Here is a 69,527-nt window from a genome sequence, read left to right on the forward strand (position 1 = left end):
TTGACAAAAAAAAAATCACTTGACTAATAATGCAGAGCTGCCCTTTTTTACACGAACATTTTGGAGACGGAAAGAAAATATTCTTGTACAAGGAAATAACGAGATTTCATACACGAACTGAGTGATTATGTTGTGGCGCAATCAACACCGGCTCCTGCTGGTGTCCGTCGTTACGCAGGTCTGCGGTACGTGGCTGAGGGCGTTGCGGCGCTGCCACTCCGAGCCGATCCCTCTCTCTTCCTGCAGCCGTCACTTTCCTTGCCCGAGTTTCTCTTCAGTTGCGTACAGGGCGGTGCGGGGCTCGGAAATACAAACACTGCTTTACTTGGTAAGTTAATTACATTTCCAGCGTTACAAGAGCTCGTTTAAATGTAGTGTTGCGAGCGGAGACTGTAAAAATCACGTAATATAAGCTGTCAAACAGCAATTATTAAACATCGTCACGCTCGTTTCGTTTGTAAAACATGACCAGTGTAGCACTTCGACTCGTGTATATTATTAGCGTGTTAAATGTCATGACGTGCAGTGGTGTGTTTTAACAACTTTTAAAACGCATTTATTACTTGGAAAACAGAATGGTTGCAACATTCAAGATGTCTCTACTCGTAAACATAAACTACTTTCGATTTAATTTCAGTAGGCTGCGTTACCGTCTCCGATTCGGGAACGAGTTTAGTGTAATTGGAATAAATCAAGTTACACGATGACACTGTCTTTCTCTGTACTACTGCTACCTACCTATCTATCAAACATACTGTGTTTAGCAAAGCTGTCGCATCCCGCTGGTTATATAGGGAGCTACATACAGGGTGCGTTCACAGAGACCATTCTGCGCAGATTCTAAGCAAAATGCGACCAGTTTAGCCAGGTAACCCCTTTTTAACGCACCGCCCGACAGTAACGGGGTAACGGTCGGTAACCCCGGCCCTAGACTGGTGTTCCGGGTTTAACGTGTGTGAATTGATTTAGAAGTTAAGGACCTGGCCAGTCGTTTAGTAAGGACAAGGCAGCACTGGTGTGAGGCAGCGGTACTTCAGGTAGGATTCGCACAATGATTTGATTGGGCAGTCCTGTAGCACCCCAGTTTCTTATCGGCCGCTTTGTTTTAATGAACTCCTTGCACTGTCTTTCTCACTCATTGTGATCCTGGATTGGCTATGATCAGCTCAGAGTTGAGAACACTGTGTAACACAATTTTTGTTCCTGGGTAGTAAATGTTATTTCCTAATTGCTTATGCCTCAAACGTATAGAAAATGGCTATTATTCCCCACAAACTTTGCTTTTGTGACCAAGACAGTGATATTTTGAAATTGACCTATTTCCAATGAGAAAACGGCCGAATTTGTGTCTTTTCGTTCACATAAAGTCAGAAAAAAACAACATATGAATCCAAATTAACATGTATTTATACTAAAGTAATACAAAAATGACTACAAAAGATTTAGAAGTGAGTAGTTTTTTGGGATTTATGATTATACTGTAAATCACTTTCACGAATCAGCCCCCAAATGTAGTCTCCCATCATGTTCTCGTTATACTGTCCTTGGTAGCGTCATTCAAAGTCCAGTATATCCTGGTGGAAGCGCTTGCCTTGCTCCTCTGAGTACGCTCCCATGTTTTCCTTGAATTTATCAAGATGAGCATCAAGGGTATGGACTTTGAGGGACATCCTACAGCCCATTGTGCCGTAGTTCTTCACCAGCGTCTCAACCAGCTCCACATAGTTTTCGGCCTTGTGATTGCCCAGGAAGCCCCGAACCACTGCGACAAAGCTGTTCCAAGCCGCTTTCTCCTTACTAGTGAGCATCTTGGGGAATTCATTGCACTCCAGGATCTTCTTTATCTGTGGTCCGACGAAGACAGCGGCTTTGACCTTTGCCTCAGACAGCTTAGGGAAGAAGTCTTGAAGGTACTTGAAGGCTGCCGACTCCTTATCTAGAGCTCTGACAAATTGTTTCATAAGGCCCAATTTGATGTGCAGTGGTGGCATCAGCACCTTCCAGGGGTCCACCAGTGGCTCCCACTTGACGTTGTTCCTCCCCACAGAGAACTCGGTCTGCTGTGGCCAGTCCCGTCTGTGGTAGTGCGCCTTGGTGTCCCTGCTGTCCCAAAGGCAAAGATAGCAGGGAAACTTGGTAAAACCGCCTTGGAGACCCATCAGGAATGCCACCATTGCAGCCTCTTGATGCCATCTCAGAAAAATGCAGATATGTATCCACTTAGGCAGCTGGAACTAAACTGAACTGGTGGGCTTAAGGCCCCTGTATTTATACTACTATTTATATTACTGGAAAGTTCTAGAAAGTTCTAGAAGTTACTCCAAGTTTACTCAGCACTGACTCTATCTGGAATGTTCTGGAAAATAGGTACATTTCAAAATATCACTGTTCTGGTCACAAAAGAAAAGTGTGGGGAATAATAGCCATTTCTATACTTTTGAGACATAAGCAATTAGGAAATAACACTTACTACCCAGGAACAAAAAAAAATAAAAAATGTGTTACACGGTGGAATCATTGTTTTAAAGTGAGAGAGAGCAGACAGAGACAGTGTTGTGTCGCGTTTCAGTACCATCTCGTCAATGCCAGTCTGGGACCTTATTTCCAGCGTGCTCTTAATTATGAGATTGATCCTCCCGGAGCACTCGAGAGTGTTTAATTGAATGTAGACGTGGTTAAGTACGTTAGGCAGCTGGTTCACTTCATTCACAATCAGAGTGGTGTGGACAGGTCTAGTCAAGGTCTTTGTTAACGTATGTTAATGTTAAACTGATCCCGTTATTACACTCTGACAAGGTCTCAAGCTACCTGATTATACTTCTTAAAGCAGCAGTGGAGCCCCCTGGTGTAGGGTTTCCATGGGGATTTGCAAACACAAGCTGGGAGAACCCAAAGGGGCTTGCCCCGTAGACCTGGCAGTGTGAGGGGGTTGCTGGTAAGGCCACACAGTACAGGGAGTGCTCATGTTTGCACACTGTGATGTGGCATAATCCTGATTGAAGTCTGATACACAGTTACTGTTATTATTGGCTGTTTTATCCATGGCAGTGTTTAAATGACGTTACCTTTGCATTTAATCTGCGTGACAAAACATTCACATGACCAAAGCTTTCCTTGCTACAGTGAGTGCTTACTCATTCATCACATACTGTAAGAGTCCTTCCCTTTTCTTTAGAGTGTAGGGTTGGAAATCAGACTCCTGTTGCCTAGTAGTTTCACCCATTCCAGGTTTTATGTGCTTGATGAGCCCCAGTGTAAAAGGAACAAGCTTGAATGTGAATCTTATTCAACTCCTAGTCAAATCAGAAACTGTCATGCATTGGGAGTCTTATTTCCATGCCTGGGTTTATATTAAACTTTAATCCAGAGAATATTTGAAATGCTAGGTTTATAAAGACAGCCCCTGTTTTTAATCTTCAGTTTCTCCCCCAAAATGCAGCCTATATCTGTCCTGTATTGCGTTATATAGATCAGATCCATGCTGCATATGGGTGCAGTCTTGAACTACAGCATTCTTGAACGATAGCGATCTCCAGAGAACCACCCATCCAATAATAAAGAAACTTGGTATGAGCTCCAAGGGTCATTTGGGATCTGTTCAAAAAATCTTGCGCAATTGTGATAAAACATTGACTTGACATTTATAACAGCAAGTTCCAAAACATGTGAATGTGTGACACACACTTTAAAATAAATAAATAAATAAATAAATATTTTAGGGGAGCGTTGGCAGGCTATATCTTGGGAACCTCAAGTCAGGTTTTGATGAAACTAGGCACAAGTATTTGTTTAATATACTGCTGCTCTGCTGGTTCGTGGTATTGATGCCTGTGTAAATATTACCTGTTTTTAGGGGTTCTGATTTTTGCATTTTTTTTTTTTTAATGTACTAACATGTCTTAATCTTTGTTATTTTTCAGGACCATGGATGATTTTTCGGTAAGTGTAAACCATTTTTCTCCAGCTTGCTGGCTACAGAGATAGGGGACTCCTCTTATATAGACAGCCTTCATGCCGATCCAGCCTGCTTCTTGCTATTGCTGTAGACCAGGTGAAAGTAGCTGAAAGTTCACTGCATCATGTGATCTGATCACACGGAATCAGGAATTGAAGAAAAAGAGCTGGCAGCTAGGGTTATACAGGCCCAGATAATGCCAGGGCAGATTCTGATACAGCAACATATTATTATAGTAAAACATAGCAGTGATTGTAAAAATGAAGAGAGAATGTGAATAGGAACCATTGTGTGGCAATTCATGTAACCTGTAGTTCAGTCCTGATGTGACACAGTGATCTGTGCTGAGAGACTTCTGCCTTTCCCTCCCCCAGCTTGCAGACGCATTACTGGAGGACTCCCCAGGCAAAGCCTCCAAAGTCAGCAACACCCACCCTGCTGCCCCGGCCAACCCAGCATGGCCCAACTCTGCCCCCTGGAGCAATCCCCCCGGAGCTCCACAGTTCCCACCCTCCTCTGGGCCCTCTGCCCCTAGCCAGCCCTCCGCCCCAGGGCAGTACCCAGCAGGGGGGGGCCCTGGGGCTCCTGGTCAGTATCCAGCAGGCCCTGGGGCTCCTGGACAGTATCCAGCAGCAGGAGGCCCTGGACAGTATCCTGGTGCCCCATCAGCTCCAGGACAGTTTCCAGCAGGCCCTGGGGCTCCTGGACAGTATCCAGCAGCAGGGGGCCCTGGACAGTATCCAGGTGCCCCATCAGCTCCAGGACAGTTTCCAGCAGGCCCTGGGGCCCCTGGACAGTATCCAGCAGCAGGGGGCCCTGGACAGTATCCTGGTGCCCCATCAGCTCCAGGACAGTTTCCAGCAGGCCCTGGGGCCCCTGGACAGTTTCCTGCAGCAGGGGGCCCTGGACAGTATCCTGGTGCCCCATCAGCTACAGGACAGTTTCCTGCAGCAGGGGGCCCTGGACAGTTTCCTGCAGCAGGGGGCCCTGGACAGTATCCTGGTGCCCCATCAGCTCCAGGACAGTTTCCAGCAGGCCCTGGGGCCCCTGGACAGTTTCCCTACCCCAGCTCTGGTGGACAGGCCCCTGGAGCCTTCCCTCCTTCCTCTGGCCCTTTCGCCGGGGGCCCGTTCCAAACACCCAGCGGCCCATTTGGACCCCCACCCGGTACCTGGGGTCCCCCTGCTTCCCAACCATTTCCCCCAGGCCCCCAACCCGCCCAGCCTGGCTCGTTCGGACCGGGTCCTGCGGGCCCCTGGGGGTCATTCCCTGCCCCTTCCGGGCCGTCCTCGTACTTCGGGGGCCCTGCTGCACCGATCGCCCCTCCCTCTGGACCGGCCGGAGCTCTGGTGAGTATCTGATAGGATACAGGACTATACCATGAACCTGGGGCCGGAACACCACCTCCAGTGCTAGCCATCACATTGATTTGAAACGCCATCCTGTGATCAGTATAGACCAAACCACTTCTGTGTGTGCACGAGAGCCTGGAGAACACTGGAGCACACTAACCACACCACTGCATGACAGCATGGGTGGCCAGCGAGAATACAGCATATATTTTGAAATAGACCTTGAATTGTCTGTGTCTGAAGCCCTCTAGGTGTGAAAGGCTTCAGGTAGCCAGTGGGAATTCCGGAATAGCTGTAGACTGTACAATATCCAGCAGTGGTGTTTCCTGGCCAAGTGCATAGTTAGTGTTAAAAACACCCTTCACACCAGTGGCATCCTGCCACCGACCTGTATAATTCGGCACCCAGCAGAAAGGACCAGTTGATTAGGTATTGTATATTTATCTTTAAGTGAAATATCAATGAGACTCTAAAACGCTGTCCATTGTCCTTGCAGCGAGTGCCCTATGAGCTTCCCCTACAGGCTGGGTTAATGCCTCGTCTGCTGATCACCATCACCGGAGAGACCACGAAGAACCCAGTCAGGTAAAGTGAACAGCATGCCAGTCCTCCAGTCCTGTCTCTAAACCAGCGCAGTGTCATGCAATGCAATGCAATCCATAGAAATCAATGGGATTTAAATGTCAATGAAAAATGTATTTACTATGTGTTCAAAATAACTTTTTTTTTCAATATTTCATGCCTGAAAGAGTTTAAACTGAAGGGCATGTTTTTCTCGTCCAGATTCCACTTTGATTTTTTGCGAGGCACAGACTCCGTGTTCCACTTCAACCCCCGGTTCGATGAGAAAGTGGTGGTGAGGAACGCCTGTCTGCAAGGGTGCTGGGGGGCCGAGGAGAGGCAGGGGGGTTTCCCCTTCATCCCCGGGAAGCCATTCGAGGTATGAGTGGGGCGGCGGGGGGCTTTCACTTTTAATAAAGCTGCAGGCACTTTCAGATCCTGTCCTCGCTAATGGAACTGAAGGCACTCTACAGCAGGGGGCAGTCCTGGTCCTGGAGAGCCGCAGGGTCTTGTGGTTTTCGTTCCTCCCTGAATTTGCAATGATTTTCTTAATTGGACAACACTACATGCTTTCCAGGTCTGTAGGCATTGATGATTTAAAGGTGGCAGGATTGTGGCTCGCCAGGACCAGGGTTGACCACCCCTGCTCTGCAGGGTACACATTGTCTCTACAGCCAGGACAAACAGGCACTCCTCTGACCCCCCTGTGTAGAACAGGTGAAAGCTCACATATTTCAGAGCTGTGCTTGTGTCTGTATATTATAGAAACGAGCAGGAGCTACCTGCTTGATCTGCACTGAACTCATCACAGCTTGAATAAGCCTCACACCAAGGTTCAGTGTTAGGAGGAATTGTCATTCAGCGATAGGAGAGGAACACTTTATTTAGCGGAAGCCTGATTGCTCCTGCCTGCTGATTATTTCACTGATCGACTTCACTGAGGCTGGTCCTGAAGTCCAGGACTGGGTGCAGCATCGCTGCAGTGAGTTTGTAGCCCAGCACTGCTCAGCACTATGTTCCTGCTCTCCCCAGATCAAGGTCCTGTGTGAGGAGGCGATGTTCAAGGTGGCGGTGAATGGACTTCACCTGCTGGAGTTCCGGTACCGGTTCAAAGCCCTGAACGAGGTCACGCTGCTGCGAGTCCAAGGAGACATCAAGCTGTCCGTGGTGGCGCCCAGCATGGTCTAGGACCCCTCCCAACCACGAGCCCCTGTTACCCAGCTTCCCTCTGAGCAACCCTCCCTGGAATCAGGGCTCCAGATAGAAAACCAGCCCAGTCCTTTGGGCTAGAACCCCTTCACAATGTGGCTGCTGATTGCGCACCCGTTTTCAGGCTGGAAACGCATGCTAAGCTATTGGTTGCTTCTTCATTAGCGCACTTCTGTTTCCCTAGTTACAAACAGTAAGGTTGTGTCCAGTTCTCATTACTAGAAAATAATTTGGTGTGTGGCTAATTTTCAAAAAATGTAAACAGATTATATTTCTGCTCTGCTATAGACTGTAATGTGGGCAGAACGCTTTGTCATGCAGAAGCTGTTCAAAGCAACCAATCAACATTGTTCTGCAGTTCGAGTCTGAAAACCAGTGCGGTTTCATACCTCCCTTGCACTGGGGGAACAAAAACAAATCACATCCAGACTGCCCCTTTAACTATGAGATGACCACTGGTGCTATTATGTGCATTTAGATAAATAATTCAATTAGTTTCAGTGTCCAGCCACCAGGGGCACTGTGTGCTATGCAGTGATCAGAATCAGAAAGATTGAATGCTGGGAGGTACTGTTAGTATGTACTGCTGCCTGCATGGAGACTGGTTATATTACGCCTGTTTTACTTTTTTTTTTTGGTTTTGTTTTGCTATGTCTCTTAAGGACATTGTCTGTCCCTCTTTGCTGGGATGGAGTGAGTGTTTTCTGGTTGCAGTTGTTACTGATTTGAGAAATTGGTATTGTGTCCTGCAGGTGCATGCTGGCTTGATGCCCTGATAATCCACTCAAGCTCCTTTATGGGTGGCTAGCATCCTGGCCAGCGCTAATCCTGGACTATCCCATGTCACTTTAGGAAAGGTAGTCAGAGATCTGTGAAACCAGCCATTGGTAGCCGAAGGCAACAGCTACTGTGGGTCTTTTAGCCCTAAATTCAGCAAAATACAGACCAGCCTGGAATGAAGCTTTGTGCTAGTCTTCCTGGGGCGCATTAAATCCATTTTCTGCCACTGACTGCTGTGGGATTCCTGCCTAGGATATTCCCGCTAAAGAAGGACCCTCCCCCCCCAAACACAGACACAATCAGAAAAAAGTACTGCTGTGTTGACAATGTATTTTCCCTTTAGGTATTGACAGTAACATGCTGTAAGTTAGATTCTCAAACCTGCGTTCTCTTCCCATGTATCCAGAACACTTGTGCAGTGCTCCCTTGTTGTTGCCCTGTCTGATTTGCACGAGACAGATCTTGTCATAGACAGGGCAGTGAATCTGTGACAGGCCTGTGTGCAGTAAAGAATGTCAGGTGTGCAGTTTACTGTCAGTGAATTGGGAAATGATGCTGGAGCACTGCCGTGTGACCTGAAGGATGATGCCTGTGTGTGTTTTTTAATCATTATTATATCGTACCATATCATTTTGAATAAAATAACTGTTTTTCAGTTTGTAATAAAATGTTTAAAATGCTGCACCATGTAGAAACGTCGAGCCAGCTCGGTAGAAACCCCAGCACTGATATGCGTAGCTACACCCGTATGCATAGCTGACATTGCGTGGTTGAGTGGAATCCATTTAAACAGCTCAGTGTTTTGTGAATGGCTGCTGAGCTTTTCATTACAATTCAGATGCAGTTTGTTATTTTATACATGAGGCTAAAACTCCAGTGCATGAATTGGAAATGGTTCGATATTTGTCAGTGTATACAGACACTGAGGCAGTTCTAGAAGCTTGGAGGAGGTTCTAGAAGCTGGCCTGCCAGATTCCTGAGCGTTTGTAAACTAGCTGCATTTACCCGCAGGCACGCATTCTTTTTCAGTGCCAGACACACGTATAAGAGAAAGCCTGTTTAGCAGCTAAGCCCAGTTTACAAACCCCACCCTCGTCTCCAGGGAAACTGACATAGCTCTCAGACTACAGTATCTCATTGTGGAAGGTAGTTTTTACCAGCAGCAGTTGCTCTCTGCTGTCTGTTATATACCAACAGCTGCGACCAAATGATTGACATCACCTAGGACTGAGACGTAATTAAAAATAATAATAATCATCACAAAAGTACAGGGAGCCATAATAGCAGTACAGTAATTCACGTTAGGGTTCGAAATGTCACATTTTTCCATTTTTGTCAGTTTTTTGTTAAATCTATAGAAACCTCAAAGTGGTATGTAATTCAATATGTTAACGTATCATTATTCAGCAGGTTTTATTCGACTGTAAACTGAGTTCATTCTGTAGCGTGATGCATATTTCTTGTCCAGAGTTGTACGTTTTGAGACTGCGGAGGAATCCCATTCCTCTGGATAATTAGTGGAAGGAATCTGGGTCCCTGGGACTGTGCGTTCTCCCTGCAGAAAGGGACCGGTAAACTGCAGCCTGCACTCCAGCAAGTTCAAGCCGTCAGAGATGATCCCCGCAGGCAGCCGCAGAGTGGACAGTATATGCATTTTAAATCTTCATTTCTGCTCATCTTGGGACCAGCTTTCATCAGCTCTGATTCCTGGAGGCCTATAGAATAAACCGTGGATGTCCAATCACGGTGCTGAGGGAATTCTACTCCTGGTTTAACATGTAAAACGAGACAATTAAATACTCCAGGGTCTGGATGCAGGGTTAATTGGTTCAATTAAACAACTTGGAACAGGAGTAGAACAAAGACCAGGGGTGGAATTTCTCTGCAGGACTGCGATTGGCCATCCTTGCAATATACCTTTCTACATAATTTTATGTCTTTAGAGTAGGGGTCTCCAATCCTGGACCTGGACGGTTGGTGTCCCTCCTGGTTTTTGTTCTAACTGTACCCTAAATTACTTAATTGGACCAATTAAGATTCTAATAAACACTTAACTGGTCTAATTAAATAATTTAGGATACAGTTGGACAGGGATTGGAGACCCCTGCTTTAGAATAATAAACAGACATGTGCAAAGCTTTGGGATCACCCTATATAATCAACTAATTTTGCTTCATAAACTCTGCTGAATAAAGTTACATTAACATGTTGAATTACATGCTGCTTTGTATTTTTTTCATATACTTAACGAAAAAATGACAATTGAACAATCTGACATTTCAAAATCTAACCTGAAATGCTGTACCACTATTACAGCTTCCCAGAGACTTGCGATATCCTTTTGTAGTTTCTTTGATTATATGATGTTAAATAAATCGAAGGTCTAAATTATGTTCATATTTGTTGTTGTTGTTGTTTATTCATTCTGTTCTAATCCTAAAATTCTAGGTAATGCTAAACTTTTGGCCAGAACTGCAGGGTCATCATGCTATCATTGTAATTCACAAAGTTTAACGCTTGAGTTATTTAAAGACTATGATAGATATAAAAAAAAAAAAAATGGGCCGTGGCTGTGGAATTTGAAATTACATCCATCAGCATGACTAGCTGTGTGTGCGGAACGCAGGAGCAGAAATGGCAACGGATAAAGGAGTGGTGTAGAGCGCGATTTCATCAGGGAAGCAAACCAGCTGTTAGTATCATGGTAAAGCATATTGAAATGACTGCTTTACAGTGTGTGGATTACTTTCTTGAGTTTAAGAATGTGCGCGTGACACACCATTGCTGGGGTTTCATATACATTGATACAGACAGAGAGGCACCCCCATACGCGTGTCCGCCTCCCTATATATCCCCATGCTGGGGTTTCATATACATTGATACAGACAGAGAGGCACCCCCATACGCGTGTCCGCCTCCCTATATATCCCCATGCTGGGGTTTCATATACACTGATACAGACAGAGAGGCACCCCCATACGCGTGTCCGCCTCCCTATATATCCCCATGCTGGGGTTTCATATACACTGATACAGACAGAGAGGCACCCCCATACGCGTGTCCGCCTCCCTATATATCCCCATGCTGGGGTTTCATATACACTGATACAGACAGAGAGGCACCCCCATACGCGTGTCCGCCTCCCTATATATCCCCATGCTGGGGTTTCATATACATTGATACAGACAGAGAGGCACCCCCATACGCGTGTCCGCCTCCCTATATATCCCCATGCTGGGGTTTCATATACATTGATACAGACAGAGAGGCACCCCCATACGCGTGTCCGCCTCCCTATATATCCCCATGCTGGGGTTTCATATACACTGATACAGACAGAGAGGCACCCCCATACGCGTGTCCGCCTCCCTATATATCCCCATGCTGGGGTTTCATATACACTGATACAGACAGAGAGGCACCCCCATACGCGTGTCCGCCTCCCTATATATCCCCATGCTGGGGTTTCATATACACTGATACAGACAGAGAGGCACCCCCATACGCGTGTCCGCCTCCCTATATATCCCCATGCTGGGGTTTCATATACATTGATACAGACAGAGAGGCACCCCCATATGCGCGTCCGCCTCCCTATATATCCCCATGCTGGGGTTTCATATACATTGATACAGACAGAGAGGCACCCCCATACGCGTGTCCGCCTCCCTATATATCCCCATGCTGGGGTTTCATATACATTGATACAGACAGAGAGGCAACCCCATACGTGTGTCCGCCTTCCTATATATCCCCATGTTGGGGTTTCATATACATTGATACAGACAGAGAGGCACCCCCATACGCGTGTCCGCCTACCTATATATGCCGCCTTTAACAACCCTCTAAAAAAGTTTAATTCACAATGCAATTGAATCCATCAAGACAAAACTTGTAATAAACAACTCAGAATATTAATTTGAAGTACAGACTTGTCGCTCCCTCCTGGAAAGTGTACGACGATACTTGCTGCGGTTAGATTTTACCAGTATTCTTTTTGTTATACTGGTAACATTTTAGATAGAACACCTGTACAGGTGTGTTTGCATATTGTCAAAGCATGTACTCCAGTTTGTGATTAACTTTTGAAAGGAGAAAGACACCTGTGCATTTTTCAAACTTCGATCCAGACTTCCCAAGTAATATCGTGTCAAGTCTCCGGAGTGCCTGTGAGCTGTTTGTTTCTCTGTTTTGTTTCACTACCATGGAAAGTTGTACTTTATGAAAAATAAGAGATAGTTAAGGGCTGAGTGTAACCATAGCAGGTGTAAAAACGCTGCGGTGGAGCAAAGCTTAGTGCAGTATATCTGACTCGACAGGTTCCATCACAGTAAGACACGTAGGGACAAAGGCATGCAGTCTGGACAGGCCCAGGCAGTGAGCACGGAGCTGAGCTCAAATAATAGAGGAGGCGCTCCCGGTCACTGGCAATGGAAAGACAAACTCAGGCGTGCCCAGTTTAGCTGTGCTCGTGAAATGTGGAGGTTTGAGTATCAGGACTATGAACCCACGCTGCGATTGTCAGAATGCTGACACAGCATACATGTACATGGTTTTATATCCATGTTCATACATGAAAAGTCGATTACACCATTTTCACAAAGTAAAACGATCTGAATATGGATAGAAAATGGCAATATTGAATGAATTACTACATATGGGTTCAGGGGTGGAAATAAGACTCCCATCGCATAGCAGTCTGATCCCCGGGGCTCTATCTTTCTTTTTTTTAAATGGGGAAATCAAACTTCTTGAAAACACATCAGAAGTAATATGAAAGAGCCCGGTTAAATACTAGGGACTTTGCTTTACGATAGTCTAACATGCATAAACCGGGCGTGACGCTTCGTGATTCCGAAAAAAGCAAAGAGGGAACCACATCATGACGTCATTACATGGGTAATATGTTCACAATAGCTGGATCTACCCAGTCTGCGTTATGAATGGGCGTGTCTACTAACACCCCCCCAAAAAAACCCAAAAACTAGTCCTTTAGTCGAGGGAGGAGCGGCCCGAGTCCTATAATACCCCCCTCTGCAAGGACTCCCTGCTCCGGTTTACCTGTCTGTAGAGACTGCTCGTACCGGCTCCGGTAATCGCAGTAAGGTAAGGCCATTAATTTTGTATTATTATAGTTGATTCTTTTTTGTCCTGGATACCAGAGTTAACGTTTTTTTTTGGCAAAGCTGGAATCAAAAACGAACTCACAAACGTGCCAGCGCCGTGGAGTGGAGCCGATCGCTCGCTGGGCTGGTCTGTCAGCTCGAACTGCACTGGTAATATAAGCGGGCAGAGGAACTTGTGTTCTGCTCTGTCGTCGTCTCTTCCAGTACCGTACGAGCTCTTCTATGTAAAACTTTTTCCGAACAGAATTACTGTTTATGTGAAATTGACCAAACATGAAAGCAATACGATTATTTTAACTCGGAGATGCCGCAGCTATAGAGTCTCACGTATTTATGTTGAGTCCGAGTTAACATTAAATGATGCATCATTACATATAAACACGGGTATTCAATTATCAAGTTTCTCGAAGTGGTGAGGAAATCGAATCGGTGTAACGTGTCGTTGTCTTGTACAGTGCGGTCAGTTGTTTAACGGTGTAATGAATTAATTTAAGGGGGATGAATGCATTGCAGTAGTGATGTGCAATAGATTTTGAAATCTAAGAGTCTAGTGTTGGTGTTGCGTAATAGCGACTAGTTGTTGCAGGCGGCCTGCAAAACCGAATTTAAATACAATTACCTGCTCTGTTTATCGTGCTGGTTTTCTTTGAATCCATTTTCCCTGCTGAAAAAACAAAACAGGCCTGCAGATCTGTCCTAGTTATATATAATAAAAATGACATTCTGTAGACATATTTTTAATGTCTAGCTAGGGACAAAAGTGTTGAATCACCTGGAATTGGGGGGACAGACTATACGAATCTTTGTTTCAAACCTGTTCTAAATTTGTTTAATTGAAACCATTAAACCCCTATCCAGACCCTGGAGTATTTAATTATCTAATTTTACCTGTTAAACCTGGAGTGGCACTCCCCCAGGACCCTGATTGGACACACCCGGTTTATTCTATAGAAATCTATAGGCTTGCCGGGATTCTTTACAAATCAGGTTTGATTACCAGGACTATTCTATAGACATGTCTTTATAGCTCTATAGAAATGAGGGAATAGTACCTTTCATATTCTATGGAACAATGAGATGAACATCCCTGTAGTTTTGTACACATCTCTAGAAATGTTTTAAGTATTGCCCATCATCATCATCTTCAAGCTATTCAAGGACAGGATTGTTCTTTTTAAAAGACAGAGTGCAGATTGAGCGCAAGCAGGGTGTGGTTAGTGAGTCAGACCTCCCTGCTCAATGCATCTCCCTCTGAGAATCCTGTAACCAGACTCGACCTTCCCCTCCCTCAGGCATTAGACAAAGCAGGGTCTAGTTACACAGCAAGAGATTGTTACTCTGAGCCAGGTGCTATGTGTGGTTAATACACTAGCCTCTCATCTCCACAGGCATGTATAAACATCTCATAAGCTGGCCCAGTAATTATATCATAGCATGAGACGCGTCCCAAAATGAGATCCGGTAAACTGGACCGTTCTGGACCGCGTCTTCCTTCATCAGTGTTCTTTTCTTTTTGTTTCAGGATCAATACAATAAAAATGAGCGATGGACTGAATGTAAGTCACCTGTTTCCCTTTCCCACTCCTGGAGCAGTTCTGAAATATCAGTGTGCTGTTTCAGTCGCCACACACCTGGGCCCACCTGAAGCCTCAATAGAGCTCTCAGAATGGGGTTGAATACGACAGACACAGCAGAGTGGAGCCAGTGACCTGCCCACCCCCCTGCAACACTGCCTCAGCCCTGGCAATGTGTTTGTGCTGTAACCCTGTGAAAGACAACGTGCTGGTCGTGTTTAAACCAGTTTGCTGGAGGGGACATTGGCAGAAGCAGAGTTGCGAATGTTTAGAATGATTTGAAGTGGTAAAGCATGCGCAAGAATGCATGGGAAAGGAGAAAAAGATGGTAAACCATGAACCACCAAAACCTTGTAAAAGAGAATAGTTTGTGGTTGGTTGCACTTGAAGTTAATAACAGCACGGTCTGGTCTAATCCTTCTAGTGTAACAGAGTAGTTCATTCCATGCTTCCCTTTATTTTGACACTGTAGATGGCATGCGATATTTGCTGCAGTGTGAGGGGAGTGTTGCTCTCAGGGGGAGAGTCTGATTCTGAGTGTGCTGAGCTTTAAACTTCAGTTCATCTAGATGCTGATGACTGAAAACCCCACTAGAAAAACATCTAAGTCAGCTCTGATTTATTTACTTTTCCATCTGATAGCAAGCTGCCTTTTTAATGATAATGGTGTTTGTGTCCCATGATTCCACGCTGATGCCTTGTTACCCTGCTTGGTCCCGTGATCTCCGTGCAGCTCTCGGACGCCCTGTTCGGCGACTCCGCCTCCAGCGCCCCAACAGTGAGCAACCCGGCTGGTCCCTGGAATCCGAACATGGGTTACAGCAACCCTATCCCAGGATTCCCTGCTGCAGGAGGGCAGCAACCGCAGCCTGCCATGATGAGCCAGCTCGTGAGTCCCATCATATTTATAGAAGAAAATATACTGTAGCATTTACATACTGCATCTTAATACCATGCTCCCCAAGCCCAGCAGTAACTTTGGGTGACGTTTGGCGAGGGGGTGTTTGTTAGCACAGGTTACTGAGAGTAGCACACACTGGAGGCGCCTGACGGTCCACGTGTACTCCTGTCAGTCACACTCTCCCTCTTCCATTTCTGTAGATTTGTAGAGAACCGCTTCTCCAGTTCTGAGGTGTGTTCAGTCTGGAGTTGTGTAGAAAGTATGAATAATGCAGGCGTGCTGCAGCAGATCTCACCCTGTCCTGTCCTGAGCTGGAGTCCCAGTTAAAGTGAATGGCAGAGGGATTGCACTTGGCATGCAATACCCTTTGAACACTGCAGCAGCAGCTCCTGACTGTGTCTCTGTCTCTGTGTCTCTCCCCCACAGCCTGTACCCTTCGATATGCCACTCCAGGTAGGGGTGCACGACAAGCTGCTGTTCACCATTGTGGGGACCATCAAGCCCAAACCCATCAGGTTAAATATCTCCTCACTAATTTTATATACCAGTCCAACCTGGGCTCCCTTCTAATTATAATCACAATGATGTTCTCTTCAATTACAATTACAGTTCCAGTTACACTGGAACAGCCAAATGAACAGAATCCAGAGAGCGTGAACTGTAGCCAATGCTAGTCCTTTCTACCATTCAGAGAGGGAGCTACTAAGCCTTTAAAACTCTTAAACGCAAAACCATGGCAACGAAACGGTTAAGCGAGAGCCAGCCTGTGATCTGATCTGTTGCAGCACAGTAAGAAATGAAATGGTATGTATTTGCAGGGTGTTGGAAAACATGGCTCGAGAATTCATTAGGAGTTTGCTACGCATGTGGACTAGCAGAGCTATACTGGTGTTCTTTTCTGAAAAGAGACTAATATTGCAGATAGCAGACTGTTTGGTTCAAATTGCATTTACTGCTAACAATTGATAGAGACGTTGCGTCTACAAACTGCCCGACAATGACTGCAAGCTAATGAGATAACAATGCTGTGGACTACAATTAGCACAGGCTCTAAAGGCTTCAGAGAGATCGAAAGAGATAATGCCACTAGGATCAAAGGGGGTCCCAAGAAGATAACAAAAGGCAGATGTATGGACCTTTCGTCTCCAGGAGTGTGAAGAATGCACTGAGTTCAGAGGTTGTCACACTAGACACGCACACACACACACACACACACACACACACTCATTCACTCACACAATAAATTAAATTTCCTTTGCAATTGGTTAAGTGTCAGAGAAAGGGGAGGTGGACCATCTATACAGAAGGGTATTTAATGTCATGCAAACATTGTAATGATGAGTATTGCTTGTCCTGTACCTGGGACCAGACTCCCTGCATATTTCAATAAACCTGGCAACTGATTGAAGAAAAGGACTCTGTGCATTTTCTTGAATCTACTTACTCACCATCTATTTTGTTAAGTTACTTCACAGGGATACAAATGCATCCCTTTGACTAACTGGCTGCCTTTAGGGATGCACTTGACAGTCTCCTGGTCTGCTCCCCCCCGTCTCCCGCAGCTTTACAATTGACTTCAAGAGGGGCAACGACATCGCCTTCCACTGCAACCCCCGCTTCAATGATGAAGGGAAGAAGGCGGTGGTGCGGAACAGCTTCGTGAACGGGCGCTGGGGACCCGAGGAGAGGCAGCTCACCCAGTTCCCCTTCGTCGAGGGCCAGCCATTCGAGGTACAGGACCGCCCTCGCTGCCCTGGCTGTGCAGCTAAACCAAACAAGCTGAAAAATGAGTTTAAGTCACTGAGTCACACAAGACAGGGCCCTGCAGCTCTCCAGGATCAGGGTTCGAGAGCCCTGTTCTACAATCGCCAGTATTAGTTTTGTAACAATTGTAAGTTACCCTGGATAAGGGGGTCCTGGAAAGAAAGATAATATTAATAATAATGTTCCTTCTCAGTGCTGTCCTTGGCCACACTGTTGGGGAGGCAGGCAGGGGGCGGGGCTCCGTTAAGTTTGTGACGTGATCTCGTTTTGTTTCCAGATAGCAATCCTGGTCACTGGGGGTCAGTTCAAAATGGCGGTCAATCGGACTCACCTGCTGGAGTTCAACCACAGGGTGAAGCAGCTGAACGAGATCACCAGCCTACGCATCTCGGGGGACGTGTTCCTGAACTCGGTCATGCCCAGCATCCTGCCCTAGCTGCCCCAGTCCATTCTGACCCACCACCGCCCCCTACAGGCTCCACGCCACGGGCCCAGCAATTAAAACCGCACAAGAAACATTCAGCTTCATTTTAATTTGTTTAAAACTGCAGCATAGAAACACTATCTTGCCTGCTATTCATCTCCTTGCATTAGCTCTCCTTGCATTAGTGCTAGTTGTGAAAAGAAGCACGAGATGTTGCATATGTTATATGGAATAGCTTTTAACTGCAGTCCTTCTCTTAGTGAATTGGTATGTTATTCAGGGTACTGTTTGTGTTTACGTTGAAGGCTGCATCGGTTAGCTCTGTAATGTGATGAGTTTGTATGGGAATGTTTTATATCTATGTAAAAGCATCCTGTTCAATAAACCTCATGAGTTGGGTTGGATAGAGGTCCTTTTTGTAAGTTTCCTTGTCCCTTGAAAACAGATATTTCTACACTGTCTAGATCAGAGGTGTCAAACCCAGTTTCTGGAGGGCCGCAATGTCTGTCTGAGCTGGCAGCTACTTAATTGGTCTAATTATTTGATTAACTGGACACATTTTACACTTCTCTTCGGGCCTCAGAATGTTTCACAGTTAGTGTAACTTGAATCAGGTGCACTTTTAAAACCATCAACTGTGAAAGACCTTGAAAAATATTAAATATGTCAAACTGAACACATAATCAGATCAATTTATGTTAATTAAGAGCTTAAGTTGGAATGAAAACCAGAAGCCCCTGCAGCCGGTCCGCACTGGAGTTTGACACGCCTGGTCCAGAAAAGAAAACCCAGGAATAATCTTCCGCACCAGGGTTTTGCAGTTTCTTGTTTTGGCCACAAGGCGGCGATGGAACTCCGCAACCCATAGCGCAGTTTACCCGATCAAGTCAAAAGAAAGAATGCGTTTTCACTGGGTCGGTGTGGTTCGCTTCGTTTGAAACGATGCATCAATGTGCTGCGATTTTGGTTGGAAACGAGACGCTTATAGACGCTTATTACCCTAGCTCCAGGCACGCCCACGCTCCGCTCGATTTCAAGAAAAAAAAAAAGTCCTGCGGCTCAAACGAAGACTCATTCCAATGGAACGATAAAGCAAAGGGTACACTTCTTCTTTGCTCAGGTCGTCAACAAGTGTGACTGCAAATAATTCGCTTGGTCTGGAATGGCTTGACCTGGGTTGGTTGATTTCCCTTGGCCACACTTGTGTCGATTAACCTAGCCCACCATTTGGCCTAGTGTCGCACAAGGTTAATAAATGTCAATACAACATGGCCATAGAACTTACGCGAAGTTTTGCGACAACTAAATGGGCCAATATTGTGAACAGGGTCAAGTAAAATCGGATCGGGGGTAACCGGGTAACGTGTCGTTTGTAGGTAAGGATTAAAATCATACTCAGATAATTCTGTTGACACCAATTAGTCGGCATCATTTTTTAGTTAATGCGATTCAACGCTGTTAGAACTTTCCAGTTAACCGAGGAGCCGTTCGGTCGCGCATCATAACATGTCCGTCCAGTTCATTTTAGCCCGCCCCCCCCCCGCAGCAAGACTGGCACAATTGGTTTGCGAACAGCAGTTCTGATCCTTTCCTAATTTTAGTAGGAGTTTATTAGACAACTGTGTGTGTTATCAGCTCGTAGTAAAAAATCAAATGCTATGCAATGGGTCCTTGCTTGGTTTATGGTCGCATCCTCGGCAAACTTTTCTTCCTCTCTCAAGCGCGTCGGCACTTTAAAAATTACTACCTTTTTACGTAGACTTCTGGCTTGGTCTCTGGGAGCCTGCCAAAGCTAATAATTTATAATAGTGGTGGGTGTTAAGCACGACGCTCTGAGACCCTAAGAGGCCCCGGATACAACCTGAAGGGTGGTTTTGAAGCACAGAAATCACGGCTGCAAGGCTGCTTCCTGCTTCTCCTTGATCCAATATACGTAAATAACTGTTTTTAATTTGGGTAAGAAGGGAACCATTATGCTGGACGTTTTGCAACCTTCATAGCGCAGTTTACCCGATCAGAGTCAAAAGAAAGAAACTGCGTTTTCACTGGGTCGGTGTGGTTAGGGAAAAACCCCTAATATAAATGTTTTCAATTGAATTGGTGCGTTATAATTCTATCACATTTGAAAAAGTAATTTTCTCTTTTTTTTTTTTACTTCACTGAAAATAGTATGTCATGATAACGTGGACCAGAATCAGGTGCTTCTCTCATTCAGGGCGGCGCCCACGCAGGTGTCAGCAAACAAGGCGCTGTTTACTTTGCGCGCACTCGCCAACCCCACTTGCGTGCGCGCTCCCTCCAAAGACGCCAGGACGGCACGCACTGTATCATTTAGCTTTGCGTCTCCCCCTTGCTAATGAGGCTAGGGGAGGGAAAGCGTGGATAAATAGAAAACCCAAAATGAGTACAATTCATAAAAACAAGAATATAAACCGCCAGCCTCAGCAGCACCCATATTTAACATCAAATATATACTGAGCATAATATTTGAACGGCGCAACAAGAATAGACGAAGCTGACTGAAGCTACAACGCTTTTATTTTTTTGCGGAGAGATTTGCGCGAAGCGCGACCCCTTCTTTCCAGTCTCCGTGCAGGTCTGTCACAGTCTCTCTCTCTCTCTATATATATATTTGTGTGTGTGTTTGTAATGCTGTTCCTGCTTTTCCTGTGTGTTTTAGTGAATGCTGTTTTATTTCGTGTGTGTTGGTCGTGTTGCTCCTCAGTCCTGGGGTGTTGTCTGCCTGTCTTATCTTGTGGATTAAAGTTTCTACACTTCTTGCATCTCGATGGTAGCGCTGCAGTCGTCGTGCTGCTGGCTGTGGGCTCCTAGCTGGATGAGATCCTGGACAACACGGGCCAGGTTTCAGGAGACGGCTTGTTTTCCTTCATTTACGCTAATGTGATGTACTGGTAAATGTTGTGATGATTCTTTTTCTTTTAATCGATTTTTTTAGTGGTTTCTCAATTGCGTCATGTTCGTATTCTTGTGTTTTATGTATGTATGTATGTATGTATGTATGTATGTATGTGTGGTTGCTAGTAGTTCACAGCACTGTGCTAAGTAACGCTAGTTCGGGCCTCAGCCCCGGTCTTTCCTGGGTGTGGGTACGGTAGATCTGTAACAGGTTTAGGTCTTCCTGTTGTCCGAAGCAGATGACAGACTCGCACTAGCGAAATATTAATTCCTCCAGGCTTTGTGTTCATGTTACCGATTCGTGTGTTTTACGCGCAAGACTTCTAACAAGTTTAAATTTCACAAATGAATACAAAAGTTGAGATCTCGGTAAAAAGCGAATAGCAGTGAGAGGTGGTAGCTGAGGTACCCCGGTGTGTGTGTGTGTATAATATATAAAATAAATAATATAAATAATCACACACACTGTGCTTGAGTAATTGTGAACTTGTAGTGTCAAATTTGAGTCGTAGCTATTTAAAATGTGGTGTTCAGGTCGTGGGGTAAACTTGAGTTTGTGACAGATCAGCATTGAACTAGCCAGTATAGTGAGTTTGGGATGTGTGTGTTTGTTTGTTCATTTGTATTTAAAGAACAGTCGAGCAGGAAAAATCGAAACACGAGTTTTTCCATTACCTGGAAGAATTGTGATAAGTTAAGGCAGTTTACCAAGTTTGTGGTATTTATTTTTTTATTATTATTTTTTTGTTTAATATGCACAATAACAAAGTAGTCCAATAAAACAACCAACCAAAATAATTGTCAGTGCTTTTGAGTGGAAAGAGATTTATCTTGGCTACAACCAGTGTTGATGACAGGCTGTGCTATATGACGTGCATCAGGGTTTTTGCGGTCTAAAAAAACAAACACAAACTTTGTATTTAAGCTGCTGTTGACCTAGCTGTGGGTTGCGTATCCATTTTTAAAAGCTCCTTTTTTCTTTGTTTTTTTATTTTTATTTAAGGAGTGTTCAGTCAGATTGCTGGCCTGTTGTGTTGGTGTGTTTGCCAGTGTGACGTCATGTATCTTTTGTGAGGCAGCCCTAACCCCTCCCGCCCACGATTGACAGTGACCTGGCAATGACTGACTTGATTGGAAATATAAAAACACAAACTGACAAGAATAGGTGTATCCTTCAACAGCTAGTGAGCTTTCCAATGCAAGAGCCATCCAACCAATCAATCAACCAACCAACCCAGTTTACAAACAAGCATCTAGTTGGAACAGTCTTTGGGAAGCTGAGGATTCAAACTACTTCAAATGCAAGGTGATGTGTTGAGACTAGTCTGCCCTATTACTTCAAACCAGTTTTCTGGGGGTGGGGTTACTTTTCAGTCAACCTGCTCGCTGCTAGTCAGTCTGCCTGCTAAAAGACAAGTTGGTGTGAAACGGCAAGCAGCTGCTCTTTCCAGAAGTTCAGTAAGGGATGAATTTTTTTTTTCCTTCCACAAAACCAGTTGGTTGGGCTTCAGACGGAAGTGGTGCCCAAGGGGGTCATTCTTATGACAGGGTTATGCTATTTATAATGGGGGTATTACAAGCCCATTTTCCCATGATTGATGTGTTCAGGGGGCTTCAGTTATTTCAAGTGGTTTGCTCGTCAAGGGGCAAGCCAAGAGCCAACATAGATGGACTTGCAAGTTGTGTCTCTCTGTAGTGATGAGGTTAGCTGCATGAATATGTTTGACTTGATGCCAACATTTCAAGTTAACTAACCCAACCCAGCCTGAATAATGATCTCTGTAGAGCAAGCTGAGCACAACCAAGGCTTTACTGAGTCCTGTCGGTTGGCTGGAGCAGCACTAGAAGCTGAGCCTCTTGCCCTTCGGAGCTGGAGTAGCCCCACGGGTTCATGTTTAGACGTGCCGAGATAGTGGTTCACCTGGACTCCCTCTCTCCAGTTCAGCGCGAGAGTCTGCTGGAAGAATACGGTCGGCGATAGTTCAATAAATCTACCTGTCTGTGCTGGTCTGGGGCGCCAGACGCCCTCTTTTTGTACAGAGACAGGTTTAGACAAACTTTTCGTTGTCTGTTGGACGAGTCGGTCTCAGATATTTGCTCGTTTCTCCAACAGAGTGGGAGTGGAGGGGGTGGGCGCCACTTCTAGCTGCAACGTACTGGGTGTTCATGAAAGAAACCTTTTTGTAGAGCAGTCAAATAGCTGAAGTAAGTGTTTTGGCTTGTTTCCAAACTGTTTGGTGTATTTGTGTGTGTTCTGCTCTTGGCTGGAAAAATCATTGAGGTACAATACCTGTAAAGCTTTGTAGAACCCTCTGTTTGAACAGTAACTTTCCACAGCTAAATACTGTAAGATTAAAACTCGAGTTTGGCTTTCGTACGAGGACAGCCTTTGTCTTTTGTTTTATTTTGTGTTTTATGTTCCGTGTTTAAGGTAGGATGATAACTAAACCGCCTTTAAGACCGGTTTAGGTGGGAGAATATAAAACAGACTTTCAGTTGTGAGAACGCACAAACGGATTAATCTCCCATAACAATGGTTGTTGTATCAGGGGATTAGGTAAAATAAAATTCCCATTGCATAGCAGTTTGATCTATTCCTGCTTTTAATAACACCCACACACACCTGAGCTTTTTACCTTTACAGTGTAGCTAATGAAGCTCCTAGTAAAACCTGGAATGGCTGCAGTTTACACTGTCGGTGGATGTACAGCAATTTTACTTTAGGAGTCTTTTCTTTTTATGATTCAGTAGATGTTCAGTATCAAGCCAGGGAGTGCCCAATGGGTTTTGTTTTCACATCTGCTGCAGCTGTTGCTCTTCTTGCCTGCACCTGCTCACACAGGGCAATGCTCTCTGCAGCACTGAAGGGTAGCTCGCTCACCTGGATGAGACTCTGATCTGAGCTCTCGGGGGGGGGGGGGGGGGGGGGGGGGGGGGGGGGGTCTGCTTCATCGGACCCTGGGAGCAGCTTTTCCGGCAGCGTCCTGTGCTGGGAGTGCAGCTTCACTGGGCTCGGAGTATGACCTGAAACTGAGGAGAGGGAGCTGATTGGTGGAACCAGGAACATGCACAGTTTCATCTGCATTCCATTGGGACAAAGTGGAGGGGGTGGGGGTGCTGTGCTAATGAAATGAAAGAGGAGCTGGTGCATTGTTAAATGTGACACAGTCCAACTAGTGATAATTGTCCCGTGTTCCTGCTAATTTCCTGTTCCTGCTGATTGATAATGGTGTTTAAGAAGCCAAGATGTCACTTTTGTGTCAATTTTAAATGCTTACACCACCAATTTCAAAGCAACCCCCCCTCCCCCCCCCCCCCCCCCCCCCCCACCCAGCCCGACAATGACCTCCATCCTCTATTTTCTGAAGCAGCTTTTGAGTTTGTAGCCCAGTCCCTTATTGATTTAATCACAGTATTGTCCAGGTGTTTGCACATGATTCATGTCTTGCTTGCAAACACTTTGGTATTTTAGATTTGCATATAATCGTAGGTCAGGCTGTTTAACCCATTTTACTTTTAAAATAATTCAATAAGTTGTTGACCCACATTTCTCTTTTTACTAACAATTGTATTTGACCATGCACAGTGAATATGTGTGCAATTTGCAGTCTGCTCAGTGCTCTTTGGAACAATTGTTTGTACTGAGATGAGGGGAATGGAGGGGGAGCAGCAGCTGAGTTACAGTCAGTCCAGGCTTTGCGCTGTTTACACACTAATTAGCTGCTTGGAGACAGTTGATTGAAAGAAAAAAAAAAACAAACTGCCCATTCCAGCAGGAGACTACCAGTCTGTGCAAACTAGAGCAATCCCCTTGAAACAAGTTTCTTCCCATTTCTCAGAGTGAAAGAATTAATAAAGGGAGCCTGGATTGTACAGGCAAAGCTGTGGGGGAGTCTGCAGCTTGTCTAGCCCCCCCCCCCCCAGCTGTTAAACTAATCACACTTGCTTATTAACCCATGATGAGCTTGTCTTATCTGCACTTCCTGCATCATGGACACCTCAGTAAACTTCCGGTATATTACATTAAAAGTTGAAGCAGGTTGTATAGCTGAGACTAGCATGCCTTGTTTATATTGGGTTCTGTCTGGAGACCAGTGTCTGATACCTTCATTTTCTGTAACTGATATGTTAATCTGTAACATTTCAAAGAACTTCTGAAGTCACTAGTGCTGCTCGATGCTAGTTAGCAAAGTTGAGACCCATTCTTGTTCCTAATTAGACAGATGTCTGACGCCTTTGCAGAAATGTAGTAATATAGACTATTAGAAGAAGCTTTTAAAATGATTTGACAAGCCTTTCGACTCGAACAGCTTTCCTAAGGGACTGTTCGGTATCCTATGAGTTGTGCTGATCGTGCTCTGTGTACCAGCAGGAAGTCACTGAAGACCTTGAGAGCCTTCCAGTCAAAGCTTTTGTCAAATAATGGAAGACTCTTTTTAGTATTGCTTCTTATACCAGTTGTGTTTCTAGTCCTGGGTAGGAACCAGACTCCTGTTGCATAGCAGTAAGATCTGTTTCCAGGGGTTGATATGCACTTTCCAGGACACACCTGAGCTGAGACACTGCGTCGTTCCATGCTCGTTGTGAAAACATTCAAATGCTGAATGAAAGTCTTTTTTCCATCTTTTATTAGTGCTGGTATTGCTCATTAACACCTTTTTAAAGGTAAAAAAATAGAGTAATGTTGTGAAATGCAGCTGCATTATGAGCACACAAATGTTTGTTCAAGGCTGGCCGGTCTGCCGGGGAGGTGAACTCGTTCAGCAGGGTACTGTAGTGAAACTGCTTGTTTTTCCAGGGTTGGTGACATCATAATGTTACACCCAGTTCATACTGACTGCACTGTGCTTTAGAGACTTGTTTTTGGAAAACGTTCCACAGTTCTTTGATCCTGAAGACTCTAGCCAGTGCTAAGGCGGTGGTCCTTCCTAACCTGTTTCCGAGGTGGGGACCCCCTTCGTGGTCATGGCTTTTCCTGTTGACCCCGAGCCATGAGGTGCTGGAAACCTACATGGATGGCGCTCTTTGTTTTAGAAATCGGCCCTTTTAAACCGGCTATTGTAACATCAGGATGTGTGGCTGTTTGGCCCATAATGCCTGCTTTTGCATTCCTGTGTAAGGTGGAACACAAGTAGCATGGCCTCCAGTTTACTGTGCCTCCCGACTGCAGCATTAGAAATGCAGAGCGCGAATTTACACTAAAAACTCTAGCTTGACGCTATTAGTCGTAATCAAACAAACAGTGTAGAGGGGTGCAAAATGCTAAGTTGGTATAGATTTTAGTTATAAAATGTGTGTGTGGGTCTCATTGAGATTACTTCCTGTATATAAGCTAGTCAGTTTCTTATAAGTTTGTTGTGTTTTGGTTGAATTGGGACGGTGTGCAACAAATTGATATAAGATGTTAATACTGAGCAGTGCATTTGAAACCTGGCTGCAGGGCTAGTTTTGGAAAGCATTTAACAGCAAAACTGTGCAAGTGTTTGCCTTTTTATAAACCCCAGTGCCAGTTGTCAAATGCAAAGTGTAGGGTCGCAAAATGAAGTGCAGAGATGATCAGAGACAATCGAGCACACCGATCGTTGCATCAAAGGTTTTTTGCAGTGGTCATCAAAATACAGAGTGCTCCGGAGAATAACAGTCACTTCATCAGTAACTAGTGTATTCTGCCGGGGTAAAGCATGTACACGGGTTATATAGTTTCTACATAAAATCCCTTGCTCCTATCTGGATTTGGCATGCCTAACCCCGAAGGGATCATAATTTGGTAAGTAACATTGAATATCTGTCTGGAGTCTCGGTTTGGGCGGGCGAGTACAGCGTCCCATGTGTCAGCCGCCCATTCAATTCCGAGGCCTCCTTTTTTATTCTGTAAAGATGATCTATATGAGATAGGGAGCCTATTATTTAATAGATCCGTTATATCACGATTAACGTGTGCCATCATGAGGGTCCCCATTCTATAACATCTCTCTTCATGTTGTGTAATATTTACATCTTTCATTACAGCCATAATTAAGTCCTTAAAAGCTTTGTCCTTAAGTCCCCTGTAGCTGTATTGATAGAGCTTTGAGCATTATACCAGTTTGTCCCATCGTTCTGCTGTTTCTGAAACTCAGCATTCACATTATTCATAGTGGACTGAGCTGCCCCAAACCAACCTGCTGCTTCAGATAGAATTTCTTGCTTGCGCCGTTTAGGGATATCAGTGGACTGGTAAGTATTCTGTTTTACGTATCGGGTGAGTGCATCTTTCATTTGGTTTGTGAATATCTTAGCCAGAGATAAGAAATCAGAACAATGGGTCTGTAACAATTCTAATGAGTAATCACGATGCACTGTGACTCTGTGCCAGACCACCTCCTCAATGAACCCTAATGGTTCCCCCACCTCTATGAGCCCATGTGGTGAAGGGGTGAAGGTCTGGGGACAGGGGAGGTGTCATTGCGGGGTGTAAAGATGTCATTGCAGTATTGGTCAAGGGGATAAGGTCGTTCTGCCCCTAGGTATGGAGGCATGACCTGTTTTTCCTCCTGGTTGCATGCATTGTCCCCGGGGATTGATCTAATGAGTCAAGACAAAACACTTTATAGTTATACATTCGACACAAAACATTTCATGGTTATGCCTTCATTCCAGAGAATCCATATCTTCTCGCTCCTCTGTCCATTGAGGGGAGGACTGAGACCTCCTTGACCTGTGGGTAGCAAATGCGTTCACATGCAAGCTGAGCTACCCAATCGCTGGCTCTTATGTCAAAGGGCTCGGCCCCAGTATTTTGGACCAAGATACCTGCATTTCTGGTCTAGTCGGCATCCACTACGCCGGACCCTATGCAACAAGGGGCAATCCTGGCATAGCACCCAAGTGGTACTTCTATTTGTATATCTGTCAAAACGAGGCTTTAACCTCCTGGAGGCACCAGGTGGTCATACGCGCTGTATAAATCAAGGCCAGCAGCCATTGGAGAACCCCTAGTGGGCAAGTACCCCGCAGGGGTCAATTTGACCACTTGGAGGACATCCGCTTCTGCGGTTAGAGGTGCCACCTTTTGTGGGGGTGGCTCGTGTGTCAGTCGTTTTTGGTAGAGCTTTGTCTGGGTTTTGTGTACCCATTGCCCTTGGTTTTGTTTTTGGATGCATACACAATGTAAAGTGTGTGTTTTCACTATAATTTGGAGATGAAAATCCTTATTTGGACTGGGTATGCCTAGTGCAGGGGCCTCGCTGATCTTTTGTTTCAGGTCATTGAACCCCTGCTCTGCTTCCTCAGTCCACTCACTAACTCCATATTTCTCGGGTGTGTCTTTTAGTAATGAGTACATAAGCCCTGCTGCAGTAGCATAGTCTTCTATGTACTCTCTAACATAATTAGTTGTTCCCAGAAACTGCCTTAGCTCAGTGACAGTGCGGGGTTTGGGTATTAAGGTGAGGGCTAATTTCCTATCTGGGCTCATAGTCTTGCTGTTATAGCTGAGAATATGTCCAGGTTACCTCTTGCTGTAGGAGCTGAGCCTTCTTTGGGTTGACCTTGAACCCTTGGACTTTTAGGAGCAGCAAGGTAGTCCTCAGTAGTTCCTTTGCTTCTGTAAGAGAGGTACTACACAACAAGAAGTCATCCACATAATGCAAAATAGTGCCATGCGGGTTGTCTCTCAAGGGTCTTAGAACCTTGGCAAGACATTGGTGGAACACTACTGGGGTACTACTATGACACCCCTGTGGCATGCGGGTCCAGGTGTATTGGACCCCTTGCACCGTGAAAGCAAACTTCCATTGACCTGCAGGCCTTATAGGTAGGCTCCAGAATCCGTTGCTTATATCAAGAACTGAGAGCCAGCTGGCCTCAGCCGGTACTTCAGTTAATATGTTGTGGGGGTTGGCTACTATTTGAGCCATCTTGGGCAGGGTTTGGTTCAAGCGTTGGTAGTCGATTGTAAGCCTCCACTTGCCCTCTTCCTTAGGGACTGGCCAAATTGGGCTGTTGGTGGGGGAGTTACACTCGACTACAATCCCTTGCATTAGTAAATCAGTAATAATGCCCTTTACTGCTGTCACTGCTTCAGGTTTGACTGGGTACTGCCGTTGTGGAGGATGGGCGTCTCCTTCAATTGTGATAAACACACCCACTGCCTTACCGCAGCCATTGCTGTGCAGAGCCCACACTTCTGGGTACTGCTCAGTCAAGTCCTGGAGTGTGAGAGGGAAAGATGAGACATACATTACATCTAACTCTAAAATGTTTTGCTCATGTGTTTTAGCATGATACATTTTGACTAAAGCGGATTGTGAGCCAATTACTCGGTTCTAAATGCTATTTGCGTACCTCCATTGACTCCTTCGACTACTACAATCTCTTCTGTTAGTGGGATTGGCAGAGTCCAGCCCCAGTATCAGCTAACATTTTACATGGGTGGCCTCTTACCTCCGCGACTTTCATCCCCATCATCATTACCTCCCACCTTTACTCCGACCGAGACCACCGCACGTCTTCCAGTCCTATTGCATCGCCGGTGCGATCCATATTTTATTTACATCCACTCTCTTATATCAACTCCTGAACGAAAGCTTTTCCGTTCTCAAACTGTGACAGATTCTGTCCCTTTTCACAGTCTGAGCTGCACTCGGCTATTTCGTGAACACAGTTTACGTGTTCTCACTCATACTTATGTAAAGGTTACATAGTGTTAAACATCTGCCTTTTCTGAAATGTTGCTTTATCTTTTGCTTAAACAAAACCAATTTAACCCAAACAATTTATTAATAAAATCATCATTCTAAACTGACTTCTTACCAATATAATTTTCCAATATGACAAGTTACTCTACTTGATGGATTTTATTAATAGTTTGTTTTCCTTTGCACTTTAAATTTACACATTGTTGGCGCGCTCATGGACTTTAACTAGGGTTTTATGCCAATACCCTCATCCGCTCCACTTCGTGACGGTTTGTATAACAGGTTTTCCCTATTAACAGGTTGTCCTAACTCGCAAATAGGTCAAAATGTAATAGCCAACAGACAAACATATATTACATACGTATGTAACACCCAGTTCAGAGACTCCACATTATGCTCAACTGTTGCTACTTAAAATATGACTATAGTCTTACGTGTGTGGTATAATCTTCACAACCATACAGCTTGCTAGCATGGGCAGCCACAAACACAATATAACACCAACACTATACAACTGTCCTTTACAACACACACACGAGTATCTGTCACGAAAATATTTTTAATGTTCTCGTCTAGATCCCTTATTTTGTTTCAGGTTGAGTCCCTGACTTAATATCATTGCTTTATACGTGATTTATTAATGTCTCAGTTACCACATTAATCTAGTTATCATCACCTCTCCTGTTAGAAGCTCCGTAAAAAATTAATTGTGACCAACATAAACCAAACATCTCGTATATGTGCAAATAAAACTAGTTAATACCAGTAACTTTGGTGCTTCATTAAACCAAGTGTTCTCCATTCAAGAAAATGCTATCTCCCTGTTTAGTTCAATACAAATTAAATAATCAATATGCAAACTCTTGAAAATAAAACGTTGATTTAATTCTGCATTTTAGAAATCAAATATTATTATACTTGCCATTCTCTGGCTTTCCAATCTACATAACCCCAATCTAGTCCATCCTTTTCTTCTCCCTTGGAGACTCCCATAAGTTTCCCTATTTCTTGCACTTTTCGCACTATAGCCCTATCACCCCATGATTTCACATCAAGATCATGTTCTGCTTGCTTTCTGTCAGCCAATGCCTTTTTCACTTTCTCTAATTCTGCAGCCAGTCACTTGGCTTTATGCAACATGATTACTACAGCCATACTCTTCTGTCCTTTTTCTGTTCTTGAGACCACTTGGTTTGCTTGTGATCTGGGCTGTCTGGTTGCCAACCATTTTTTTTTTTTTTTTTTAGTGCTTTCTTCCTGCTGTCTGCCCATTTTTCAGTCAAGTACTCTCGTACTCCTGACTAGGGCTTTGAGCTTGTCATTTTAACTACTGTTCTATGACACTAACACCACCCCGATGTATATCGCCAACAAAAATGCTTTTAGATTTACACCCTCTGAGTTGTATCGTCTGCTTGCTTCTTGAATACACCCTTCCTGAGAGTTATATCGTCTCCTCACGCTTCTTAGATACACTCCGCTGTACAGGTCTCCGACTACTAATGTAATGGGGACGCCACCCCGCTACTAGAAGGTTTTTACCTGACACCCTAACTATGCAGTGACGGCGCCTTCAGACACACACTCACCTGCCTAGTTACAACCAGATGAACACACTCAATGCCTTTTACTCATTACACCTATGCAACTTCACAACCCACAGGTTTTTGGATTCCAGTTCACCAGCTACGCACTCAAACGGTATCGCTTACCCCAGACATCTAATCATGAGTCCGCACACCAACAGAAGCGCAACGAACATCCTGGAATCCTGCCGACAACGCCAATTTGTAGGGTCGCATTTGTTATATTCATTTCAGAAACCAGTTAAGATTAAGCAAGCATTTTATGGTTAAGCATACATAGCACTTCTCCTTCTCCCCTTCCTCTGTCCCCAGTCATCTGGCTCTGACTAACCCTAAGGGTGTGATGAAACATTCTGTCCTTTCTTTCACCTTTAACAAGTTCTTCATATTGCAAAACTGCACCCCAATGATCATTGGTTGATCCTGTTATCCTGTTTGGTTCCTTCAAAAGCAATAAAACCCTTTTGAAAGGAGTTCCCTACTTGTAAATAATGGTCCAGTTATGGGTTCTTTGCATTGAAATGAAGCTGTTCGTTTGTGGATTCATAGTTGCATCTGAATATTTCAGCTGGGCGCCCAGCTGTTTCACATTTTTAATTTCAGTCCAGTGGAAAGTACTTAAGGATTTAACGATTTGCTTTTTAGTGTTTCCTCTGAAAATTAACAATTTGGTTTCCCTCTGCTTTTCAGAGAACATGGTACACACATACAGCCATGCCCTGTGCTCTGCACAGGACCGTGACACCCAGTGTGTCTGCCAAAGTAGTCCCTGACCGGGGCAAGAGCCGAGTTGCAAGTGAAGTCTGGATTAGCGGCCCTGTGGCGTTGTAAGGTATGACAGGGTGGCGTGCTCCTCTATGGTTCTCGTTCATGGAAGCAGGAAAGTCTGTGCTTTTCATGATCTCCTCTTGCAGTGGCTGTGCTTTCTTTAAATGACTTTTCACCATGTTCACCTATCCGCTGAGGATATGAGGTGGGAGGGAAAGACTTCCTTCGCTGTGTTGGAACTTTCCCAGAGGCATTACAGATGGCAAAGCTTATTTTATTTGCACAACAGAATCACATTTTCCAGTAGATATCCTTGCAGGAGGCTCCAAGGTTTTTGTCTGAGGAACATTAGCCACCCAGTTGGCTTGGCTTTCACTCAATTGATTTCTGTAATTAAAAATTATTTATAATAATTTATTATTCTGCGCAGCTTACTAAATATAAGTCTTGTGTATTAGTAGAAAAGGGTGTGTTTTAGCAGCTGGCTCCACAGAACACTGGAGCAGGTTTTAGTTGGGTGGTGTGGAAGATTCCACTCCAGATTGGCTCTTCGAGTTTGTCAGTCAGGCAGCCCACTGACCTGGCGTGGGAGAAACTAGAACTTGTTTTGTGCTCTTAACGGTCTGCACTTGTGTGTGTGTGTGTGTGTGTGTGTTTTTCTTCCCCGCTCTCCTGTATTTAAGACTGACATTCGTCTGATTTATACAGTCATTTGGTGTAACAGTAAAAAGGAAATGGTTTTTAAGTAGTCTTCAGTTGCTTGTCTGAAAGTGTAGCTCTTGGGTTTCCGAGTGCATTTTAAAAAGGGGATTATTTAATTTCCGAGCCAGAAAAAAACAGCCAAAGGTGATTTTTTATTTTTTGAAATAGGCTTGTTATCGACAATTTGGAGCTGCAGAGCACCATTCGATCGATCGAGCGAATAAATCAGTATGTACAAATAGGGGGATACTTTGTCTCCTGGGATTGACACCCTGTGATAGAGAGATATAGGCAGGGAGGGTTATTGCTGTGACTCGTCTTAATCTTGCTTGCATTCGTTCAAATCCAACAGCAGAATGACCAGGCGAGCAGTCTCACTGTTCCATGTTGCTCTGCATTGCTAAGCAGATGCAAAGCTCGATCTGTGGAAAATTCCAAGAAATCAGCATTTCCGTTTAGCTGTCTTCTGTTCTGTTGTATGAACAGAATCCTGCACGAGTGTTCCAGGAGGGCTGTGGTTGTTTCAATCGTTTGACCTGGATTTTCAGTGCAGTGTCTCTCATTCCTTGCCTTGCCTTGCATTCTTCAGTGCACTTAAGGATCAAGCTCATCCCCAGCACGACTTTCAGCTCCTTCCTTCCAGAAAGTCAAAAAGAATCTGTATTTGTTTTCTTCCAGTAGTTGGGGATTAGGCTGTAAACATGTACTTTGTTCTTGGATGTGGTGTGTACATGGGCGTGGAGTTTCTGTATTTATTCTGTCTGTACTGTATAGTGTGTGTAAATAATGTACGTGACGTAGACCTGCTCAAGTCATAGATTTACGTGTGTGTGTATAATTTGATGTGAGAGTATTTGTTTGCTTTGTGTTAAACTTTTATTATTGCTCCACATTACTGTTTTTTCCCCTAGAATAGCATTCATGCTTCTGTTTCAATGCATTGTTTATACACAGTTGCTGCTTCCACTTAACCCTTCCTGCATTTCACAACCCCACAGCATTGCATTATTTATATTCTAAGATAGAACAACTCAGCAATACAATGTACACTTTGTACAGACTATTACCAGAAACTTGCAGCAGCTGAAGAAAATGTGACTACAGGCTTTACAGAGTTCTGTCCAGAAGGATGATTTCTAAATCATGGGCTTCGTACTAGTGTAAGGACTACTTGCTGGCATCCTAAATACATACAAAGATTTAATGGGGAAATGTATTATCTTTTTTTTAAACTCCCTCCTAACTGTTATGACTAATACTATATTCATTGTGCTGGATCAACGTTTCCCTTGCTTTGTATTTGACGTGAGAGCTTTGCCCCTTTCTGTTTGTTTAGATGTGTTGGTATTTTTCTTTCCTATGGACTAGCCCGGGTTAAACGAGGGGCGAGGTCATGGACCTGCTGCTGCTGTTCCGAACTGGTTGTCAGGGCAGCGGCAGCTTTATTGTGTTAAGCAGATGTGTTACATGCAATGGCAGGAGCAGCAGCTAGAAGCATAAACTGCTTTTTCCCTGCACAGAGTTCCTGCAAATGAGGATTATTACACAGGTGCTAAATGCTTTAACAGGTGTGTGGAAGCCAGCATTTGGTAATGATAATGACACTTTCTCACAGGTATCCTCTTCTGTTTTACACAAGTCTCCTAATTGAACAGTTGTTTTTTTTATAGGCGTGGATGCTCCTCCACACGGCATGTGAGAAGATAAAAGCCATATGTATTTTTTTTAATTGATTGCAGTATTTATAATGAGGTAAATAGATTAGGAAAAATCTGATCAGTATAGTTGGACTGGATATAGGGTTTCAAGCACACAAGGGAACAATCCTTCGAGGGTCTTTGTAATTTAGAATTCTGTACCTGGTTGATGCTTTGCACTTACAAGCCTTATCGTGTTGACCTGATGCCTTACTGATAATAACCTACAACCAGTGATCCCTTCAGAGATTCTTTTTGTCTTGGAAACTGCAATTAATCGATGTTATAATACAGGGGTGGCCAACCCTGGTCCTGGAGAGCCATAGGCTTATCTGGGTTTCATTTCACCGGTGTTCTCAGTTAGGATACTTACTTGAACCAATCATTTTCTTTATTGGTCAACACAAAAGAAAAAAAAATTCGGTCTGTCTCTCTCTCTCTCCACCCCTGCAATGTTAAAGTAACCCAGTGGTTAAGCCATTTCCATGTTGATGCACCAGTGTGTGTTTTTTTAACAGACCTGGGTTACAGAAACTCCATCACTGCTAACACCTGGAGTGAAATGCAAGGTATAATACTGGGCTGGTTTTATGCAGTGACATTTTTGTCCTAGGTTTTTGTTCTCTTCTCAGTCCGCTTAAGTGTTTGAAGGTAGTGGTAACCAGTTTTAATCTTTTTCAGGCAGAATGCAGTGATGTCGGTCTTTGGGAGAGGCAGGTCCTTTTTTTGTTAATATTTAGAAGAACTCCAGTCTGCTGTTCCTGTTTCAACAGCTGTTTTGGGAAGCCCCTGCAGTGCTTGAGTGCGGTGGGTTGTTGTGTGTTTTTTGGCTGCAGTGTACACAGAACGGCATGGCTGAGGTAGTTTGAAGTGTGCATAGCTGAAGACCAGACATCTGCAGGGTTTGGGAAATTAGTCATGCTAAAACAGTGAAAATGTGGTTACACATTACCGTCAAATGCTATTATACATTGAGTCTTCATGCCCGTGTTCTCAAGAATTTGCAAGAGCCCCTCTAGGTGAAATGCTAATTCAGTTGGGCCCTTCCCTGATCCCTTCCCTGTGATTGGTTTATGTGTCTCTGCAGAGGTTTCTTTTGCTAGAGGGAGCTCGCTCCCCAAGGATGCATACCAGCAGGACGTCCCAGATAGGTGTTGCTGGTTATTAACCTGCACAGTGCTCGCAGTAACCGCCCAGCCTGTGGGTTGTTTTATTTTCTACCTGCTCCTCCCTGCAGTTTTTGTGGGGTGAGGTTTCCCATGGAGCCCCAGTGGGTGAGGGGTGGTGGTGAAGGGTCCTTTCATGGTCTCTTTTTGTAATTCATGTAATTCTAGCAAGCTGTTGTTGAGCGCTAGACCCTATGTGGTCAATTGCCAGCATTCGAAGAGTTTAATAAAAATTCCCCATCATGAATGAGATATGTTGCTTGCTGTTGTAATTGCTGGTGTGTTTTTAGGCAGTTTTCAAGCCAGCTAAGGCAGCAGTAGGGTTTCTGTGATTAGCTAAAGGTACAACAGGTCCTGTTACAGGGCTATTAAAATCCAAGGGGAATTTAAAAGGCTCTTTCTCTGTTTCAGCTGGGGTATTTTAAAGGCCCAGTTATCCATGCAATAGATTGTTTGCTTTTCCTGTAAAGTAACATCGGGGGGGGGACACACAACAAAATGATTAGCAGGTAATAATTGTGGTAACTTCTTTTTTATTTATTTATTCTGCTTTTTTTAGGCTCAGAAAATACATTTTAAAGTTGGGATTGGGGGGGGGGGGGGGCTATTGTCGTTTGTGGTGAGAGTGATTTACAGAAAGCGATTCTGTTTGTGTTCAGGGTCATGGCTGTCTTTCATATCCAGGGGCTTAAAACAGACGGTAAGAATGAGTTAGAACCTGAACACACAGAGTTCAGCCGAATGCACACGTACAGCAGCTGCACTTGAGAGATTCTGGGGCGAACACAAGCGGGTTCAAGTAGCCTGCAGTAGAGTGTTTTTGTTTTAAGGGAAAAAATGTACAGGTTTTTATTTTTTATAAATACATTTAAATGTTAATAAAGTTAATATTTAGCACCCCTATATCCTTTAAGCATGGGCTGCATTCATTTTTACAGCACCCACAACATAAAGGACAATTGCAAAACAGAATGTGCTGTAGACGTTTTCAGTTTCCAATAGGTCATGTTTATCTGGCATGTAAATATCTTGTGTTCTCCTCCAGTGCTGCAGTACACTTGTGTAAGGTGATAACCTTTTAGAGCACCTCGTGAGTTCCGATTTATGCTTTAAAATGAAATATTACCGTGTAATATAGAAACCATAGTTAATGCTGATATAATACTCATTCATTTTAAAACCACTTCATTTTTTTTTGTGCATTTTTATGCCAGCGACTTTCCTAATCTTTGTGTGAAGCACTGGAAGGTCTATGTGAACTGTTCTGCTTGTGTTCTCGATTGTGGGCCAGTCTACGAGAGTCTTACCTGTGGGCTCAGGGCTTTGTAATTCCAGCTGATGTATTGGTAGCATGCTATCCCACAGCACTTTCAGCAGTCTTGTGCTTGTTGTCCTATTGCACCACGAGCTTGACGCTGTCTGAGCATATTTGCATCCGCTAGAGAGAATGTGTTTTTTGTGAGGGGAGTGGATGAAAAGTAACCTTTCCATCAGCCACGTTTCAAAAGCCGCTTTTGTCTGGGCTTATCTTGTCTTCATGGCTGACATGCTGCTTTGAAAACAAACTAGAGCCTTGTTCTGTCCCAAGAGCAGCTATGAACAGGGAAGGAGAGAGAATGAATGCTCTTCTACATACTGTATCAGTGTTTGTTTTAGGCTGCCGGACACTTGCTTGTGTTCTGGGTATCTCCAGAGAGCTGTAATCCAATATTTTTACTGCTGTTGGAAAGTTGGCATTGTGTTTCCAGAAACGTTAATATTTTAAAACTGCAATAAGTGTTATTTTCGTGTGGGTCTGTGACTCTCTATTACCTGTTGCTGTGCTGTTCAGTAGAGAGTTGAAATTTGAAGTTGAGAGTAGGCTGTAATAAGTTTAGGAGAGCACTGCTTGTAGCGATTTGTTGTTATAATATTTGTGTGTGATTTTGATTTTATTTATTTATTTAACACTGCTTACACTCGCTCTGGGACAACCGATTTGGCAAGAAAAGATCATTATAGAAGCATTATTATAAGTAATCACTTTATTTTAGTGTTCTGTGGTTTTTGGAATGCTTGTGTGCTTCCTTAATGAAATACACAGGCAGAAACACAAACCTGTGCAGTTTTGTGATTTTTAGATCACCCTTTTTCATGGAATGTACTGAGTAATCCAGGTTTTATAGCAGTGCTAATGGGGATTAAAAAAACTATATATATAAAATAAATAAATACTGTTGCGATGCACCGTAACAAATGGTGCCTGCATTGGTTATTTAAATTCATTCTGTTTTTGTTTTTTCTCCCGTTCAGTTGGAGTTTCTTTTTTTGAGCAAGCAGAAGACTGCTTCCGTTGGGGCTGATCTTAGGAGGAGGAAGAGCGGGCAGGAGGATTGGGAGGATCGTCACTCTAGAGACAGGGAGCGGAGTGCCTTGTGGAAATGTGAATATAATGAGTTCCTGCAGAGCTGCCCTCTACAGGGAACCCTGGACACCTGCAGCATCCTGCACCTTCCACCCTGCGCGCCGGTGAGTGTTAACCTACGAGAGAGCGCCGCGCCTGTCCTGTAGAGTCAAACTGCGCTCGCTGGCCCTGTCGTTACCTAATCTGAGTGGGTGTACTAGGAATGTATGCCATGGGTGCTTACCCAGTAGGGTCTATAGTAAGGGTCACTAAACTTCTCCCCCCCCACCCCCCTCGTGCTTATCCAACCGGACCAGAACGAAATTCGACAACTTCATGCCACATTGCCTTTTTAAGGAAAAGCTTCAATCAAACAATATTGAACATGAACCGAACACCAACGGTTGTCTGTTGGCTTGTGAACCGGCAGCCGGATGTGTGGGAGCACAGCCAAGAAGTCAAAGGTCAGGATTTGGCTCTGGGCTGCTACTTGCCTTACCTAAAGAGATTAGCCACTTTGATATCAGTGTTAAGGGTGCTAGCTGTTTGTAGTGCCTAAACTTTTACTGCAGGTTAAGGTTAGATAACTTTCAGATGAAATATTAGCGGTTATTAAGTTATTGTTATTTATGTAGTTTGTTTGGTCATCGTTAAGCATTTGTTAACATTCCAGCACATCTTGTCTTGTGTGTAGATGGCGAGCGTAGAACATGCAGCACAGACCAGTTGCGTCTAATGGAAGGCAGTGAGTACAAGCTCTTTGTGTGATATCTATAATCCGTTAATACTGTGTGTTGTGCAGGGTGCCTCTCATTAACAGAAAGCATGTTGCGATGTGGGAGCAGCTCAGTTTTCGTCTTGTGCAAACATGTGTTGACATAACTTCTGATAATAAGAAGAGACATCCATCATACAAAAAATACAACCTTTTAGTGAAATTGGCTAAGCGTTTGCTTTACTCGTCCTTTCCTTTATCCTACCTTTTTAGGTTGCAGTCCTTTTTAAAATCAATTCCCAATACCAGTTCCTTCAACGGAATTGGGAATGATATTTTTAGAGACATTTAATAATGGTTGTGATTGTTGAACTGTTTTCATTTCAAGCCATTTTATTTGACTTGCAGTGACTTCTTCAATTTCAGTACATTTGTTGCCACGGTAAGAAGCCCTTTTTTAACAGAACCCTGCTGATTGCTGTTTTGATCAGCGATGTGCTGGAATTGATTAAAAGGGAATGGGACTTGATTTAAAAAAAAAAAAAAAGGTGACCCAACCCTGCCTACAGAGGTAATGCGTTTTATGTACGTATTCAGCTGATCCTGTTAAAAGGTAATGCCAAAAAGCCCAAACTTGTTGTTAACAGATACTGTAGAGAGAGATGCTGTGATAAATGGATTGCATGTGTGCAGTCTTCAGGCAGCGTATCCTTCACTTTGTCAAGATGGCCAGCTTTGACAACAGGAATTTCTAGCTGCAGGGACTTGTAAGAGCAGCGACACAACTTTTAAGGGTTGTGTTTGAGAAGTGCTGTTGTGTACATTTCTGCACCCAGGCTATCAGGAATACCTTTTTGTTTTATCTTTACTGGTGAGACAGAAATAGATTTGTGAGCCTGTGCTCCTGTTTGGACACAGAAAGAGCCCTGGGCAGCTGATCCTGCTCTGCAGAGTGAGCACAACATAGTCCTACCAGACCCACTCATTCCCTGCCTCCCTGCTTTACAGAGCCTGTACCCCGCACTTTAGCAGGAAGGGTTGTGATTCATATTGATCTGCCAACACCTGTAGGGTGTCTTGCCAAGGGATTCAATTTTGTGTAAACTAATGCTTCATTTTACTGTAAACTTTATTGGTTAAGTACAATTTAACTAGCTTAATTTAACAATTTAGCTAGGTTTAATAGTTAATACAGTGTGTTTTTTTTTTTGTCTTGTCAAGTGCGAGGGTGAGGGTGGGGTGGAATGACCCACTTGTGTTCAGAATCGTGATCATTGTTGAAGACTTGCCGTCTTTCAGGGGAAACTCGTTATTTAATTGACACCACAAATGTATTTGTAAAAGGTTAAACTCATTTCTTTTAAATGATGTTCTTTTTGTATTAAAGATTGTTTGCTTAGCATTTGTAGATGTGTGCTGCAGTGTAGCCTGCATGCTGGTTCCCATAGAGGCCAAAGACAGCCAGGTGTGAACAAACAGGAGCCTCATAGAAGTGGCAGCTGTTTAGAGTCACACGTCAACTGAAGGGCAATCGAGAGCAGTCCGTGTGTGTGGTTGCTTGGAAGGGCAGTCAGAAGTCATACCAAGGGGCAGGGGGGTTAAAAGGGAAAGGCAGATCAGAAACAACCTTGGTTATAGGAGATGGGTCATTATTGGCAATAGGGTTATTTCCGGATGGATAGTCAAACTTGTGTGTGGCTGGGGGGTGGGGGGAGGTGGGGGGGGTTGCATGTGCCCCACCACCACCACTTGTAGAAGGCCAACCCAAATTTGGTCACAGTGACTGACAAGGGAAAGCCTTATATGCACTTCTTGCTGTCGAGGCTACAGCATTCCTTATGGGTGCTACTGCATGTTCCCATGTTGAAAGTGGACTAGACGTCCCGTATCAGCAGGGCTGTGCTGTAGCTTCTGTGTTTTATAAATGGCCCTGCTTTTGTGGCTCAGTTCCATGCTGTCCGCAAGGTGAGAGACAGGCTGTTTATCTAACAAGACTTGGAGAATTTGTTTTTGCGACCATGGCCACGTGCGCCGCTCCAGTATTTTTCAAGGTGGATGTTGTAGGGTACAGATTTGTTTCTCATGGTTATGAGCGTTCTGGTGCTGTGTGTGTCGCCCCTCTTCAGATGTGTTCCAGCCTTGTAGGCTAGCTTCTATTTGCTTTCGTGCTCAAGCTGTTGATGTTTACATGTGCAGATCAAGGCTGGAGGTGTGAACTGTAAGAGCAATGCTATTGACACAGGCACTGTTAGAATTGCTGTGTGCCTCAAGGCATTGTAAACTGCAGCAGCTACAAAAATAAATTACAATAAAAAAGCAGGCAGAAACTAGTTTGTTAGGGCTGGCATTAGAAAAGAGGGCCACCTAGTGAAGTAATAAAGGGTTGTGCTGTACGTCAGAATCGGGTTTCAGTAGCCAGCACGTGTCCTTTTCTTTATTTTAAGTAATTGTTGGTTATTCAATATCAACCTGAAGGTCTCTTCTGCTCTCCTTTTGGCAATTTTGAGTTACACATACCCTACTGCAGGACTTGCAGAAATGACTACAGCTGCAAAAATGTCTACCTGCAATGTTGACTATGCCTAGTAACAGAAGGAAGATTAAGCACACTCTGTTCCTCTGGGCGTCATGAACCTGGGACAACAGATTCTGTCTAATTGCAGTGAGACAGGAAGCTTTTCCACCATTCATGATGGGGTCCTAGAAATTGTTTTCTTAAAAGTGACACGGCGAGAACAAAAGACAAAAACTATTTGGCAAAGTGAAATCTTTTTCCTGGCAACGGAGATCCCCTCTGGATGCCAAGTACTGGGCGATACAAGATACTCTGCAGCAGGACAACGTAATTCTTCCTTATATAGTTTGCACTGCCGAACAGGAGCCGTTAATGCTGTGCTACAGTAGGTGCTTGGGCAAGGTTGTTTATGGGGGCGGGTGGTGTGGTGCAGTGCTTGGGGAAGGTTGTTTATGGGGGCGGGTGGTGCAGTGCTTGGGCAAGGTTGTTTATGGGGGCGGGTGGTGTGGTGCAGTGCTTGGGCAAGGTTGTTTATGGGGGCGGGTGGTGCAGTGCTTGGGGAAGGTTGTTTATGGGGGCGGGTGGTGCAGTGCTTGGGGAAGGTTGTTTATGGGGGCGGGTGGTGTGGTGCAGTGCTTGGGCAAGGTTGTTTATGGGGGCGGGCGGTGTGGTGCAGTGCTTGGGCAAGGTTGTTTATGGGGGCGGGCGGTGTGGTGCAGTGCTTGGGCAAGGTTGTTTATGGGGGCGGGCGGTGTGGTGCAGTGCTTGGGCAAGGTTGTTTATGGGGGCGGGCGGTGTGGTGCAGTGCTTGGGCAAGGTTGTTTATGGGGGCGGGCGGTGTGGTGCAGTGCTTGGGCAAGGTTGTTTATGGGGGCGGGCGGTGTGGTGCAGTGCTTGGGCAAGGTTGTTTATGGGGGCGGTGGGGGCGGGTGTGTGTGCAGTGCTTGCTTGGGCAAGGTTGTTTATGGGGGCGGGTGGTGTGGTGCAGTGCTTGGGCAAGGTTGTTTATGGGGGCGGGCGGTGTGGTGCAGTGCTTGGGCAAGGTTGTTTATGGGGGCGGGCGGTGTGGTGCAGTGCTTGGGCAAGGTTGTTTATGGGGGCGGGCGGTGTGGTGCAGTGCTTGGGCAAGGTTGTTTATGGGGGCGGGCGGTGTGGTGCAGTGCTTGGGGAAGGTTGTTTATGGGGGCGGGTGGTGTGGTGCAGTGCTTGGGGAAGGTTGTTTATGGGGGCGGGTGGTGTGGTGCAGTGCTTGGGCAAGGTTGTTTATGGGGGCGGGTGGTGTGGTGCAGTGCTTGGGGAAGGTTGTTTATGGGGGCGGGTGGTGTGGTGCAGTGCTTGGGCAAGGTTGTTTATGGGGGCGGGTGGTGTGGTGCAGTGCTTGGGGAAGGTTGTTTATGGGGGCGGGTGGTGTGGTGCAGCGCATGGGGGTGGGTGGTGATGTAGTAGTCAATTTTTTTTTTCTTTTTGATTTTTGCACTAGAGATCTAGATGCATTAGTCCCCATTAGTGTGCAGGGGGATGGCCATTAATTGGTGCACAGTGCTTGTTCAGATGTGGGGCTGTAGTGGAGGCGTGCAGTTAAGTGCCTGTTGTGGTTGCTCATTGTAATACATTTATAAAAGGTTATAAAAGTTCATTTAAAATGGGTGGTGTTAGATGGAAATTATTCACAAAAATGTATTCTCTTATTTTTCCTTAGGTCTACCACTATGCATCTTAAGCCATATCCCAAATTTCAAAAGAAGGACTTGCCATTGGAGACAAGCCCGGACAGCCTCCGTGGCCTTCACCTAAGCCAGCAGGGGGCGCTGCGGACTGAGCGATGCTCTAACGCCTGTGTCACGCGGCAGCCCTGCTCACCAGGGGGCTTGCATGGCAACAGCACGGCCAAGCGACGCCTCTTCGGGGTGCTGTCCACCAACACCATGTGCAATAGCACCAGCAGCGCTGGCCACAAACCCAGCGGAGAGTCCCTGTGCGCCCGGGCCAGGAAAAGCAGGACGGCCTCTCTGAACTCCATCACAGGGTCCCTGCTGCTGCTGTCCACCTCCTCCGAGAACGACGATTCCTTCAACATCCACCGGGGAGACGAGGCGGAGGGGCCTCTGGACATCTGGGCAGTCATCAAGCCTGGGAACACCAAGGAGAAAATCGCCATCTTTGCTGCCAGCAGCAACAACAGCAGCAGTGCCGGCAGTGGAAACAGAAATCTTAGCAGCAGCATTAGCGTCAGCATTAGCAACGGCAGTAACAGCAGCAGCCCCAGCAACCGGACAGTATCAATGAAAATCAAGGGCAGCTGGGAGGTCGAGGGCTCAGTAGCCAAGCGCAGGAAACGATCTGCGGACCCTGACACACTCAAGACCCCAGAGCAGAAGCCACTGCCGCTGCCCAACAGGACGAGGGATTGTGGGGTAAGGGAGGTGGGGGAACAGTCGGACAGCGTGGTGATTGAGGGGGAGGGAGGAGAGGAAGAAACGGAGGAGGAAGAGGATGGGGATGGGGAGGGAGGGAAAGCCCTGTCTGTGGTGGAGATGGTGGCGTATTTAGAGCAGAGGGCCAGCGATCTGCTCACCGACTGCTCCAAACACTGCCCTGTGCGCGGCTCGAGTTGCGTTGGGCAATCGAAGGGGGGGACAGCAGTGGAGCAGCAGTCTGTTTCGGAGAGCCAGGGGGACTGCGTCAGGGTGCTAGAGATGGTGGCCAAGCTGGAGTCGGAGTGCCTCAAGAGGCAGTGCGAGCGGGAGGCCAGCACGGGGCTGTCCCGCAACAACAGCCTGCGCAGGAACGTGGGGAGAGTGCTGCTAGCAACAGGGCAGGTTCCCCTGCTCTCCACGCAGCAGCAGCAGCCAGAGTCTGAGCCCCAGCATCCTCCTCACCTTCAGCAGGGTCAGAACTGTTTGTTGGAGGAGGAGTCTCCTGACAAATCCAGCAGGAGGAGCCCCAAGAAAAATGGGGATAACTGTGAAACGCCGGCTTCAGAAACTGCCAGTTCGGTCTTCAGGGAAAGGGAGGGGAGCTATTGCTGCGTAGATTTAACAGAGCCTCTGCACTTGCATTGCAGGCCTAAGGGCTGCTCTAAAGAGGATAGGGAGCAGCAGGGGGAGAGGAGGATGAGGGGTAAAGAGGGTAGCGCTGGTGAGTCCTCCTGTGTAATGGAGGGGGACTCGGGTGCGAGAGCCGGGCTGCAGCAGGAGAGGCGAGAGGAGTACGAGCCCCACGTCAGCCATCGTGAGGAGCAGATTCCCGGGATGCTGTTTTTCAGACAGCCTCCGTCCTTGACTGTGCAGGCCCAGCTCTCGCAGCCACCAGCAGCTGCAGCAGCAGTAAAGAAAGATGAGGAGGAGGAAGCAGGAAAAGAAGTTAGTAGAGAATCTGAGCTTTCCATAGACTCCGCTCCACTAAGAGACTTCACCCCACAAAGAGACTCCACCCCAACAGAACTGCCCCGACCCCTGTCTGGGGAGGAGGGAGAGACGGACAGTGAGGGCCCGTCCCAGCAGCGAGAGACATTGCCTGTGCGCAGGCTGGTCTCCCACGAGTTCCTGGAGATGCGCTTCAAGATCCAGCAGCTGCTGGAGCCCCAGCAGTACATGGCCTTTCTGCCACATCACATCATAGTGCAGATCTTCCGCTTCTTACCCACGGAGACGCTGGCCGCGCTCAAGTGCACCTGCCATTATTTCCAGTTCATCATCGAGAGCTACAACGTGCGGCCTGCCGACTCCCGCTGGGTATGCGACCCCCGCTACAGGGACGACCCCTGCAAGCAGTGCAAGAAGCGCTACGGACGCGGGGATGTGTCGCTCTGCCGCTGGCACCCCAAGCCGTACTGCCAGGCGCTGCCGTATGGCCCTGGCTACTGGATGTGCTGCCACAGCTCCCAGAAGGACGCGGCGGGCTGCAGCGTTGGGCTGCATGACAACCGCTGGGTCCCCGCCTTCCACAGCTTGAACATGCCAATATACAAGAGAGTGCGGGGGGCTGAGGAGGACACTTCATAGGGGTGCTGTGGGTGGGAATAGCAGGGGGAGGGATGCTGTTGTGGTGTGTTTGTTGTTTTTGTCTGTGTGTGTGTGATTCAGGCCAGATTGTTTTTACACACTTAACAAGGTATCACTGAATCGTTTCTGATCAATCTTGGGAAGATCTGAACGTGTTTATTTAATATTACAACGCAGTTATTGCATAATTAACACGATCGCTGCTTGCTGCTACCATAAAATAATGCCTCTGGCATGCTTTAATAATGACTTCAGAGGGTAGTGGCAGGATAGGGCTGGGGTGAAGCTGGGACTCTAATGTACCTAGTGTCAGCATAACAGACACTGAGCAAACTCACACTGAGCAGCCACTGCGTCGAAGATGCCAGGTGAGTGGTCTGTATCTCCTTGTTTCAGACGCAAAGTGCTGCACCTCTCTGTTTCACACACTGTTCAGTTTGGAGATATGGAAATTGAAGTTTCAGCATTTTGATCTACAAGCAAAGTTATATGCTGTAAAAAATATATTTTAGTGGCTTGGCAGTCTGGCACAAAATGTGAGAGAGATTTATATGATATATTCCTAGCGTATAGAGAATACGTTGTCTGTTAAAGTACGTTTTTGTTTTTAATTTGGTCTGCACCAGTGATGACATTGACAGTTTGGAGTTGTTTTCTTGCTGTAATTCTGAGTGAATGGAGCCTGTCTCCTGCGCTGTTTACAATGTATATAATAGTGAGTCCTATCAATTCATACAGGGTGAGGGGCTATGCGTGTACAGTACTTGAGAGCGTCTGCAACCCTCTGTGGATCAAACACAGGATTCTACCCCTGCCTTGTACATATTTAAAGAAAGAATCCAGGTTGTACGTGCGTGCGTGTGTGTTTGTATATATATAAATATATGTATATATAAAGTATAGAACTGGCACAGCCACTTAACCACTACAGTGCAGCTATGCAAGCATTGCAGATATTAATGTTTATTTTTGCTTCTGTTTTTTCTTGTTTTATGTTATTCTCCTATCTATTATAATCTTTTGATTCTGAAAAGACACCTAAATAATATGGAGTTCTAATGAAATGTTTTTTTATGTGTGTGTGTGTGTGTGTGTGTGTGTGTGTGTGTGTGTGTGTATATATATATATAATATATATATATATATATATATATATATATATATAATATATATATATATATATATATAAAATATATTACAGTACCTAAAATCAGCTATGGTCAAATGTTTTGCATCCCCCTATAGAATCAACACATTTTGCTTCATTAGGTTGAACGAAAGCCGCTGAATAATGTTACGTTAACATATTGAATTGCACACTGCTTTGTAGTTTTCCATTTACTTTACATATAATGGTCTCAATCCTAAAATTGTAGGTGATGCTAAATTTTTGCCCGTAAGGGGGTGTGTGCGTGCACGATGGCCAAAAGTTTTGCATCACCTAGAATGTAACACTACAAAGTGGTGTGCAAGTCAATATGTTAACGTGCATTATTCAGCAGCTTTCATTTGATTTAATGAAGCAAAATGTGTTAATTCTGTAGGGGGGGTGGGGGGGTGCTTTTTTTTATTATTATGGACAATTTTTATTTGGGCTTTGAACAAAGGAAAACAAAAAGAAATAAACAAGCAGATGGATTTTAAAAACATTATTGTATAATGACACATTACAAGAAAATACTTGTTTTGCCTGCGAGGGCGTGTTTTACTTCAATAAAGTGTGCATTCTTATGCCTTGTCAGCTATTGTCTGTGGATCTGGAGCCTTTGCTTTGCCTGTGGGAGGTTTTGTTGTGGAGCTGGGAGTTTCAGTGTGGGAGGTTTTATTGTTGAGCTGGGAGTTTCACGTTGTGGGAACTGTATTGCCTGGGATGAGAGGTTTACCTGCACCAGAACTTTGCAAGTAAAAAAGGGTCTTGTTTCATTCATATACTTTTATAATGCACTATACACTCTCCTTTTCTTGAGAGGAAAACGTCTCATGACAATTTTGATGTGAAAATGTGTTACTTATTCACAAAATATGATTAACACCTCCAATATCTCCTTCACAATAGTCCCACACAGCGGGGTGGGAAAATTTTTTTAAAAAATTATATATATTATATATATATATATATATATATATATATATATATATATATATATATATATATATAGTTTTAATAACCAGACACCCAGATCTTGATGAAACATAAGGAAGCAGTGTCTCCTTTTTGCATGTCTGGTTCCCTAGTTGTTGGCTAAACAAAGACTTGGAGGTTTTCAGAATGCTTTACATTTTCAGTTTTTTTCAAGAAATGATTGTGCATACTGTGCTGTAGGCCGTGCTGGTTTACTTCTCTCCATGCGTGCGTGAGGGCTGCCTCTTGAGGACCATGGGTTACACTGCCCATACCGTTCTTACTCAGATCAATAGGGTTGTTCTGTGCTTTTTTTGTTTCTTTGTGCAGTAACTGGGCATGTCTTTATTTCTGCTGCACTGCAGGTAGGCACAGGGTACAGAAAGCTGTCTTCTAGCAGTTTTATTCAGCTGATGAGACACATTCTTGCATGCTGGAGTCAGTCCCTACACTACAGGAAGCATGTGTTAGCAAAATATACATTTAAACAAACACAAAAGAACATACCAGCTTGAGAGGTTTAATATCAGGCTTTTATGGCAAAGTATCAATTGCATAAGAGCGGTTTCTAATACAGTGGCAATGTGTAACAGTGAAATGGCGACAGCTGCCCTTCTGCTACTGCGCTTCATTTGTTACCCACTTAGTTCATCACCTTCTCTGCCAGCATGTCAGTGAGGGGGCAGGGAGAGGGAGGGTAGAATATGCTTAATAGGGTTATATTGAACACTTTCATAATGTAGCACGTGGATTCACACAGGGTGTATCATGAGCTTAACTTTATTTTCAAACCCACCACTTTTAACTTTAAAAAAATTTATTTTTTTTGGTGGGAGGGGGTTGTTAGATCAGTTACTGTAGCAAGTTAATTTACACAAATCACTTGATTGAGTTATATGTTTAACCCTCTCGAGTTACTCTGCATTGAAACGTATTGAGGTTTTGTTGTCTCTGAGGCAGTGCAGCTCTCCCTCACACGAGCGATCGCCACGCTGAGCAGTTCATGCAGTAACACTTACAGGCATCAGTTGTAGAAGCCTTTGTCCCCACTGCCAGTGGTGCAGCAGTCCATCAGTTCTTGTCTCCACCTCCCAAATGCCTTTTCACAGTAATTCCCCAGGCTATCGCACGGGGTGACGCAGCAGCCTGGCGCTGGGGGCGTGACGTGTTTGAGATTGTAAACACTCATACGCACACTGGTAAGTGAGAGGTCAGAGAGTTTTCCCACGTGTGTATGTGTCTGTACATGGTCGCTGCTATGTCACAACCGTGTACTGTTCTCGCACAGAATGTGCTCTTCGGTCCTCGGTGTCTGGTATTTACAGTATAGCGTTATATGGTTCATATTTAACTGTCTGTAACTGTACTTTGTACTTTATCTATAAAAAGGAATGAATGCACCTCTTCCAAAATGTTCACATCTTCTATCATTTAACACAAGGAAATATAATTGAATTAGATGATAGAGAACGAGCCATTTTAACAATGATGTACAGAGAACTCTTAGAGCCGGAGAGGGATTTTTAAATAAGTTGGATACACTTATTGGATTATTATGTTTATTTGCATTGTCTGAGTCTCTGTCTTTACAACAGTAATGCGATCATAGTTAATCAACATGCTGTAGCTTGTATAAGTTGTCTGGTAGAAGTGGGTAGAGTTATGAATGAGAAAAGGTAAGGAGAGTGAGCAGACAGTTCAGAAAATCTCTTTTTGCTGTTAACAGCTGTTTCACTTTTTATTAATTGGCAGTGAGCTCAAACTGCACAACCCGAAGGAGCTCTCTAGAGAACTGGCACATCCCTACCCCTGTGTTCACACATGTGCAAAGGAAGTTACACCACACAGACCTCAAGTACCTAGGCACTACTAAAAATAGATTTGTGTATTAATAGCTTTAGTAACAAGAAAAGTCCCAATCTTGTCATACCACTAGCTGTGGTCAACATGCAGCTCCTTTGTTGCAGATGCAACAGCGTCATACATAGTTTGGTTTCAGTGTAGGTTTAACAGTGTTCTAAAAGCAGGCATGCTTGGGTTCACTCCCTCCACTATGAGGCAATGCCCTACCCACTCAGCTCAGTTCTTATATGTAGGTCCACTGTCCCCATACACGTGACGCCAGACCATTTACAACAACCAGAACAACAATGATAATAAAATGTTATCAGTCTTCAACACCACTGTACTGGACAGTTTAAAGTTGATTTGCATTAGCGACAGGGATTTTTTAAAGGGACTGGCGAGCACTCTCAGGAGCAGAACGAGACGAGTCCTGCTGCAGGGAAGCTGGAATGAACAGTTCCAGGGTTCAGAAACGCCCGTTTAGGAGCACTGCAGTTCAGCTCTGATGTGGGAGTGGCAGTAGCACTGTTCTGTTATAGTGCGTTTTGTTTCCACTCTTCAGTATTGCATTGTTTTCCCAGTCGTGCACATAATAAAATAAGAGACAGCACCCTTGAAAACTTTAAATAGTCTGTAGCTACAGTACAGTTATTGCTCAATGTTGCCATAAAAGATTACAAAAAACAAAAGGTCCTGTGACTGAGTGGAGAAGTGCATGTAACCAGGGAGAGGAGTGACCAGGTCCTGAACCCCATAGTGTTGCACTGACTGCTGCAGTGTGGCTGTGATGTCACCTCTACCCCATGTTGCTGATCCTAGTGCAGCAGTGTCATTGTGATGTCAGTGCTGGCACTTGTCTCTGATATTGTGTTGCTGTGATGTCAGCGCTGGCCCGTGTATGCCTTGAACCAGGAGGTGACTGAGGCAGCTGCAGAGGAGATCATGCCCCCGGTGGAGCTGCTGCCAATGGGCTGGGAGGCCTGCATGGCCATGCTCTGGGACAGCTCCATGGGTTGCGAGGGGATGTCACAGAAGCGTGGGCTGGGTACTGTCTCCCAGTCCGTCCCCAGGTCTGTCTCCTCATCTGTCACCATCTCCTCCCCGCTCTCCTCCGCCGGCCCCACGGCCTCCGGCTCCACCAGCTCCATCGAGTCCTCCAGGTCCGTGCTGATATCAAAGGGGCCGGTCCTGCAGCGAGAGCAGGGTGAGCCTCGCAGTACAGGACAGCAGACTGGCTTTATTTTAGATGTTATTTAAAATAGCTTTTTTTTTAAGTAACTATTTAATAAACTTGCATTTATACATCTGTTTTACAGGCACACAAGCACACCCTTACACATCACTATGCATTTATGTTTGGCTTGATTGGATATTGCTCAAAGCACCACCTTAAATTGTAATTCAAAGCAGGACTCTGGTATAACAACCAACACTGTTAATCTGCATCACACACTCACTCATTTATTTTATATATAAACAGCTATTTAATATCAGGCTGCAGCTGTGGTTTTCATGTGCCTCCTTCCTTTAATGTAAGCTCTGTAACGCAACCCCTGGTGGTTAAAAGTGGTATCCCCAGATATGTCAGCTAAACTCGCACACTTGAAGCAGGCTTCCTTGATGGAGGAGAACCGATCCTAATAACAGCCGTAAAGGTGAATGTATTTATCTTGTGTGTTTGAATTCCACACACACTGGCCCCGTCCCGCCCCGCCCCGCCCCGCTCACCTGCCCAGGCTCTTGTTGTCAGGGCTCACCAGGAACATGATGTTCCGCAGCGTGTGCAGAGGGTGAAGCAGCTCTGGGTCCACATGCTGTCACGGGAAACACTCATTACGTTAAGATGGGGATTTTTATAAAGGGTATAAAATGATTCATTTTGCAAGGGCTGGTTATATTTTATAGATACAGATAGAATGAATATAGGGTGCTGTACGGTGCACGCTAACAACCACTCCAAGAGCAGTGCTACACACCAATGGCTTTGCCACAAGCCGACTTTCTGATCAGCATGCATCTTGCACAGCACCCTATATTTTTTTATAATATACAATTCATAAATAAATAGTATAGGAGAAGCCAATGCTTTGCTGGCTGACAGCGTGCTCAGTACCTGGGAGAAGCAGAGATGCAGTATGTTGGTGTTGAGCTTGCTGACTGACCGGGTAAACCTGTATCGGCTCAGATTCTCCCCACAGAACTCACTGCAGAAACAAGCAGCAAGAACAGACACGTTAGTAACAGGAACCCCCAGGAGAAGAACCACGGCACGCTTCCCGAGAGAACGCAGTGGCCATTAGCCACATCCACGCGGGGCTGGCTCTTACCAGACCACTGACTTCAGAGCATGCATCAGGCCGGCTCTTAAAGGATTAGGCGAAATTTCCTAATTAGTCACACCGAACCTTTGGGTAACGTCTGTGCCATACATATATATATATATATATATATATATATATATATATATATATATAATATATATATATATATATTATATATATTATCCCTCCCCCCCCAATCCTTGTATTGTCAAAGGTTAACACACAGTGTGACTGGATTTGTCACCTTTGTCAAACTCGAACATTAATACAGACTCCGAGTCATCTACTATTTTATGATACTGATCACCATGCAAATTTAAGATAAGGTCATACAGATGGACAGGCATCACCTTACACCCCTCAGATCCTCATGCTCGGAGTAACTTTCTAAACAAGCAAGCTTGTGTTAAATGTAAAAGAGAGGGGCAGGCACCGGCACCCCCAGACAGTGACAGCACTCTCGCTGCGGAGGGACTTGCCTGTTGCACAGCTTCTTGGGCAGGTTGACATCCAGTATGTGTGACAGGATGTTGACGAGCTGAGTTGCGTAGCACAGGGCAGCGCTGATGGTGTGAGCGGGGTTGATGAAATCCATTTCTGAAAGGAAATCACACGAAGTCAATTCTGCCTGAACTCTATAGTGAAAATCCTGTGTCTTTAAACAGACCTAGTGTAACAGACAAAGGGACATGTTTTCAAAACGTTCCCTCTAATCCTTTGTGAACTCCTGTATTTTAGAAAAGAGGACATCACGTCAAATGTTACAAAAACAAGAAATAAATACCTTGAGAGCTCTTCAGAGAACTTGCATTATATCACTTAGTAGTTTGGTTTTCGTTTAGCAAAATTAACAGGCATTTTGCCTCTTCCAAAAAAACAGGTGTTAATTAAGGACTAGAATAAACGCTTTCAAAATACATCCACACAGTGTAACACACACACACACACACTCGTAGGGATGTTACCTGGCCCCTGGCTGCTCCTCTTCTCCTTCACCCAGGTGTAGTATGCAGAGTAGTCCCCGTTGCTGGGCAGGGAGGTCTCAGGCCCGGTGATGCTGATGCTGGTCTCTCCGTTCTGGTCATCCCAGATCCAGCGGCCGGACAGGTACGTGGTGCGCCGCGCCTCGGCGAGCTCGCTGACTGTGCTGGAGGTCAGCGCCAGGTCACTCTCCGCAGCCAGGTCCGCAGGGTCCCTGCACGGGGGGGAGGGGAGGGGGCTGTTAAATTTACAGCCGTGGTTTCACAGACAATCGTCTGGTTTCATAGATCATAAAGAAAATTAATAAACTACACGGGATCAAGCCCAGCACAATCACTTTCTAATTCAGACCAGGATCAGAGGACACATTTGGAAGTTCAGCAGAGACAGATTCAGACTCCCCCTCCCCTCTCACCTGGTGCCCTGCTTGTCCTCCTGGGTGTTGAAGATGTGTGTGGTGAGCTCCCTGTCTCCCTGCCCTCTCACTCTCACTCTCACTCTCACCTGGTGCCCTGCTTGTCCTCCTGGATGTTGAAGATGTGTGCGGTGAGCTCCAGGGTGTGTTCGCACCGCACCGTTGCTAGTTGCGCCAGGCGGGCCTGCACCTCGCGCCCGCGCTTCTCCACCAGCTCACCCAGTCGCCGGTTGTGCCGCTCGATCTTCTCCTTCTTCTCCTGGTGCCGCTGAGCGCGCCGAGCCAACCGCTGGGCATCGTCCTGACAGCGGGAGAGCAGCTCCCTGTCTGGAGAGAGAGATGGTTTGTGTGAGAGGATCCAAAGGCTTACCTGTCCACACAATCACTCACAGCTCCCCAGGCCACTTACTGCATTTCGCTTCTTCATTTCCACAGCAAATGGCCTCTCTCAGCTGCTCACTCCTCATTCTACAGGACATGATCTTCCACTTCTGCAAACAAGGGAGAGAAAGAAAAGGAAATATATTTATAAAAGAGGGCAAGATCTGCTTCTGCAAAGTGTGTGTGTGCATCTTATTAACCTCCTTACATGCACGTTCCCACATGAAACAGTTCAAATATTTAGATTTTTTTTTTCTTAACATAAGGAAATGCTTGAAGATGATAACTTACCAATTGGTCAACTTTAAACTTCCCATCCATCGCTTTTATAACTCTGAGGAGCAGAAAGACAGGAAGGAGTGAGACGCAACACAGGCCAGCAACAACGTAAAATTATAGGGACACACACACACAATAAAACAGACACAAACACAAACACAGGGAATCCCAGGGCACAGCAATAGGTGGCTCATTTATAAATGTCAAGGTCCTGAAAGCAGCAGTTTCTCTGATGCCTTAATCACTGCCACAAGTTTCTAAATGAATCTGTTCAAGTTTGTTCACATGAAAATCTGTCTTCTGATGCAGGATTAGCCATGTGCTCCCATCGCATCTGCTTGTTCCTCTTAGAGTTTGTTATAAACAGCCCTTCAAGCGCTCTGTCCCTTTATCCTCCTCGTGACCACCATCCACTACAAATCAAAGGGCGCCCACTTCTACTTCACCTACTGAGAATATACACTAGAGCTGGGACACACATTCACACAAACTGCTTGAAATGTACGTGCTTGCTAAAATTACAGTGTTTGTATTCGTTCATAAAGCAGAGTTTGCATCAAAAAGAATATTGTGCAAAGGAAACCAATGCATACAAAATGTCTGTAATAAACAGCACACATTCTACTGTGTGTCCATCCTTTGTTCTTCAGGTCATTTCAGGGGGTCCCAGGTTTGTTTTACTTCAGATTTTTTGTTACTGTAATATGGTTTGAATTATATTTTTGTTTTCCAGCAACCTGTACACTGGGGCTAATCAAGCTGGTTGTAAACTCTGGAATGGGTGAAACCGCTGTGCAACAGGAGTCTGTTTCCATTCCTGACATTTGAAGAACACTGGAACATGAAACCCCCACGCTGGTCCCAGCACTGATAGAAACGAGTTCCACACAGCAATCTGACCTCCTGCTCCCTGTCCACAGAATCACCTTGTATTAGTCTGATAATTCAGCAGTTTCAAATGAAGTGAATGCGTACCTTTGCTGCAGCTCTTCCTTCTCCATCTTCAGCAGCTTCAGCCTCTCGATTTTATCCACATACCTTAAAGAGGAGAGAGAAGCTTCATGATACAACAAGGATGGAAAAAAGACTCCCACTGCAGAGCACTTTCACCCATTCTAGCTTCATTAACCACAGTGTATAAGAACTGAAGAAATTCAAGGAGGTGAAAAGGCATGCCTCTGCTCGCTCGCATCGGTGCCAGCGTGGTCCGTTAGCATCCGGAGAGGAAAAACAAAAAGAAAACCAAGGGGAAATGAAACCGCCGGGAATCTGTGGCTAGACGGACCGCCCTTCCTCCAGGCAGCTAGCTAAAGGTCTTATTGTGATCACAGAGAGGGTTTTACAGTATTGTTCATGACAGCATCCAGTCTCTGCTTTAACAGCTCGGTCTGGTAACAGGCTCTGGTGTGTCCTCATTCAGCTCATAGTAAAACCAGGAATGGCTATGCAATCAGAGTCTTATTTCCACCCCTGTGCAGCCCGGACAGGAGCGCACAGAGTCACTGCAATTAAATGCGCCTTGCGATGAGAAGCGGCCACACCTCCAAACTTCATTACAATGAGGCATGAACAGTTCTGAAGATAGAGGAACCTCCACTACATACAGACAGAGAAGAAATACAGATCAGAGGAGGCCAGTCCACCCATCAATTCTCATACTGTTCCCAAGAGCCGATTGATCTCAAACCTTGTCTAATCGGTTCTGTAAGGATCACAATGTTTCAGCATCAACTACACGGCTGGGTAACCCATTCCATGCCCCGAGTCACCTCTCTCTGCTGTAAGAAAGCGCTCCAGTCTGTCTGCACGGTGCTGATCGGAACCTGGAGTCAACCGTGGTGTAAAAATAATAATTACCAGTCCCCAAATGCTTTCGATACTACACTGCTCTGTGAACCTGCAGGAGATTATAACGCTGAATTGCGGGTCTGGGAGCCGGGTTACACTCCTGCCCGTGTCTCAAATGAATATCGCACCTCCAGCCGGTTTGTGCACACAGCACGGAGCTTTGCCGTGTCCATGTGTGCGACACAGGAAGGTTTCGGGATTTGACAACAGCACTAGGGTTGAGTGTATGATTGGTTGATTGATTGATTGATTGATTGTACGAAATGACTATGGAGACCCAGTTTTTTGTAACTCAGAGGTGGGAACCCTAAACAGCGCTATGTAATTAAATGTGGAACTAGCAGCACTGCGCTGTTATAACATTGTGTTACCCAGTGTAATAACACAGGATAAAAACCAGCCGGGGCTACGCGCTTGACTTGCGTAATCATGACTAATCAAACGTGCGCAGCTTCCTCGCGTAACCCGACACATGTATGCATATTAACAGTCGCAGTAACAACACCATGACAACACAAACGTACAGTCCGCGTATTTATTGCAATTTAACTCAAAACCAGACAACTTACCTCTCGGGGTCCCTCCCGTCAAAGTACACGAAGTCCCCGGCCTGAATGCAGCGGGCGCAGGTGAGTCTTCGGCGGGCTGTGTTGCAGAGGGGACACCGCTCCACAGCTACGTACAGCCCCTCCGCATCGTCCACCGACTCCGCCGCCACCAGAGCCCTCGGGGAGGCGGCTGCGGCTGCAGAGTGCAGCGGGGGCCGGGCTCGGGTCAGTCCCCCCGGTACCCCCTTCCCGCTGCCCGCGGGGGAAGCCATAGCAGCGCCTCTCCAGCCCGCCCGGCTCACCTCTCCATGTGTTAATAACGAGGGATCCAAACCCCCGGTCGCGTCACTGACTCGGCGATGATTTCTGGATTATTTTTCTTGACCAGTTATTTTTTTTTTTTTTTTCAGAGTCTCGTAGAAAGAAAACAAACAGGACGCCTCGGCTCCTTGTGCGGCTGCGCTCTGCGTCATGTGACAGGGGAGAAGCATTTGATTTTGTCAGCGCGGTCACGTGAGGGGGGTTTGTTTGTAAACCAGACATGCGTGCGCAGCTTCAAATTGCGTCACGATGAAGCCGCGCTCCACGAGGCTAGCGCCTCCAGCACCCTGATCACGTGACCATTTAACGCTACAACAAAAACCAAGCACTAATTGCCGGGATCATTTCAATTAATAACGTTGTTTTGTTTTCTTTGGTTATTTCGAAACTGCCTGCGTTCAAATATTAGCTCACCACAAAACTGAAACTGTAATACATCTAAAATAAACCGGTGCGGGGAAAAGCCGTGGGGTTTATGCAAAGTGGGTATTGTGTTTCTCAGTTTCATTCGCTAGTTGCGCCAATCAGGAGTCGGGTATGGTCTGGAGCTTGTTGTATCGAATAGACTGTTCAAGACGCAAGACTTAACGGTTCCACTGAGGATACTTGAAACAGCAATTCTACAAATGGCCACACGATGGCACCATTGGATAAGAAATGAAAGCTACAGCCTTGCATGTGCATCAAGCTTGAAACTCTAACCCTAACCCCTTTTGAGCAGGGGTCTCCAATCCTGCCCTGGTTTTTGTTCCAACTGTACCCTAACGACTTAATTGGACCAGTTAAGCTTCTATTAAGCAATTGACTGGCCTAATTAAGTAATTTAGGGTACAGTTGGAACAAAAACCAGGAGTTACAGCGGTCCTGCGGACCAGGATTGGAGACCCCTTCTTTAGAGGAAGGACTGCCAGTATGATCAAGGACAGATGCAGAACCATGAAAAGGCTGCAGAGGGCTGAAAGTAGCGGTTTAATGTTTAAAAGTGATATAGTATGTTTCTGTATGTATCCCTGCAATTATTATGAATAATAAGAGTAAGCATGTTAGTGTGTGTCAGTGTTTATACACTGTTAGGGCTTGTTATTGTTATATTAAACACACATTTAAGGAAATAGAAAACGTGTTCATTGCTTCATATAGTTCTTAGTATTTGCTGAGAAAGTATGTATGGTGTGGTTTTTCTTATCAAACATATACAATGGTCCAGTCCAGACTATTGAAGCAGTCAGTAAACATTTAGCGTTATTGGACAATAGCGCCCCTAGTGGTTAGAAGCTTGGGCTGCTAGATCACTTGCTCAGTGGGTTGGAGCTGCTTAATTAAATGTTCACAAAAATGATATCAAAATGTGAACAAGCTACTACATGTCTATCAATCCAGCAGAACATTTACAATAACAAAACATCATTTTGGAAAATGAGGAGCTGTCATGCACCAAAAAATCTAAATACATTAATAATAATAATAATAATAATGATATAATACATAAACAGTGTTCAGAGTCAGTTCACTGTAGCTCTGTACCCTATACACTACAGAGATATTTCTCCAGACACATAGAATCCACACATTTCATAGAAGCGTTTGAATGCTGCGACCCCGCCCAGCCACTCACACCTTCTTGAATCCCTTCAGAATGGGATAGATGTTCTCAAAGGCTTCGTAGATCTCAGAGCGCTCTTTTGCCCCTGTGGAGAAAAACCAGAGAGTCTCTGAAGTGGTTCAAGTCAACAAACCACCCACTCAATTCTACAGAGAACAAATAACATATTCTAGAACAATGAAAACCATTAAAAAAATATAACACATTCAAACAGTGAAAACCCTTAAAATATAACACATCCTAGAACAGTGAAAACCCTTTTAAAAGAGATTAGGTTTGTACACTGCCACACAAAGCAGTTGAATTGCAAAGGGAAATACACATGCCACTGAATCCACTCAGCCCACACTCTATCAGGTGTGGGTTGTATTGCCCTGCTGCGCTGTGCTCACCGGTCAGAACCACCTTCCCCGACACGAAGATGAGCAGCACGATGCGCGGCTTCACCATGCGGTAGATCAGCCCCGGGAACAGCTCCGGCTCGTAGCTGGAAAACAGGAAGCCATTTCCCAACCCAACTTGAAGAGCCGTGTCCAAACTGCCTGGCTAATCCCCGCCTGGGCTCTTGATGTGCCTGAGCAGTAGGGACACTGAGGTGCAACGATGTGGTCTCTGTGGGTCCCCACTCAAGATTAGCAACTCATCATGAACAGAACTTGAACCATCTATTATGCCACATCTTATATTACATACAATCATATAACTGACATGATACATTTTAAGGAAAAAGTTCAGGCTAATGTCTTCCTCACCATCATTAACTTGCTAGCAATGCAACTTAAACAGAACACAGAGACACCTGGTTCATGAAGGTTGGGCTAGACAAGTGCAGCAGACAAGTAGATAAACCTCTGTAGTAATGTTTTTTGCACACAGCACCCCCAGGTGTCTGTAAGATGTAAATGCGCCCCAGTACCTGCTGAACTGCTGGTGCGTGAGGACCAGGCCCTCGAGGCGGATCGGGAACTTGACGTCGCAGCTCCCCACCATGTTCTGAATCTTGAAGTCTAGGAATTTGGCCGGGAAGCCGAGCTTCTGGACCACACGGGCATACTTCCGAGCAGCTAGCCGGGACTGCTCCTCACTGCAGGGAGAAACAACACAAGCCACTGCAAAAACACTGTAAACCAGCACAGCCACTGCCAAAACACCCTGCAAACCAGCACAGCCACTGCCAAAACACCCTGCAAACCAGCACAGCCACTGCCAAAACACCCTGCAAACCAGCACAGCCACTGCCAAAACACCCTGCAAACCAGCACAGCCACTGCCAAAACACCCTGCAAACCAGCACAGCCACTGCCAAAACACCCTGCAAACCAGCACAGCCACTGCCAAAACACCCTGCAAACCAGCACAGCCACTGCCAAAACACTGCAAACCAACACAGCTGCTGAATCTCAGTGGTTGGATCCCGGGGGTGGGTTATAGACTCTGCTGGAGGAGTGTGTGGAGCCGGTTCACTGTGTCAATGCTGCAGTGTGCCTCCCAGGCATTCTCTCACCTCTTTGCTCCAGTGCACACCATCTTCCCAGAGCTGAAGATCAGCGCGGTGGTCCTGGGCTCTCGAATCCTCATGATCACCGCGGCGAAGCGCTACCAAGACAAACCGGACAACGAACAAAGCATGCATGGGTTAGAGAGCCTACACATCCCAAAGGCACGCAGGAGGGTAAAGGGTTGATAGAAACCAAAAATTCCAAGTGTCTATCTAAAAAGGTGTTTAAAGAGTTGAGAATACCAGCCTCTCCCCATCATTGTCCCCTCAGATCAGCTGGCTTACCTTGGGGTTGTACTCTGCATTGCGAGCCTGCAGAGCGATGGACTTGAGGTCCAGCCTGCAGACCAGGTTCACTGTGGACACGATGTTCCTGGACACACACACACACATACACAGACAGACAGACAGACAGACAGACAAAGTATCATCAACACAGAAGGTCTCTCCCCACACTGTGCAATGACACCAGATCCATCAAAACTGTTAGCATTCACATTTTAAAAAAAGCACACCCTAGTAAACAAGATGATAGATAGAGCAATGTTAATGAAGTTCTTGAAAGAAACTTGGTAAACTCACTGCAGCTGGGGGACGATTCCGGAACTCTCCGAGGCAGGGGTCATTGGGGTCATGGGGGTCATGGGAGTCATGGGGCAGAACGGGGAGGCCTGGTTGTGCTCAGCGCCGCTCATGTCCTCCACAGAGACCCCCTCCCCAGTGAAGCCGCTGTCTTGCTGTTCTGCGCTGCCCCCTGTCTGCGGGGGCGCGTCCTGCACGCTCAGCTCGTCCGGGAGGAAGCTGAGGTCCAGCTCGTCCGACAGCTCCTTGCCCAGCTCTCCCCCCTCGGAGGAGAGGAAGGAGGAGTGGTGCAGGGGCAGCTCCCCCTCGAACCCCATCAGCGGGCTGTAGAGACACTGTGAGCCATCCTGCAACAAGCAGCACACCACACCTGGGCTCAATCACAAGAGTGACTGTGCACTTCAGAATCCACTGCAATTACCATGGCATTATAAACACAGTGGAGACCTGGCACTCCTGCCTAACTGGAACTGCAATTCTACCATATCATTGATTACAGTTCAGGTAGGCATTTGTCAAGCACTGGAATTAGAGATTGAATTTCAGCAAACAACTCTGCTGTACTGAAACAAGCATCCTCCCTCACTGTAATAAAAACTGAGCTCAGGTCTGTCACACAGACAGGCACTGCTCCCAGTCAGCTCACAAGCATCCTCCCTCACTGTAATAACTGAGCTCAGGTCTGGAACAGACAGGCACTGCTCCCAGTCAGCTCACAAGCATCCTCCCTCACTGTAATAATAACTGAGCTCAGGTCTGGAACAGACATGCACTGCTCCCAGTCAGCTAACAAGCATCCTCCCTCACTGTAATAATAACTGAGCTCAGGTCTGTCACACAGACAGGCACTGCTCCCAGTCAGCTAACAAGCAGCCTCCCTCACTGTAATAATAACTGAGCTCAGGTCTGTCACACAGACAGGCACTGCTCCCAGTCAGCTGCTGTAATAATAACCCAGTCAGCTAGTCAGCTAACAAGCATCCTCCCTCACTGTAATAATAACTGAGCTCAGGCTCACACAGACAGGCACTGCTCCCAGTCAGCTAACAAGCATCCTCCCTCACTGTAATAATAACTGAGCTCAGACAGACAGGCACTGCTCCCAGTCAGCTAACAAGCATCCTCCCTCACTGTAATAATAACTGAGCTCAGGTCTGTCACACAGACAGGCACTGCTCCCAGTCAGCTAACAAGCATCCTCCCTCACTGTAATAATAACTGAGCTCAGGTCTGTCACACAGACAGGCACTGCTCCCAGTCAGCTAACAAGCAGCCTCCCTCACTGTAATAATAACTGAGCTCAGGTCTGTCACACAGACAGGCACTGCTCCCAGTCAGCTAACAAGCATCCTCCCTCACTGTAATAATAACTGAGCTCAGGTCTGTCACACAGACAGGCACTGCTCCCAGTCAGCTAACAAGCACCCTCCCTCACTGTAATAATAACTGAGCTCAGGTCTGTCACACAGACAGGCACTGCTCCCAGTCAGCTAACAAGCATCCTCCCTCACTGTAATAATAACTGAGCTCAGGTCTGTCACACAGACAGGCACTGCTCCCAGTCAGCTAACAAGCAGCCTCCCTCACTGTAATAATAACTGAGCTCAGGTCTGTCACACAGACAGGCACTGCTCCCAGTCAGCTAACAAGCATCCTCCCTCACTGTAATAATAACTGAGCTCAGGTCTGTCACACAGACAGGCACTGCTCCCAGTCAGCTAACAAGCAGCCTCCCTCACTGTAATAATAACTGAGCTCAGGCCTGTCACACAGACAGGCACTGCTCCCAGTCAGCTAACAAGCATCCTCCCTCACTGTAATAATAACTGAGCTCAGGTCTGTCACACAGACAGGCACTGCTCCCAGTCAGCTAACAAGCAGCCTCCCTCACTGTAATAATAACTGAGCTCAGGTCTGTCACACAGACAGGCACTGCTCCCAGTCAGCTAACAAGCATCCTCCCTCACTGTAATAATAACTGAGCTCAGGTCTGTCACACAGACAGGCACTGCTCCCAGTCAGCTAACAAGCATCCTCCCTCACTGTAATAATAACTGAGCTCAGGTCTGTCACACAGACAGGCACTGCTCCCAGTCAGCTAACAAGCAGCCTCCCTCACTGTAATAATAACTGAGCTCAGGTCTGTCACACAGACAGGCACTGCTCCCAGTCAGCTAACAAGCATCCTCCCTCACTGTAATAATAACTGAGCTCAGGTCTGTCACACAGACAGGCACTGCTCCCAGTCAGCTAACAAGCATCCTCCCTCACTGTAATAATAACTGAGCTCAGGTCTGTCACACAGACAGGCACTGCTCCCAGTCAGCTAACAAGCATCCTCCCTCACTGTAATAATAACTGAGCTCAGGTCTGTCACACAGACAGGCACTGCTCCCAGTCAGCTAACAAGCATCCTCCCTCACTGTAATAATAACTGAGCTCAGGTCTGTCACACAGACAGGCACTGCTCCCAGTCAGCTAACAAGCATCCTCCCTCACTGTAATAATAACTGAGCTCAGGTCTGTCACACAGACAGGCACTGCTCCCAGTCAGCTAACAAGCATCCTCCCTCACTGTAATAATAACTGAGCTCAGGTCTGTCACACAGACAGGCACTGCTCCCAGTCAGCTAACAAGCATCCTCCCTCACTGTAATAATAACTGAGCTCAGGTCTGGAACAGACAGGCACTGCTCCCAGTCAGCTAACAAGCATCCTCCCTCACTGTAATAATAACTGAGCTCAGGTCTGTCACACAGACAGGCACTGCTCCCAGTCAGCTAACAAGCATCCTCCCTCACTGTAATAATAACTGAGCTCAGGTCTCACACAGACAGGCACTGCTCCCAGTCAGCTAACAAGCATCCTCCCTCACTGTAATAATAACTGAGCTCAGGTCTGTCACACAGACAGGCACTGCTCCCAGTCAGCTAACAAGCAGCCTCCCTCACTGTAATAATAACTGAGCTCAGGTCTGTCACACAGACAGGCACTGCTCCCAGTCAGCTAACAAGCATCCTCCCTCACTGTAATAATAACTGAGCTCAGGTCTGTCACACAGACAGGCACTGCTCCCAGTCAGCTAACAAGCATCCTCCCTCACTGTAATAATAACTGAGCTCAGGTCTGTCACACAGACAGGCACTGCTCCCAGTCAGCTAACAAGCATCCTCCCTCACTGTAATAATAACTGAGCTCAGGTCTGTCACACAGACACACTGCTCCCAGCACTGCTCCCAGCTCAGCTCACACAGACAGGCACTGCTCCCAGTCAGCAATCCTCCCTCACTGTAATAATAACTGAGCTCAGGTCTGTCACACAGACAGGCACTGCTCCCAGTCAGCTAACAAGCATCCTCCCTCACTGTAATAATAACTGAGCTCAGGTCTGACACAGACAGGCACTGCTCCCAGTCAGCTAACAAGCAGCCTCCCTCACTGTAATAATAACTGAGCTCAGGTCTGTACAGGCACTGCTCCCAGTCAGCTAACAAGCAGCCTCCCTCACTGTAATAATAACTGAGCTCAGGTCTGTCACACAGACAGGCACTGCTCCCAGTCAGCTAACAAGCATCCTCCCTCACTGTAATAATAACTGAGCTCAGGTCTGTCACACAGACAGGCACTGCTCCCAGTCAGCTAACAAGCATCCTCCCTCACTGTAATAATAACTGAGCTCAGGCTGTCACACAGACAGGCACTGCTCCCAGTCAGCTAACAAGCATCCTCCCTCACTGTAATAATAACTGAGCTCAGGTCTGTCACACAGACAGGCACTGCTCCCAGTCAGCTAACAAGCATCCTCCCTCACTGTAATAATAACTGAGCTCAGGTCTGTCACACAGACAGGCACTGCTCCCAGTCAGCTAACAAGCAGCCTCCCTCACTGTAATAATAACTGAGCTCAGGTCTGTCACACAGACAGGCACTGCTCCCAGTCAGCTAACAAGCAGCCTCCCTCACTGTAATAATAACTGAGCTCAGGTCTGTCACACAGACAGGCACTGCTCCCAGTCAGCTAACAAGCATCCTCCCTCACTGTAATAATAACTGAGCTCAGGTCTGTCACACAGACAGGCACTGCTCCCAGTCAGCTAACAAGCATCCTCCCTCACTGTAATAATAACTGAGCTCAGGTCTGTGAACAGACAGGCACTGCTCCCAGTCAGCTAACAAGCAGCCTCCCTCACTGTAATAATAACTGAGCTCAGGTCTGTCACACAGACAGGCACTGCTCCCAGTCAGCTAACAAGCATCCTCCCTCACTGTAATAATAACTGAGCTCAGGTCTGTCACACAGACAGGCACTGCTCCCAGTCAGCTAACAAGCATCCTCCCTCACTGTAATAATAACTGAGCTCAGGTCTGTCACACAGACAGGCACTGCTCCCAGTCAGCTAACAAGCACCCTCCCTCACTGTAATAATAACTGAGCTCAGGTCTGTCACACAGACAGGCACTGCTCCCAGTCAGCTAACAAGCAGCCTCCCTCACTGTAATAATAACTGAGCTCAGGTCTGTCACACAGACAGGCACTGCTCCCAGTCAGCTAACAAGCAGCCTCCCTCACTGTAATAATAACTGAGCTCAGGTCTGTCACACAGACAGGCACTGCTCCCAGTCAGCTAACAAGCAGCCTCCCTCACTGTAATAATAACTGAGCTCAGGTCTGGACACAGACAGGCACTGCTCCCAGTCAGCTAACAAGCATCCTCCCTCACTGTAATAATAACTGAGCTCAGGTCTGTCACACAGACAGGCACTGCTCCCAGTCAGCTAACAAGCAGCCTCCCTCACTGTAATAATAACTGAGCTCAGGTCTGTCACACAGACAGGCACTGCTCCCAGTCAGCTAACAAGCAGCCTCCCTCACTGTAATAATAACTGAGCTCAGGTCTGTCACACAGACAGGCACTGCTCCCAGTCAGCTAACAAGCAGCCTCCCTCACTGTAATAATAACTGAGCTCAGGTCTGTCACACAGACAGGCACTGCTCCCAGTCAGCTAACAAGCATCCTCCCTCACTGTAATAATAACTGAGCTCAGGTCTGTCACACAGACAGGCACTGCTCCCAGTCAGCTAACAAGCATCCTCCCTCACTGTAATAATAACTGAGCTCAGGTCTGGAACAGACAGGCACTGCTCCCAGTCAGCTAACAAGCAGCCTCTGCAACCCTAACCCCCCCCCCCCCAATAAACCCGACCTTAATCACAACAGTAGTAGATATAAAAATAATTTCCAGAAAAAAACTGGACCAAGTTATGACGCACTGTTGTTAAATACTACTCCAAACGAACGCGTGGAAACACTTACATCTTCAATCGACTGATCAAAATAACTTTCCAAAGTATTGTCTGCATCCATGCAGATCTGCTTTTCCATGCGGTACGGTTGAGAAGCTATTCGATAGCTGCGCTATCAAACGACACTTTGAACAAAAGTGTTTGGTTTTTGTTGTGGCTATTCTAGATAGTTTTTTTTTTTTTTTTTTTTTTTTTTTTCACTTCATCCGAGAACTTTTCCACCTCGATTTTGTAGTTCCTGTTGAGAATGCACGCCACCCAGCTCATTAACAGTGATTAATAACATATTCACATCAACTGAAACAATTAGCAGCTCAGCGCTATATTAACTACAGCCTGGACGCGACAGGTACATCCACTGCACGAGCGCGTCCCTGCAGGTGAAATCAATGACGACACAATCACGTCACATTAGAATGACCTGCACTGCGAACTGTTCTTCTTTAGCTGTACATTATCTATATGAATACAGTATATGGTGCGATGGAAGAGGCAAGCTATACATTTTGAAATAGCTAGTAAGAATAATTAAACATTATAACAGCAGGTCAGTTAAATCCGATACAAAGGAAGAACACAGGGCTGTATCACATCAATATCAGAGTCTTCTGTGTTACAGTGTATATGTGTACTGCAGTGAAAACGTCCCTTGTTGGTGCCATAAAATACTGCACCCCCGTATAATACATTCCATATTGCATTAGCCTGCTGTTGCACACATAAATACAACGTGTAAATAAACGTGGAAGTCCATCTATGGTATGCAATATGTTCTTCTATAAAATAACCCTTTGATCGTCTGTATTAGCTTGCTTGTTTACTGTATTTAACAAATAAGTCTGAGCTCAGGAGCTGACTTGTTCTAGTTTCATATGTAGCACAGATTGTCAAATGATTTGACTCAAGTAAGAGTTGGCGCCATCTAGTGATCATCTACTATCATTGCAGATCAGGGCACCAAAGACCATGGTACATTTTCATGGGTGAGTTTATTGAAATGCACAATTCTCTGTTCTATTAAAAATCCTAGAGAAAAATAAATCTTGATACAGACGACTTATTAAACCATAAAAGAAGAATATAATACAGCAGCAGGCACAAGATGTCCCTCTTTTATTAAAAATAAATATGAATGAAGATGTCCAGAGGTCCTCCTTGCTGCTAGTGAGATGCCCTTCCTCTCTGGGGTTCTCTGGCCTTGGGGTGACTGGGGTTGACCCCTGCGTGACCCCTGATGTTGCCCGCACTCTTCTGTTCTGCTGGCTAAAGAGTCCACGTGACCGTCACACCTCCAGTATCCCAAAATCCCCTAGTTCTTGCCCAGGACAGTAGAAAGAGACTCGAGGAGCTGGAAGTAGTTATACTTTACATCGAACTCCATGTCATACCAGTAATTCACTGTATGGGGGGGGGGGGGGGGGGGGGGAGAGAGAGAGAGAGAGAGAGAGAGAGAGAGGGGGGGGGGGGGGTGTCACAGCAGGTACAAGTACAGGTACACGTACAGGTACACACACACACACACCCGTAGTGTCAGATGTAGCAGTTCCAAAAATCTGATAATTGGATTGTTCCGCAAACTTACAAGAGCCGATAACATCAGCTTCCTCACTTCCACGACTTTCCAACATTCAGAAAACCTTGTTTGGAGGGTGTGGCACTTTACATTGTTATCACAGTGTAATTCATTACTTTACATTGCTATCACAGTGTAATTCATTACTTTACATTGTTATCACAGTCTAATTCATTACTTTACATTGTTATCACAGTCTAATTCATTACTTTACATTGTTATCACAGTGTAATTCATTACTTTACATTGTTATCACAGTCTAATTCATTACTTTACATTGCTATCACAGTGTAATTCATTACTTTACATTGCTATCACAGTGTAATTCATTACTTTACATTGTTATCACAGTCTAATTCATTACTTTACATTGCTATCACAGTGTAATTCATTACTTTACATTGTTATCACAGTCTAATTCATTACTTTACATTGTTATCACAGTCTAATTCATTACTTTACATTGCTATCACAGTGTAATTCATTACTTTACATTGTTATCACAGTCTAATTCATTACTTTACATTGTTATCACAGTCTAATTCATTACTTTACATTGTTATCACAGTGTAATTCATTACTTTACATTGCTATCACAGTGTAATTCATTACTTTATTACCCTCCTCTTTGTTATGCACTATTTTCCAATCACCCATTCAATAAATGGCACAGTATGAAACACATTTATATTGAAAATCTTGATCACCTGCAAAAACTGTGTGATATATAGAACATACATACAGACACACACAAACACACACACTGGGCGTGCTCTCGTACCTGCGATGCAGCCCTGAGACTGGCGGGCGTGGTGGAACCACAGGGAGGGCAGGTACAGCATCTCCCCAAACCCCCCCTCCCCTCACAGTGCAGGATCAGACAGACAGACAGCTCCTAGACAGGCACACACAGGATCAGACAGACAGACAGCTCCTAGATAGGCACACACAGGATCAGACAGACAGCTCCTAGATAGGCATACAGACTCAGACTGCACATGGACACAAACGCAAGTCAGACAGATGTATGCATGTTTCATATTGTGATTGGTCTCCACTATGCTGGACTAACCTCTGATTGGAGGAACTAGATATTGAAATCATACATACATGCTGTACAGAGTGCGAGTAAGGGTCTAACATGTAGTGTGCCCTCTCATTACCTTCTCCGCAGCCTCCTCATCCACCACATCGAAGGAGCCGCCCTCCCTTTGTTTGAAGGTGGCCGGCTGGTACAGATCTATGTGAGAGAACAGACACACACACAGAGACCCAGACAAATAAAAGGGGTGACTCTGTGCATTTATCCTCTGTTCTGACTAATGCTTTGTTTCACAAGACTGCTGTATATCTTGCACCCTTTTGGAGTAACAGACTGATTTTCAAAGAGTTACTCCCCTCAGTCCTAACCCTATCCTCTTAGCTTCTGGACCTCCGCTACGTCTACAGTGATCTCTAGTTGACACAGTGCTGGATCTGTCTGCACACACTGTCTACAGATGGAAATCAGAATCCTGTAGCACTGCAGTTTCCTCATTCCAGGTTTTAAAATGAGCCTGAATAGCCGCAGTGTGCAGGTAACAAGCTCAGGTGCGTGCTATGCAATGGGAGTTTGGTTTCCACCCCTGCAGTGCAGCGTGGTTACCCAGAGCCTTGCTCATCCAGGGTATCTCAGTGTCCACACCTCAGATGAGCTCCGGCAGCTCCTCGGTCAGACTGGAGCGCTGCTTCTGCATGTAGAACACGCCCCTCTGCCCATTGACCCGGCCCGGCCCCGGCTCTCAATCAGGTCCAGCAGTGAGGCTTCAGTTCAGCGAGCTCGGTGAGGAATCTGATTACAGACTCGGTACTACAAATCACCATTGCAACACAACCCGCATGGTCCTGCACTACAGTGGAGACGGGTGTGGGCTGTTTCAATGTATCGTCTATGGAAGTGAAGTACGCTATTGTTTTTGTTTTTGTTTGTATTATTTGTAACTCACCTCGGGCTTCTATTGAAAACTCTCTCAAACATCTCCTCGTCGCTTCCAGCTCTCCTTCAGCCATTGCAACCCGCTTCTGAAACAACCTCTAGAAACAGTCTTGAACGAAATGCACTCCACAGATCCCGTACTTTATCTAAGTGTCACGCCGGTCAAATGTGTTGACATTTTACAACCATAGAATACTACTGCCGCCTAGTTACACGCAAGATTTGCCTGGCAGCGTTTCTATCTGCTATAGCTCCCTCTGGTGGTCGGCAGTAATAAATACAGCCGCTGCACTTTCAGGTAAAACATTTAACATTAAAAAAAACCAATATATCTCTATATATGAACTAGCTATTACATATCCAAGTTATAATAACTAAACATATTGTTCTTTGTGTCATTGTAATTTTAAAGCATATCTTATGTCCTTATTTGTGGACCCTGGAGTATAATGGATCCTTAAACCGAAGTGTTCCCAGCACAGTACAGTGGGGTTCACAGAGCACTGTGGAGAGGGACTGGGGTACAGTGAGTTCACAGAGCACTGTGGGGCACACCAACACCCCCACGCCCACTGAGCCCCAAAAACAACCCCAACCGCACAGCACACACAGACTGGGAGAGCTTCATAAATACTGGCTTTATTTCAAAGTGTTTTTCAACACATACAGTACAAACATCATGAGGGTACAAACACTTCAGAACTGAACTCGTGCCCAAGCCAGTGCAAAAAAACCACACACACACACACACACACACACACACATAAATATAAATATACAGGGTTTAAAACAGACAGCAGTCAAAAACAGGAATAAACAAATAGGTCCTAGTCCTTCTCAATTAAAAACGAAGGTTTATCACAAATCTGATAAAATCACATACAAACCCTGTACAAACACATTATGAACTGTTAAGAGAATACATCCATGCAAAAAAGGAGTCCCATCTCTCTTAATGGGGCAGACCCCTTCCCCATGCATGGGCCCTCTGCATTAAAAGAGCTGCCTGCTCCCGATTATGAACAGAAAGGGCATCGCTACCCCATGCCAGTGCAAGTATCTATTTACCTAGGGTGCACAGCTAGTTGGGACCTCCCCTTTAAGAGGTGCACTGTTGCTGTACAATACATTATTTTAACACAGGAGAGCAGAGA

At 45.6% G+C, this 69,527-nt stretch overlaps 5 protein-coding genes and 1 long non-coding RNA gene across 11 annotated transcripts; 3 read left to right on the top strand and 3 right to left on the bottom strand.

Annotated features, from left to right (window-relative positions):
* Positions 1–210: 210 nt before the first annotated feature.
* Positions 211–8,512, top strand: LOC121324933 (galectin-3-like). The gene is made up of 6 exons (XM_041267138.1): positions 211–328; positions 3,921–3,939; positions 4,330–5,304; positions 5,804–5,892; positions 6,091–6,247; positions 6,901–8,512. Exons 2-6 carry the CDS (start codon positions 3,925–3,927, stop codon positions 7,054–7,056), a joined length of 1,392 nt encoding a protein of 463 aa, XP_041123072.1. The 5' UTR covers positions 211–328; positions 3,921–3,924; the 3' UTR covers positions 7,057–8,512.
* A 4,363-nt stretch (positions 8,513–12,875) lies between these two features.
* LOC121324934 (galectin-3-like) lies at positions 12,876–18,050 on the top strand. 2 transcript variants are annotated; one of them, XM_041267140.1, is made up of 6 exons: positions 12,876–12,963; positions 14,506–14,539; positions 15,291–15,446; positions 15,885–15,973; positions 17,021–17,189; positions 17,500–18,050. In XM_041267140.1, exons 2-6 carry the CDS (start codon positions 14,522–14,524, stop codon positions 17,656–17,658), a joined length of 591 nt encoding a protein of 196 aa, XP_041123074.1. In that variant the 5' UTR covers positions 12,876–12,963; positions 14,506–14,521; the 3' UTR covers positions 17,659–18,050. The 2 variants fall into 2 exon arrangements, with proteins under 2 accessions (XP_041123074.1, XP_041123073.1); XM_041267139.1 differs by lacking the exons at positions 12,876–12,963; positions 14,506–14,539 and adding an exon at positions 14,566–14,885.
* Positions 18,051–19,938: 1,888 nt separating this feature from the next.
* Positions 19,939–45,823, top strand: LOC121325046 (F-box only protein 34-like). 5 transcript variants are annotated; one of them, XM_041267350.1, is made up of 3 exons: positions 19,939–20,242; positions 37,452–37,667; positions 42,472–45,823. In XM_041267350.1, the coding sequence occupies exons 2-3, from the start codon at positions 37,591–37,593 to the stop codon at positions 44,774–44,776; spliced, it is 2,382 nt and encodes a 793-aa protein (XP_041123284.1). In that variant the 5' UTR covers positions 19,939–20,242; positions 37,452–37,590; the 3' UTR covers positions 44,777–45,823. The 5 variants fall into 5 exon arrangements, with proteins under 5 accessions (XP_041123284.1, XP_041123285.1, XP_041123286.1 ...); XM_041267351.1 differs by lacking the exon at positions 19,939–20,242 and adding an exon at positions 20,314–20,558; XM_041267352.1 differs by lacking the exon at positions 19,939–20,242 and adding an exon at positions 21,044–21,868.
* Positions 45,824–48,606: 2,783 nt separating this feature from the next.
* LOC121325048 (beclin 1-associated autophagy-related key regulator-like) lies at positions 48,607–56,613 on the bottom strand. The gene is made up of 10 exons (XM_041267355.1): positions 55,538–56,613; positions 54,096–54,158; positions 53,133–53,175; positions 52,870–52,951; positions 52,550–52,787; positions 52,030–52,259; positions 51,544–51,661; positions 50,857–50,947; positions 50,472–50,557; positions 48,607–49,931 (listed from the first exon to the last, which is right to left on the bottom strand). Exons 1-10 carry the CDS (start codon positions 55,786–55,788, stop codon positions 49,625–49,627), a joined length of 1,509 nt encoding a protein of 502 aa, XP_041123289.1. The 5' UTR covers positions 55,789–56,613; the 3' UTR covers positions 48,607–49,624.
* An 835-nt stretch (positions 56,614–57,448) lies between these two features.
* LOC121324296 (TATA-box-binding protein-like) lies at positions 57,449–59,858 on the bottom strand. Its single transcript, XM_041266006.1, has 6 exons — positions 59,521–59,858; positions 59,224–59,311; positions 58,945–59,036; positions 58,357–58,524; positions 57,833–57,927; positions 57,449–57,525 (listed from the first exon to the last, which is right to left on the bottom strand). Exons 1-6 carry the CDS (start codon positions 59,835–59,837, stop codon positions 57,449–57,451), a joined length of 837 nt encoding a protein of 278 aa, XP_041121940.1. The 5' UTR covers positions 59,838–59,858.
* A 6,065-nt stretch (positions 59,859–65,923) lies between these two features.
* On the bottom strand, positions 65,924–68,548 carry LOC121324666. Its single transcript, XR_005951258.1, has 3 exons — positions 68,384–68,548; positions 67,562–67,638; positions 65,924–66,223 (listed from the first exon to the last, which is right to left on the bottom strand). It is a non-coding gene; the product is annotated as an uncharacterized LOC121324666 (long non-coding RNA).
* Between the last annotated feature and the right edge of the window lie 979 nt (positions 68,549–69,527).

The sequence above is a fragment of the Polyodon spathula genome, chromosome 12 (assembly GCF_017654505.1).
Source record: "Polyodon spathula isolate WHYD16114869_AA chromosome 12, ASM1765450v1, whole genome shotgun sequence".
Classification (NCBI taxonomy): domain Eukaryota; kingdom Metazoa; phylum Chordata; class Actinopteri; order Acipenseriformes; family Polyodontidae; genus Polyodon; species Polyodon spathula.

Bases quoted from the DNA above. Each gene is read 5' to 3' on its own strand.
- LOC121324296 (XM_041266006.1), bottom strand. From the start codon at position 59,837: ATGGGGTTCGAGGGGGAGCTGCCCCTGCACCACTCCTCCTTCCTCTCC. The intron at 59,312-59,520 runs GTGAGTTTACCA...GTGTGTGTCCAG, and splicing joins GGAATCGTCCCCCAGCTGCA to GAACATCGTGTCCACAGTGA. The intron at 57,526-57,832 runs GTGAGCACAGCG...TTTTCTCCACAG, and splicing joins GGGGAAGGTGGTTCTGACCG to GGGCAAAAGAGCGCTCTGAG.
- LOC121325046 (XM_041267350.1), top strand. From the start codon at position 37,591: ATGAGTTCCTGCAGAGCTGCCCTCTACAGGGAACCCTGGACACCTGCA. The intron at 37,668-42,471 runs GTGAGTGTTAAC...ATTTTTCCTTAG, and splicing joins ACCTTCCACCCTGCGCGCCG to GTCTACCACTATGCATCTTA.
- LOC121324933 (XM_041267138.1), top strand. The intron at 5,305-5,803 runs GTGAGTATCTGA...TTGTCCTTGCAG, and splicing joins CTGGACCGGCCGGAGCTCTG to CGAGTGCCCTATGAGCTTCC. The intron at 5,893-6,090 runs GTAAAGTGAACA...TTTCTCGTCCAG, and splicing joins ACCACGAAGAACCCAGTCAG to ATTCCACTTTGATTTTTTGC.
- LOC121325048 (XM_041267355.1), bottom strand. From the start codon at position 55,788: ATGGCTTCCCCCGCGGGCAGCGGGAAGGGGGTACCGGGGGGACTGACC. The intron at 50,948-51,543 runs GCAAGTCCCTCC...TTGTTTCTGCAG, and splicing joins CCCAAGAAGCTGTGCAACAG to TGAGTTCTGTGGGGAGAATC. The intron at 50,558-50,856 runs GTACTGAGCACG...TTCCCGTGACAG, and splicing joins TGCATCTCTGCTTCTCCCAG to CATGTGGACCCAGAGCTGCT.
- LOC121324934 (XM_041267139.1), top strand. From the start codon at position 14,865: ATGGGAAAGGAGAAAAAGATG. The intron at 15,447-15,884 runs GTGAGTCCCATC...TCTCCCCCACAG, and splicing joins CTGCCATGATGAGCCAGCTC to CCTGTACCCTTCGATATGCC. The intron at 17,190-17,499 runs GTACAGGACCGC...TTTTGTTTCCAG, and splicing joins TCGAGGGCCAGCCATTCGAG to ATAGCAATCCTGGTCACTGG.